Source organism: Lactuca virosa, chromosome 4, assembly GCF_052849685.1.
Source record: "Lactuca virosa cultivar CGN04683 chromosome 4, Lactuca_virosa_CGN04683_v6, whole genome shotgun sequence".
Classification (NCBI taxonomy): domain Eukaryota; kingdom Viridiplantae; phylum Streptophyta; class Magnoliopsida; order Asterales; family Asteraceae; genus Lactuca; species Lactuca virosa.
Window position 1 is genome coordinate 120,299,359 of NC_136429.1, and position 72,089 is coordinate 120,371,447.

Below are 72,089 nucleotides of genomic sequence, written 5' to 3' on the forward strand. Positions count from 1 at the left end.
AAGCCCTGGAGTGCCAGAAGACTCTGAAAAGAAGAGCTTTTCAGATCGGAAGTTCTGCCCCCGCAGACCCCGGTTCCTAGCCAAACCTCTCGGTAAGTGAGTTATGCTTACCCTACTTTAAGTATAGCTTATGTTTAAGTTCAATATCATTACTATGAATTTATATACAATAAATACATTTATAATATAATATACAAAGTGTTACTATAAAATCTTTTAACTACTCGTGGTACGGAGAATCTAGTTTGAAGGGTCGCGTAGGGTTGTTAGATTTTAGAAGTGTTATAATGCCAAAATGGTCCTGTCCTCCGATATTTCATGTCTGGACCCTGTCTGTACATAGTGGTTGAAAAGTATTGTTTAACACTTATAAAACAATATCGCTCATAAATAGTCGCAATAAATATTAGACAAAAATCTACCGGTAATGATACTAGGTTTCGTCGAAGGAAAATAGAATCGTTAGAAGCGACACACTCCCCGAGTTTGGAATCATCACTTTAACAAGTGAGTGCATAGTTACATTCATCTTACACATAGATATGAAGTATTTAATATAAATTACGTGCTATGTGTGCATATTATCTGTGTTCTTGATATCTATGTTGGATGAACGATTTATACAGGTTTTACTTGATTTAAACTGTATATGTATTTTTATACGTATAAATATATTCGGTAAAGATGCATAGATGAAAGATGATGTAAAAGGTGAGAGATGAAAGATGATATAGACGATGAGAGGTGTAAGATGATGAGAAGCCTTGACCATAACGATGATGTCATCTAGCATAGTATAGATGATGACCACAGACTATTCTAGATAGTCCAGTAGAATGCTAGCAGGCTCGCAACATGTAGGTTTTTTTCAACTACGTGTTCACCAGATGTAATCTATATATCCTGGCAGCTACGCCTAATGGATAATGTTGGCAGATGTGCCTAACTTTTGAACTACGTGCTCACCGGATGTATTCTAAAAACCCTGGCAGCGATGGACTTAGTGCCTCATGAAAGAACATTAGCAGTTGTGCCTAACATCGGTAGCTACGGACTTAGTACATGTTATATAAACCTTGGTAGCGATGGACTTCATGCATATTCCTTAGGATAATCCTTAGGAATGAATGAATGAAGGATAGCTGATTCTTAGGGTAGATCCTTAAGAATAAAGAAAATAATGGGGATGGGTAATTGGGTTGATTGTTTGATGATTAAACATAACAATTATATTATTGTGGGTTGAAAACCCTATGTACTCACCAGGTTTCCCAACCTGACCCACTCAGTTTACTTGTATCACCGGTATCGATACAGAGCTACGTTACACTGAGAGATTAAAGGCGATGTAAATCACTAGTGTAAATGAATGTAAGGTCTGTTTATGCTTATGTTTCTGTATTGATGATGACATCCCAAAGTTTTAATATAAACAAAATATATTTCTTCGGAAATTCTTTGATAATATATTTATCATGTTTTCTGGGAACAAATTCCGCAATATTATTCTTTAAAATGAATACTCTGATTTTCAAATAAGGAAAAATAAGATCTTTAAAATGACTGTGAATTTGGGGATGTTACAGTTGGTATCAGAGCATTAGTTTAAGCGAACTAGGAATAAGTATTTATTTCTAGACTTAAACTAAGAATGCTAAGCGATGATCGTGAGGAGTGTGTCTATTATATTTTAGGTAGTACAACTGAATTGACACAAGCACTAGCTTACTGTAGGATTTGATTCCTAAATTGATTTTGTGTGCTAAATGATTTATGTTATAGCCTTATATGCTTTATGATGCTATTAGTTGATCGGATCCATGGTCTATTGCTGACCGGATCTGGAAATCTTATGTGTTCAAGATTTCTAAACGTTTAATTATGGTATTAGAACTGGCATGTAACTTTTAAACATGATAAGGAGATTTACACGTCTATCATAAATAAAGCTTTCCCTATCTAAATTCTCGTCACTGCACACCGAATGTCTGATTTGGTGTATAGATCGACATGGTGAGAACTCGAAGCTGATTCGGAAGCGGTAACCCGCGGCCTGAGCCACAAGTGATTGAGCGTGCACAAGAAGTAGCAGTTGCACCCAAGCCAATCACGATGGCAGGAATACAAGCAATGATGCAGATGATGTTGGATCGTTAGATGGAAGAGACAAGGCGTCTACTTCAAAAAATAAGGACGGACCTACTGTGCCAGTACACCAGACACCTACTCTTGAGGCAGCCATCTGGGTTGTTATGTTTGTTAAATAATTGATCAAAAGCAGAAACGCCAACAAGGTTGAAGTTGGCGAGAAGAGGAAGTTTGAGGGGCCTAGAAGATCTGACAAGTTAAATAGTTTCCCGAAGTCTGACCCCAACAAAAAGAGGTATGGGGATAGCAATGAAGAAAAATGGTGTGACAAGTGCAGAAGGAAGCATATTGGGAGATGCTCTAAAGAAGTAACCTGCTTCAAATGCAGGAAGACTGGTCATTATGCCAGCTGATGCACGACCAAGAGAGAAGTCTGCTTTAACTGTGGTGAATAAGGACACTTCTAGCAAGACTGCCCAAACAGGGATGGAGCTACAAATCCAAATGCACCGCTAAAGCCAAAAGGTAAGAGCATTCCAAATGATCCTTAATGAAGCAGGCGAGGATGCAAGGGATCAGGAGTGAGTATCTATATATCCAATGACGGGATATAAAGTAGCCATATAGATAGTATCGTGTGGTGTAGCCTATTATAAGAGGCCTAGTGTAGGGTGAACTCGAACATCTATCTAATCGTTTCAAGAAATAATATAAACCTTAGTTATGTTATCCGATGTATTAAATGACTATGTGAAATACTTGTATGGTAACTTGGAAAATTGCGAGACAATACTTGGGACGAGTATGAGTAGGTGTGAAAGGTAGTATATGCCTACTACCGGAAGCACATGACGCACGCTTGCATCAGGGAAAGTCACAAGGTTACTAAGGCACTAGTAATTGATCCCGATTTGTTCATGTATGTCGTTACCATTGTTTCGGTAATGACTACAAAGATGATTGTTATTCCGACCCTAGTGGTCATATCAAATCGAGTCCAAATAAGATGAGTGTGTTACATGGTTTAGAGAACCAAGTTCGATATAGCATCCGACTTAAAACCAAAAAGATTGAAGTATAAGATAATCGAAGCAATCAATAGAAGTATTGTGGTCGCCGTTAAGTAATAAGCTTGTAGCTAGAAGTGCTACATGCTAGAAAGTGATTATATCACATTAGAACATGAAGGAAGGTATATTCCATTCTGGAATTTGACTCAAAAAGACCTAAGTCTAAGCGTTGCATCAAACGATGAGAGGTCATCAGAACATGACCCATAGGTCTGTTACGATAGTTGAAGTAAAGAACTTAACTTAATTTAAGTATGTTTAAGAAGGAGCAGGAGTCTCTAATAAGGATCGAGTTTGTAACTCGAAAGTTATGATTGAAGTTCCGACATAGTATGAAGAGCAGGTGTAAGTATTGAGCACCACCAACAGTCAAGAAGTCCAATAGTTACGGTTCTTACGTAGGATGAAAAGATATCGTATGGAGTAATTATACAAGACCTGTTTCGTTGATGATTCCGGGACGTAATCATCCTAAGGGGGAGATAACTGTAACGCCCGCATATTCGGGCTAGTCAATTTAGAGACAATAAGCGTCAAAAAATGACCTTTTTTATGGAAGATTATTAGAATAAATAATCTTAACTAAGTTATAGTATATGTCACAAGGGTTCCGTACATATAAAGAACGTTGAAATCTGAGTTATAACGAAGAAGTTATGACTTGTCGAAGTTTTACGGCAAAACCGGCACGACACTGAAAATCGTAAAAAGTAAGTTTGCGATAAAATACTTTTTAGCCTTGGCAATCTAAAAGAAAGTCATAGTATACGTTAAACCAATAGCGTGTGGATATAAAGAACGTCGAAAACGCAGCTCTTATGCGAAACCTACGTAATTTAGAAGTCAGAAGGGTGCTGCTGCGAAGCGGGTGACGTGGCACGATCTGATCCCTTGCTTTCTCCCCACGCCTTGCCACCAGATGGTGACATGTGGCACACCAACATGACGAGTTGGAGGATCAGATCTCGCCGAGTTGAGCCATTTTTCAGCCTATAAATACCATGCGAGGCTCACTTATTTTCCTCACACCTCCAACCTTCTCTCTCTCTCTCTAACTTCTCTCTAAACCTATCCCAAAGCCCTAGTAACTTCTAGTTGTGAGAGGAAAGCCCCAGAGAACCAGAAGGCTCCGAAAAGAAGAGTTTTTCGGCTTGGAAGTTCTGCCCCCGCAGAGCCCGGTTCCTAGCCAAACTTCCCGGTAAGTGAGTTATGCTTACCCTGCTTTAAGTATAGCTTATGTTTAAGTTCAATATCGTTATTATGAACTTATAAACAATAAATATATTATAAAATATAATATACAAAGTGTTATTATAATATCTTTTAACTACTCGCGGTACGGGGAATCTGGTTTGAAGGGCCGCATAGGATTGTTGGATTTCAGAAGTCCTATAATGCCAAAATGGTCCTGCCCTCCGGTGTTTCATGTCTGGCCCTGTCTGTACATAGTGGTTGAAAAGTATTGTTTAACACTTATAAAACAATATCACTCGTAAATAGTCACAATAAATATTAGAGTAAAATCTAACGGTAATGATATTAGGTTTCGTCGAAGGAAAATGGAACCGTTAGAAGCGAAGCACTGTCCGATTTTGGAATCATCACTTTAACAAGTGAGTGCATAGTTACTTTCATCTTACACATAGATATGAAGTATTTAATATAAATTACGTGCTATGTGTGCATATTATCTGTGTTCTTGATATCTATGCTGAATGAACGATTTATACATGTTTTACTTGATTTAAACTGTATAGTTATTTTTATACCTATAAATATATTGGGTAAAGATGGGTAGATGAAAGATCATGTAAAAGGTAAGAGATGAAAGATAATATAGACGATGAGAGGTGTAAGATGATGAGAAGCCTTGACCATAACGATGATGTCATCTAGCCGAGTATAGATGACTATCACGGGCTATTCTAGACAGTCCAGTGGAACGCTAGCAGGCTCGCAACCTGTAGGTGTTTTTGAACTACGTGTTCACCAGATGTACTCTAAATATCTTGGCAGTTGTGCCTAATGGATAATATTGGCAGCTATGCCTAACGTTTGAACTACGTGTTCACCGGATGTATTCTAAAAACTCTGGCAGCTATGGACTTAGTGCCTCATGAAAGAAAATTGGCAGTTATGCCTAACATCGGTAGCTACAGACTTAGTACCTGTTATATAAACCGTGGCAACGATGGAATTCATGCCTATTCCTTAGGTTAATCCTTAGGAATGAATGAATGAAGGATAGTTGATTCTTAGGGTAGTTCCTTAAGAATAAAGAAGATAATGGGGATGGGTAATTGGGTTGATTGTTTGATGATTAAACATAACATTTATATTATTGTGGGTTGAAAACCCTATGTATTCACCAGGTTTCCCAACCTGGCCCACTCAGTTTACTTGTATCACATGTATTGATACGAAGCTATATTACATTGAGAGATTAAAGGAGATGTAAATCACTAGTGTAAATGAATGTAAGGTATGTTTGTGCTTATGTTTTTGTATTGACAATGACATCCCAAAGTTTTAATATAAACAAAATATATTTCTTCGGAAATGTTTTGATAATATATTTATCATGTTTCTGGGAACAAATTCTGCAATATTATTATTTAAAATGAATACTCTGATTTTCAAATAAGCATAAATAAAATTTTTAAAATGACCGTGAATTTGGGGATGTCACAGTATTTTTTCCAACCTGTAAAAACGTGATCATAGCTGTTGGATTAGTGTCTAAGCCCGTAACTATATTTGGTAAGTACTTGACCCGGTTGTGCATGGTCCTTTTGGGTTGCCTTCACCAAAGCAACATGATAGGATGATTTATCAAGTGAGAGGTTATTATGGTTTATTAATATATTATATGAATAATATACTAAAGGAGAAATCATATAGTTTAATTAATATTAGACAAGAATTAGTTATGAATTAATTTTGTGACTAAAAGACATTAATTAAATAACGGGGACTTAAACTGTCAAATGTGTGATAGTTGAGTATTGGGCTGAGAAAGCTTATGGACTAGGCTTGGACGAAATTAGGGATGTGTCCATCCTAATTTCGGCCATAGAGGCCCTATTCTAGAAGCTTCCTTGGACTGCTTAAGGCTTAAGCTATCCATTAGGGTTTTGACTGAAACCCTAGCAGCACAAGTATAAATAAGACCCTAAGGCATCAGATTTCGGCCACTGGAAACCCTAAGAGTCTTCATAGCCGAAATTGTGCCCATTCCCTCTCTCTCAATTAGCATCCTCTTGCTTGTGGTGTTTGTAAGCCATTAGAGGAGTGACATTTGTGACTCTAAGCTCCAAGACAAGAAGATTCAAGCCATTGTAGAAGAGGTAATCATCTAGATCTTATTTCTTATGTTAATTTCGAAATATGTATGCTAGATCTAGGGTTTATAAGTCTTGGATGAATTGCATGTACAATAGAGAAACCTAGATCCAAGCTTTAGGGTTTGAATGAGCACATAAGATGTTCTTTTGGCTAAAACCCATCAATACCAACAAACAAAACTCATTGAGACATAAAGACAAACACCTGATGTGCAAAACAAATGTGAAGAACTTAACATAAGAGAAAATAGTGTGGCCATCAATTGAAGAAGAGGGATGAATAGAGGATAACTATAAGACGTTAGCTTGAATTATGTGAATCTAACATCTAGAAGAAAATATACGGATTAGAATATCCACTTGCACAATATTGTGAAGGAAAATCTTCAAGCTTTCGTTTTCAAGAAGTCTAGGTCATCACTGAATTTATAAGAGCATCTCTAATACAAGTAATCTTCAAATACATGATCATGATTCAATTATCAGAACAAAATTTAATTTAAAAATCTCACCTGACCTCGTCATTTGTATATTCGACTCATAGATGACTGACAACGGGTCTCTCAACAAAGTTTTTAATACCGAACAGATTCGAAGCACACTAGGGAAATATCTTACATTTTTAAAAATTCAACATAAGGGTCCAAAACGAGACCGGGGGGGGGGGGGGGGGATTGTTATTAAATTAAAGTGTCGGTAGGATAATTATTATATGTCTATTGTATTATTGTGATGTAACATAAAGTGTTAGTCCCTCAATAGTCTAGGGGCTATATTGTAAATATGTTTGTCATATTGCAATCATACGATTGCAATTCAATTATGTAACCGGCTCCTTTGAGCCTATAAATAGGGCATTTGCCCATATGAAAATAAACAAGCGAAAATTTGAGTGTTTAAGATTTGAGTTGATCTCAATCTTCTTCTGTTGAAATAGATTTTCTATTTCTGAATAGCAGAACCCTATCCAAACATATCCATATATTCATATAAACATATCAAACCCAGACAATCAATCCATCGTCAATCCATTCTGACGCATCATTCAGGTATATTCTTTCTTAATTTTATTAATTCCGCCATGTTTTTCGGGGGGGGAGGGGGGGGGGGTCGTCTACCAAAAGTCCACCTTTGTCGACCGATGGAAAGGGACAAAGTAAAACATGTGTCATCGTCATCCAAAAAAATGAGTATCGAAGAAGTATTTTTATGAACAATAGAAAAACATCTATTTTTTTATCGAAAAAAGTTTGAAAACATGGACGAAACTCTTACCCAAAAATAGCATTTAACGATGTTAAAATTTTGAACGCATAGTCCCAATTGGGTATCATGCCGGAAAATCTAGCAACATTTTTAAAAATTCAACGTAAGGCCCGCGAAAAATACGTCGATTAGTTTTTAAGTTTTTTTTTTATCTATATATGTATTAAGTTTTTTTTTATTAGTAACGTATGTTATATTTCTATGTTTTAATTTTTATGTATTTTCAGTTTGTATTTTTAACGTGATTCTTTTTTTTATTGGGAAAATATTTATTTAATTTTAAAAACTATGTTCTTTTTTATCTAATTTAATGTAAAAGAAATATATTGATAGATATGTAATGGTCACCATTTTCAAAAGATTAGTGGTATGATATTAATGGTGTGACGCTCGTATAATTTTATTCGGGAAAATTACTTACGTAGTAATCTTTGTCGCTTTACACATTTATGCAACTTTTTTATTTTTGTACACATTTGACCATTTAACTAGTTATATATGTTCACATATTATCATTCTCACCTATAGCAGATGACAATGATAATATGTGAACACATTAACGAGTTAAATGTATACAAAAAAAAGAAAGTTGACTAAATGTGAACAAAACGAAAAGTTAATTATTCTGATAAATCATTTTCTCCACTTCCAATAGCGAATTTATTTTTCATATTTGTTTATATTATTATTTTTTTCAAACGTTAGTTTTAAAATATCCATAATTTCCTAAATATTAATTAAATATTGATCAATTCAAAATTTTACTTTTTAATTAATAAATATGTTTTTGTTTTGTTAAATATTTTATATAGACTCTTATAATTTTTTTCTTTTGTTTTTAAGCATATACAATATATATATATATATATATATATATATATATATATATATATATATATATATATATATATATATATTACTTAGCAAAAAAAAAAACAAAAAAATATCTATATAATATAAATGTTTTAAAAATATTACAACTTTTTAATACTTTTCAATTAGAAGTTTATAAATTTTTAATTTTTTAATACAACATTTTAAACTAGTATTTAATGAAAGTATTTAAAATGTTATAAAAAAAATATTAAATTGTCATACAAAATCTATGAAACACTTTAAAAATATTGTATAAGAGAGTTTAGAGATAACTATATGAAAGTTATAAATTTTTTTTATGAAAATATAAAAAAAAAAGTTAAAAACTTGTAAGAAAATTTTAAAATATTTATAAAATATTTGGTTTAAAAGCACTTGTATTAAAATTATATGAAAGTATAAAAAAAGTTAAAAAAAAAAAAACTTATAAGAAAAGTTTATAACATTGTATTAGAAAACCTATTAGAAAAAAATTATCATAAAAATATTGTAAGAAATTATAAAAAGTCTAAAAAAATTTATAAAAAGAAAATTGTTCAGATTTAAGACAACTTTTTTTTACCCATTTACCTCTAATCTTTATCGATAACAAAATGGTAGTCTAATTTTCCTTACCGTGTATCTCACCGACCCACCAATACTTTGCTATACGTTATTATTATACGATAAAATTGATTAAATACTTAGGTTGACAATTGTAATGCACGTTAGCATAAGAAAATTTAAAAACTGATTTATTAGCCTAGTAATAAATAACTGGGAAAATCACAAAAAGAATATAATATTTGGATTGGTATCCAATAAAAATAACTATCTATTCCATTATATTACAATATCATCACGAATTTCGTAACATAGAACATTGCCGCTATGAAATAGCAAAAATGTGGTCTATAACTATTTATCGGTAAACCAATTAAAAGAGTTAAATTAGAAAAAAATTAGGATTTAAAAAAAAACTTGATATTAATTTGGAAAAAACTTATAACATCTTTTATAATATTAACTACTAGCTTATAGGATTTGGGAACCACGGTTACAGAAATAATTAAATTTTTATAGCAAAAACTCATAATTATTAATCAATTATTTTTCAATAAATTATTAATTAAACATGATATTGTAGAAAATACAATTAAGTATCGGCAATCATAACTCAAACTTATTCAAGATGAATTTAAAATTCTCTTAATAATCAGGGATGGAATAAATAATTGTCTAACTTATTATCGACTTTAATAGTTTTTAAAAAATAAAAAATGATGAGAAAATATAAATTATAGACAAGTTTTATTTTTATAGAGCATTTGAAAAGAAAATATAAATTATGAGAAAATGACAAGTGTCATTGAAAACTATTTTTTTATTAGTTTAGAAAGATTATAGAAAAAAGAAAAAAGTTGCTATTCAATTAAATATCCCGCCCAAATATGGTTTTCATTTGTGATTTTTCCTAAATTAATTAAAATGGAAAATACTTAGGAGCGTAATTATTTATCTGTTTTATTCAAATTTAGATAATTTTTTATATACGATTGACAATCGAATTTTTTAAAATTGTTCAAATATTACCATTTTGTCCGTCTATCTTAGGTTATAGCTTATTTAGTGTACACGTCGCATCTACATGACAAATTAAAATAAGAAATTATCTTAGAAGATTAATTATTTACTTGTTTTATTCATATATAGACATTTTGTTGTATAAGATTTATCATGGAGTTTGTTGGAATTGTTCAAATATTATCATTTGTAACTAATATTCAGTTTTAGTGATTAAGTAACTTTGTAATATATGTTGTTCTAAAAAAAGTAACTTTGTAATATATCATCAAAGAACATCATGATTTATGAAACTTGGACTTGTGCGTCTCCTCTAAGATCTTTTGCCTCACACCCCCGAATGTCGGAACCCTAACTCTGCCACACTGTGTCAATAAACCACGGCTATCTCGAATAAACAACAGAATCTGACCCCGGATCTGCTCAATCTTCCAGTTCACCCTTTTTAAACCCTCCACCTGTGCCTCCTTGACCATATCCAACAAAGGTGAAATCACTGTCATCCTCAAGTAGACATTTCGTATCAGAGTACTTGTCGCCTTCCGGCTCAAAGCATCGTCCACCACATTTACCTTTCCAGGATGATACAAAATCTCGCAATCGGTACCCAGCTCATATTTGGCGTAACCTCCACCCTCGTATCCGAAATATAGGGCAAAAACCCAAAACAACCCTGCTGAAGGAGTCTCCTAGCCCTTGCAGCCGAACAGAGAGTTGGCCCATGCAAGGCTCTCTCTCTCTCTCCATGAATAACGAGTTCTCCTCCACTTGGGGTTCGAACTCTCACCAGCTGACGCTCGCAATCTATCATGGCCCCATTGGGCCCCAACCAATCCATTCCGATGATCACCTTCAATCCTCGCAAGGGAATCGGAACCAAATCGATAGGAAATCTCTCCCCGTACATATTCAGAACACTTCGCTGAAATACCCTCGCAACACTCATGGTGCGGTCATCCGTAATCTCTACCTCGAGTGGGGAATCCAAACTCCCCAGAGCATCCCGGAACTTCTTGCTGAGCGCAAGAGATACAAATGATCGGGTAGCCCCCGAATCAAATATAATATGAGCCGACAGACCATTGACCGAAAAGGTCCCTATACAAAATCATAACCAAATAAGCATAAGCAATAACATAAATAAGACAGGAATAAATCACATACAGTCATGACGTCTGGCGCTGCTCGGGCCTCCTCTGAAGTCAACTGAAATGTGTGGCTCTTCACCGCAGGAGCTTCCGCCTTGATCGGGTGGCCATCAATAATCCTCATCGTGGCGGGCGCAGGCGCCGCCACCGATCCTCCTCCTCCTCTATCCAACCTCGGACAATCATCCCTTTTATGACCGGTCTGGTTGTAGTGAAAACAAATCAACCCCTTCTTGAGATAATCCCGACTCATGTGACGCGACTGGCCACATGCATAACATACCGAGCCTGACGCTCGACAGGCTCCACTATGCGGCTTCCCGCACTTGGCACACCGGCCACGACCCTGCTGGGAGGATCGGAGGTCTTAGGCTTCTTATCCTGACCTACTGCTACCTAAACCTGCTCCAGCTTCCGCTTGGTCCGTAGATCCAAATCAATTTCCCGCTCACGGCCTTCTCAACCATGTTATTCATGGTCTTACTCCCCGAAAAGCTCACAAACTCCTGAATGTCATCCCTCGCATGGAATGATACCTCGTCTTCTTCATCTCCTCATTTGCGGTGTACTGCGGAACCAATAGTGCCATCTCCCAAAACTTGTCGGTGATCTCCGCCACAGTCTCAGTAGTCTGCTATAAATCCTAGAACTCTATAACTAAATGATGCACCTCGATGGATGGTGCAAACTCCTGATTAAACCTCCTCACAAACTCCTCCCAAGTTATCTCAGCCATCCCTGCTGATCCCACCTCGCGGGTTGTTGGATTTGGTGTCTAAGCCCATAACTATAATTGGGATGTACTTGACCCGATTGTACCATGGTCCTTTTGGGTTGCCTTCATCAGTGCAATTTGATAGGATGGACTTTTGAGAATAAGGTTATTTGTGATTTATTAATATATTATAAGTATAATATATTAATTGAGAAATCATATTATTTAATTAGTATTGATCAAGAATTAATTTGGAATTAATTTTGTGATCAAAAGAGACTAATTAAATATGTGGGGATTGATTATGTAAATCAATGATTCTTATAGTGTGGGCTAATGATCCATAGTTATTTAGGATGGGCTAAATGTAACATCTCGAGAATTTGGTAGGTATTCTCGAACCCTCTTCTATCATTACCTTGTCATTTAGCGTCCTTGGGGTTGGAAGTGAAGAGCCAAGATAAGTTTAAGGACCAAGTTTGCAAACGTGGGCCAAAAGGGAGTACGCTGCGCGTACATAAGAGTACGCTAAGCGTATTAAGGTCCGCCTTAGTACGCTGGGCGTACAAATGTTTGGGTGAAACCCTAATATTTAGGGTTTGGGGCCTATATAAACAACATTATGAGCACCACAACCCCCGTTACCCCAGCCTCCACAGCTTACATTCGTCCTCCCCAAACCCTAGCTTTTCCTTTGTGTGTTTAAGCTTATTTGGTATGTTCTTGAGTGCTTTAAGAGGAAGGTATTGCATCAAAGTGTTGGAGAAGAAGATCAAGCTTGTAGATCTGAAGTTAGCTTGTGCTCAAGAAGCTCCAGAAGGTATAAAGTTCCAAACTTTATGCATATATGCATAGATCTCATCATTTTACTTTATTAGAAGCATTTCTTGTTCCAAAAGCCATAAGGTGGTGCATGTTGTGATTTGGACGAAAAGAGCTGTCCTTCCAGACTCTTGAAGGGACCTTAAGTGATAAAAATAAGGTCCCATTAGTTGTATGTGTCCCATGCAAAGAGAAATAAGGTCTTAATGGATTAAGACCAAGCATTAAGAACTTTATGGACGTCCAAAGTGATAAAGTTCGTGACTTTATGGATCCTAGGCATGTTAGGTCTCTGGATCTGAAGTTTGGGCTTAAGTGCTTAAGTCATTAACCACTTAATAAGGTTTTGGCAAACTATAGAGTACGACCATCGTAAATCCAGTACGCCCAGCGTAGTGGGTCAGCCACCCGATGGTGGTCAACGACTGGACGAGTACGCCCCGCGTACCAGAGGAGTACGCCCCGCGTACGTCCTCTGTTGGGCCTTTGACAAATCGACTTCGGATTTTAGGCTGTTTATGGGCTAAATGGGTTTGGGCCTTTTCTGGACTTTGTAAAGAAGATATTTTGGGCCAGGTAGTGATAATGGATCATGGGGTTAGGCCCAATTAGGAGGTTGGGTCCAATTTAGTAAATTGGGCCAATAGTGGGCTTTTATATATGTGGACCTTCAAGTTAAGGACTTGGTATTGGGCCTAGGACCAATAAAGAGAATGGATTTAATGAGTTATGTGGACACTTAGTCAAGAAGGTTATTTTGGGTATTAACTTGATATGTATTATGTGATAGTTCGGGATTTTCGGTGGGACATCGATCAAAGGTTTTGGTACTTCAGCACTACTTGCGAGATGAGTTACCTCACTATACTAAGGGGTCTAAGGCACCACGGCCAGCCCATTGGATATGATATCCTAGCAGTTGGTAGTATGTTGAGTATGAGCTAGTGTTGCATGTTAGTTGCTATGCCATTTAGGTAGATCTGTAGGACTACCTGTAGTATTTATGTGATTATCTATATGTGCATTGGTTGTGTTATATGTAGACATATTATGTGGGGTGGGTTGAGGTGATACTGCTCCGTGCGGTAACCAACAAAACCGGGAGCATTCCAGATACGATATGAGGGAGACTCGTACTGTGGGCTCGATGGCAATCCAGATGTGAGCTGTGGGCCCGTAAGGCAATCCAGACTCACACTGTGGGCTCAGGGGGTAATCCAGTATGTAAAGCTGTGGACCCAGTATATGTTGTTATTTGTATATGTGTTATGTGTAGTGTATCGGTATTTTGGGGGAACTCACTAAGCTTTTGGGCTTACGGTTTAGTTTATTGTTTCAGGTACATCAGGGGAACGCGGCAAGGCGAAGGCATGATCGTACAGCTCCTCATGTTTTATTTATGTTTCTGGGAAAAACTCTGATATAGACTATTTTGAAAACAAATCTGTAATAACTGTTCATTTTAAATGTTTTGAAAAGTTTAAATTGGCTTGAATTTTATGGGTGTTACAAGTTGGTATCAGAGCCTTGGTTTTAGTGAATTGGAGGAACATTTGTGTGAATCTCGTCTCAAACTAAGGAAAAAGATTTTCAAAAAAAAAAATTTAAATGGTTTTCAAAATAAGAAAGGAGGATGCGAATTGTACGATCAGCCGGAGCCAATAAGTAGACCCCAAAATACCATACAGTTATTCAATATTGTGATATGTTATAACAACATGCTAGTATTAGGCTAGGGATCCTCAGGAATTGCATGATAGAATTGCCTGATTACGAGATGCCTGCTGGCCTAGGGTTTCTTTATATGAGATTGACATCATTACTAGAGTTACTTGTGTATGCATCACGGTTGTACATAATTAAGATCTTATAGCCCAAGAATGTTTGATTTGGCCTTATGCTCTGTTCTTATCGATTAGGGCTTAGGGTAGGATTGGATATTCGAAAGTCTATAGGGTCCAGCGTTATGTATGGCTAGCATACACTAGTGCTACAGGGTTGGTGGAAGTTTCATGGATGGGTGGGTCGTGCGAGGCCGAGAGGCTAGTTATGAGATATATAGCATTCATCTAGGAGTGAGGATTGAGTGCTCGCTATGCTTATGTATATTGTTAGGGTGTTGTGGTGATACTTGAGACAAATATAGGTAGGTGTGGAAGGTAGTATGGCCCCGTACAACTGAAAGCACAGGACCCATACGCGTATCAAGGAAGTCACAACCCCTAGGGTTTAGTCGGGAGTTGGTTCCCAGTTATTTATGTGGATTATCTGATATCTTGTGGTATGTTTCAGAATGGTGATGACGAGACGCTTTGTGACTGGATCCGGTTCAGGATCAGGAGACGGGGACGGAGGCCAGGAGGGGCCAACAACACCTGAGCCTGTGGTGCAGATGGGTACAAAGGAGTTGGATGCCAGGATTCGGGAGATCCTGCATGATGAGGTTGCTGCTATGTTTCGGGCATTGCTGCCGGAGATGTTTGGATCTATTAAGACCACTATGGTTGAGTACTTCGACGAGCGTTACGTAGCACTTGTAGAGACGGCTGCCGCTGCAGCTGCCTCGGCTGTATCAGCGGCAGGAGGAGGTGGAGCCAGTCGGGGCTTCCAGTACCGGGACTTCGATAACACGAAGCCCCCGACATTCGATGGTACCCAGGATTCGATTAGAGCCATGAGGTGGTTATCTGACGTGGAGGGCTGTTTCTTCATGTGTTCATGTCCTACAGACCAGAAGGTCAGGTGTGCCCTGAACATGCTGAGGCTCGGGGCCAAGGACCAGTGGAGGTTGACGACAGGGTCGTACATTGATGAGCAGAGAGCTGCTATTACTTGGGAACAGTTCAGGGATATGTCCCCCCCCCCCCCGATACGTCCCACGGGTTGAGCGGGAACGGTTGGCTCAGGAGTTTTTGAGTTTGAGACAGGAGGGGGAGTCGGTGACGGAGATCACCCGCATGTTCACAGAGAGGGCGATGTTCTGCCTAGAGTTTGCTTCTGAGCAGGCTCGGATGACCCGTTATCTGAGCATGCTCAAGACTGACATCCGTCATTCTGTGTCTACCCAGCGATGTGATACTCTTTTGGAGTTGCAGGAGGCCGCTAGGCGGCGTGAGTTGGAGATTGAGCTGCAGTTGAGGGAGCAACGGCAGGCCCCGACACAGTCGCAGCCGGCGCCTAAGCGGTCTAAGACCGCTGATTTTAGGACCGGGGGTCAGCAGAGCCACACTTGTGGAAAGTGCAGCAAGAGTCATTCTTGGGTTTGTCGAGTTAGTAGTGGGTGCCACAGGTGTGGCAAGGAGAGGCATTATGTGAAGGACTGTCGCCAGGCCGCCCCGGTTCCGAGTTTGAGGTTATGTTATCATTGTGATCAAGTTGGCCACATGAAGGTCAACTGCCCGTTGCTTGCTGCTAGGCCGGCGCAGGTTCCCGCGCCAGCTACATTGAGGATTTCTGATGGGAGGCCAGTTAAGGCAGAGCCTCCGAAGGCTCAGGGGCGTGCCTTCCAGCTTACAACGGAGGAGGCTAGGGCAGCACCAGATGTGGTTGCTGGTATGTTTCTATCCTTTATTTCATTTATTATATTTGTTTTATGCTTATCTGTTGTACCTGTGATTAGGTACGTTTTTAGTGAACTCTTTGCCTTCTTCGGTTTTATTTGACTCGGGGTGAGTCGGTCCTTCGTATCTCATTCGTTTAGTAGGGAGTTCAGTGTGCCAGTGGGCGAGTTAGAGTGTCCGTTGCGAGTCTCTATCGCCAATGAACACGAGGTTTCTGCTTCTTCGGTCTACCAAGGGTGTGAGTTGGAAATCTTCGGGGTGTCCTTTCCAATAGATTTGATTCTGATCCCCATGGGGGAGGTGTGTGTGATTGTAGGAATGGATTGGCTTAGTCGGTTCGGTGCCATGATTGACTGTGAGGGTCAGCGAGTGGTAGTTCGAACCCCAAGTGGGGGAGAACTGATTGTATATGGTGAGTGCACCAGAGTGGGATCAGGGTTTTGTTCAGCTGCCAGGGTTCGGCAGTATATTCAGCACGGGTGTGCGGGTTATCTAGCGTATGTGGTGGCTACGTGGGTCAGGGATCAAATTTCAGTTTCAGAGGTTCCAGTGGTTAGGGAGTTTGCTGACGTGTTCCCGGAGGAGTTGTCGGGGATACCTCCGGAGAGGCAGGTCGAGTTTCGAATCGACCTGGTGCCGGGTGCGGCCCCTATCGCCAAGGCGCCTTACCGGTTGGCGCCACCCAAGATGCAAGAGCTGTCATCACAGATGCAGGAACTGCTGGGCAAGCAGTTCATTCGACCTAGGAGTTCTCCATGGGGAGCACCGATCCTCTTCGTCAGGAAGAAGAACGGTTCACACCGGATGTGCATTGATTATAGGGAGTTGAACAAGTTAACGGTGAAGAACCGTTATCCACTCCCGAGGATAGATGATCTCTTTGATCAGCTACAGGGTGCATCTTGGTTCTCCAAGATAGATTTGAGGTCGGGGTATCATCAGGTCCGGGTCAGGGAGGAAGATGTAGAGAAGACCGCGTTTCAGACTCGTTATGGTCATTACGAGTTCGTGGTGATGCCATTTGGGCTCACCAACGCGCCAGCAGTATTCATGGACCTGATGAATCGGGTCTGCATACCGATGCTTGATCGATCGGTCATCGTATTTATTGATGATATCTTGGTGTATTCCAAGACCCAATAGCAGCACGAGGAGCACCTCAGGGAGTTGTTGGGAGTTCTGAGGTGAGAACGGTTGTATGCCAAGTTCTCAAAGTGTGAGTTCTGGTTACGAGAGGCATAGTTTCTCGGACATCTCGTTAACCAAGAGGGGATTTTGGTCGACCCGACCAAAATCAAGGCAGTCATGCAGTGGGAAGTGTCGATATCTCCTTCAGGCATCAGGAGTTTACTGGGATTAGCTGGGTACTACCGGAGATTTATACGGGATTTCTCCAAGATTGCAGTACCCCTCACTCGACTGACGAGGAAGGAGGTAGATTTCCGGTGGGGCCCTGAGCAGCAGAGGGCGTTTGAGACCCTCCGTCAGTGTTTGTGCGAGGCTCCAGTTTTGACACTCCCGGAGGGAGTTGAGGATTTTGTGGTGTTCTGTGATGCATACATCACAGGTTTAGGGGCGGTTCTCATGTTGAGAGGACGAGTGATAGCCTACGCATCGCAGCAGCTGAAGCCACATGAGACGAGATACCCTACGCATGATTTAGAGCTAGGAGCAGTGGTGTTCGCTCTCAAGATATGGAGACATTATCTATATGGGGTTTGTTGTACCATATACACGAATCACAAGAGCTTGAGACACATCATGGATCAACCGAACCTGAATATGAGGCAGGGAAGGTGGCTGGATGTAGTCAAGGACTACGATTGCGAGATCCTTTACCATGTCGGTAAAGCGAATGTGGTGGCGGACGCCTTGAGCCACAAGTCATCTGGGTCTTCCACCCCAGCGATATGTATGAGGATAGCGGTGGATTCTATGCTTGTAAGTTTGATCAGAGATGCTCAGGTGGAGGGCATGCGACCAGAGAACTGGAAACTGGAAAGGATTAGGGGTGAGAACACCCGGTTCGTGCAGGATAGCCGAGGATCATTGACCTGATGTGGTCGGGTATGGGTTCCGATGTCTGGTGGGGTCAGACAGACAGTGATAGAGGAGGCTCATAAGTCTCACTTCTCTATTCACCCAGGGGCCACCAAGATGTACCGGGATTTTGAGTTTGAGCTACTAGTGGCCGTGCATGAAGCGAGAAATCGCTTGGTACATCGAGAGGTGCTTGACCTGTAGGATGGTCAAGGCCGAGAATCAGAGGCCGCATGGCAAGCTGCAGCCCCTAGAGATTCCCATGTGGAAATGGGAACAGATCACGATGGACTTTATTACCAAGTTGTCGAGGACGGCGAAGGGGTTTGATGCTATATGGGTCATCGTGGATCGATTGACCAAGAGTGCCCAATTCTTGACCATACGGGAGAGTTCATCGGCCGAGAAGTTGGCCGACGTGTACGTACGTGAGATCGTGGCTCACCATGGGGTTCCGGTCTCCATTGTCTCCGACCGGGATATTAGATTTACCTTCCGTTTTAGGCAGAAGTTCCACGAGGAACTGGGCACGCGGTTGCACTTTAGCACAACATTCCATCCGCAGACCGACGGTCAGAGCGAGCAGACCATTCAGACCCTCGAAGATATGTTCAGGGTGTGTGTCATTGACTTCGGTGGGAGCTGGGATTCCCACCTACCCCTCGTAGAGTTTGCCTACAACAACAACTATCATTCCAGCATTCGCACCCGGCCTTTCGAGCTGTTGTATGGGCGGAGATGTCGCACCCCGGTTTGCCGGGGTGAGGTCGGACACAGGGTGATGGGACGGACGGAGGTTGTGTTGCAGACTACCGAGAAGATTCAGCAGATTAGGCAGCGACTGCATACCGCTGAGAATCGGCAGAAGAGTTACGCCGACAGACACCGATCTGAGTTAGAGTTCCAGGTGGGTGATATGGTGCTCCTGAAGGTCTCACCCTGGAAAGGTGTGATCCGCTTCAGGAAGAGGGGGAAATTAGGTACCTGCTACATTGGACCGTTCAGGATTGTTGCTAGGGTTGGCAAGGTGGCATACAGGCTAGAGCTACCGGAGGAGCTTAGTCGGATCCACAAAACTTTCCACGTTTCGCAATTGCCAAAGTGCATTATGGATCAGTAGGCAGTGGTGTCATTGGATGATATTCAGGTCGATGAGCGCCTGAATTACGTGGAGAGGCCTGTGGCTATACTAGAGAGGAAGAAGAAGGTTCTAAGGAACAAGGACATACCTTTGGTGAAGGTACAGTGGGAGCATCGGAGGGGGTCCGAGTGGACATGGGAGCCCGAGTCCGAGATGCGGGAGCATTACCCGGATCTATTTGCCGCAGCAGACATCGAGGGAGAAGTCTAAGTCAAGTGGGGGAGAATTGTAACATCTCGAGAATTTGGTAGGTATTCCCGAACCCTCTTCTATCATTACCTTGTCATTTATGGTTCTTGGGGTTGGAAGTGAAGAGCAAAGATAAGTTTAAGGACCAAGTTTGCAAAATTGGGCTAAAAAGGAGTACCTTGTGCGTACATAAGAGTACGCTAAGCGTATTAAGGTCCGCCTTAGTACGTTGGTCGTACACTTGTGTAGGCTGGGCATACAAATGTCTGGGTGAAACCCTAATATTTAGGGTTTGGGGCCTATATAAACAACATTATGAGCACCAGAACCCCCGTTACCTCAGCCTCCACAGCTTACATTCGTCGTCCCCAAAACCTAGATTTTCCTTTGTGTGTTTAAGCTTATTTGGTGTCTTCTTGAGTGCTTTAAGAGGAAGGTAATGCATCAAAGTGTTGGAGAAGAAGATCAAGCTTGTAGATCTGAAGTTAGCTTGTGCTCAAGAAGCTCCAGAAGGTATAAAGTTCCAACTTTATGCATATATGCATGGATCTCATCCTTTTACTTTATTAGAAGCATTTCTTGTCCCAAAAGCCATAAGGTGGTGCATGTTGTGATTTGGACGAAAAGAGCTGTCCTTCCAGAATCTTGAAGGGACCTTGAGTGATAAAAATAAGGTCCCATTAGCTGTATGTGTCCAATGCAAAGAGAAATAAGGTATTAATGGATTAAGACCAATCATTAAGAATTTTATGGACGTCCAAAGTGATAAAGTTCGTGACTTTATGGATCCTAGGCATGTTAGGTCTCTGGATCTGAAGTTTGGGCTTAAGTGCTTATGCCATTAAGCACTTAATAAGGTTTTGGCAAACTGTAGAGTACAACCATCGTAAATCTAGTACGCCCAGCGTACTGGGTCATCTACCCTGATGGTGGTCAAAGACTGGACGAGTACGCCCCGTGTACCAGAGGAGTACGCCCCGCATACGTCCTCAGTTGGGCATTTGACAAATCGACTTCGGATTTTAGGCTGTTTATGGGCTAAATGGGTTTGGGCCTTTGCTGGACTTTGTAAATAAGATATTTTGGGCCAGGTACTGATAGTGGATCATGGGGTTAGGCCCAATTAGGAGGTTGGGCCCAATTTAGTAAATTGGGCCAATATTGGGCTTTTATATATGTGGACCTTCAAGTTAAGGACTTGGTATTGGGCCTAGGCCCAATAAAGAGAATGGATTTAATGAGTTGTGTGGACACTTAGTCAAGAAGGTTATTTTGGGTATTAACTTGATATGTATTATGTGATAGTTCGGGATTTTCGGTGGGACAGCGATCAGAGGTTTTGGTACTTCAGCAGTACTTGCGAGGTGAGTTACCTCACTATACTAAGGGGTCTAAGGCACCAAGGTCGGCCCATTGGATATGATATCGTAGCAGTTGGTAGTATGTTGAGTATGAGCTAGTGTTGCATGTTAGTTGCTATGCCAGTTAGGTAGATCTGTAGGACTACCTGTAGTATTATGTGATTATCTATATGTGCATTGGTTGTGTTATATGTCGACATATTATGTGGGGTGGGTTGAGGTGATACTGCTCCGTGCGGTAACCAACAAACCCGGGAGCATTCCAGATACGAGCTGAGGGAGACTCGTACTGTGGACTTGGTGGCAATCCAGATGTGAGTTGTGGGCCCGTAAGGCAATCCAGACTCACACTGTGGGCCCAGGGGGTAATCCAGTCTGTAAAGCTGCGGACCCAGTATATGCTGTTATTTGTATATGTGTTATGTGCAGTGTATCGGTATGTTGGGGGAACTCACTAAGCTTTCGGGCTTACAGTTTAGTTTATTGTTTCAGGTACATCATGGGATCGCGGCAAGGCGAAGGCATGATCGTACAGCTGCTCATGTTTTATTTATGTTTCTGGGAAAAACTCTGATATAGACTATTTTGAAAACAAATCTGTAATAACTGTTGGTTTTAAATGTTTTGAAAAGTTTAAATTGGCTTGAATTTTATGGGTGTTACACTAAAACAATGTGATAGTCCATGGATAGTCCATGGAGGTTTAACCCATGGAGCCTAAGTAATATGAAAAGTCATTAGGGTTTACAAGGTGTAACCCTAGCATTGGCCACACTATAAATAAACCCCCTAGAGCCAAAATCGGTGGCCACAACATTCTTGGAGAGTGTGTATTGATTTTGTGCTAAGTAACTTATTCTCTCAAGCCTCCTCTTGCATATTGGTGTTTGTGAACCATTAAAGGCATCACACCTGGGGTGCTAAAGCTTTCAAATGTCAAGAACTATAAGTCCTTCTAAGAGGTAAGTCATATAACTAGTTGTATTCTTCATTTGACAATTTGTATGCTAGTTAGGATATATGCTTTGGAAAATTGAAAACATGCACGTATAATTAGAGAAAACATAGATCCAAAGCATTTAGGGTTGCATGTGCACCATAGGAGTGTTATAGTGCTCAAAACCCAACACGGGTAACCTCCTCCCACCAGTCCCGTGCTCGATCCCTCAACATGCAGGATGCGAACCCCACCTTTGCCGCCTCGGGGAAAAAGGTCGTGCGCTGGGCATTCTCCATGCCTGTCACCCAGCATCGACTAGTGATGGGATCCATGACCCCGAAGAACTCAGTCGCTCCACACACCTTGAACTCCCTGAACGAGGGAGCTCGTGCCCCAATCTGGCCTGTAGCAATCCCGGCTCGAAAAAGATCTGAGCCGCTCCTCCATGATCTCCATGATGCCCTCCTTGACGGTACCAAAGATCACCAGGGTAGCTTCAAGTATGCCACGAGTAACCTCGGCTGCGATAAGATCATGCAGCCTCTCGAAAATGGGCTCTACACCAGAGCCTGAACCTGAACCTGATCCTGAACACGAACCTTGCGTGATCATCACCATCCTTAACTGAAAATATCACAAAGAAAAATGATAAGGAATTCGAAAGGGATTCCTTCTAGTAGTACGGGCCCAATACACCTTACACACCTACATGTACCTTCCCCAAGGCTATCCCTGATATCCCTAATTCACCCAATCATAAATCAAGACCCATAAGCACAACACTAACTCAGATCCTAGACTATTCCAGGATTCCTCAATGCTCAACAACCTAGTAACTCAAATCAATCATCGCAGGTTGCCCTAGTCATGCAAGTTATACACAAAGAGAATCACATAGAATGTCAATTAAAGCTTCTACCCTAAACCACAACTAGACAAGGAACACGAATAAGGCATATTCCTTCATTCTAGGTCTATGAAATCCTAAACATGTACAAATTTGAAAGCATACATTTAGAAAATAATCCATTTAACATCAATTTCCATATATACTATAGCATGGCTAAAACATTGGGAACGCTTACTTGACCTCGGCCAATTAAGCGCATTCCATTCTCCCCTTTTACTTACAAAAATCGACTTCAAGAAAATTTTAACTTTTGATTTCTTTTTGAAAAACAATTTTACCATTTCCTCAGTTTGAGTTCTGACACACCCAAAACTGTGCCCGAATCCCTCAAACCAAAGCTCTGATACCAACTTGTAACAGCCCAAAGTTTCAAGTAAAATTTTTTATTTTAACATTAACAACCCAGGTTTAATAATTAGAAATTCCCATCATAAATTGTTTCCAAAGTCCTATACATCAACATATTATTCAAAAAGATCAGAGTGTACATAATAACAAGTAGGAAAAATGATGGAGAGTGCACGCTGCGCCATCAAGCCGAGCCCTTGCCCTTAGAGCTAGAAGTACCTGAAACAACCAACAAAATTGTAAGCATACGCTTAGTGAGTTTCCCAAAACACCAAAACATAAAATCACATATTGTCATGCCTACATACATACAAGATTGCCATGGAATCCGTCCATGGTCTTCATTTGGAATGACATGGGCTACCCCCATGGTCTTACATCCCCGAGCCATGGGCTCCTCCCATGGCCTTTACATAAGTCCGCATTTAGATCAAGTAGCAAACCATTACATACTCTAGGACTAAACATAACATATCAATTAATGGGTTGGCCTTGGTGCCTTCAAGCCATGAGTGCAGTGAGAAGACTCACCTCGAATACTGAACGATAGCTAACTAGGTCCCAACTCCGAATATCAGCTCTACTCAACCCCTAAATAATAAAATTTATTAGATTCAACTCAAAACGCCCCAAAACCCCTTATCGGCCAAACTTGGTCATGGAATAAAGTCAAAGGTCAAAGTCAACGGTCCGAGTTGACCCAACTCGCCGAGTTTTACTTCAACTCGTCGAGTTCCTCACTTAACTGCACGAATCTGGAAAACTCCTATCAACTTGCCGAGTTCACTAATGAACTCGCTGAGTTGGCCAGAAATCCAACAACTTAATGTATTAAGCTGTTTCCATCGAATATAGGAACTCCAAATCTTAGATTTCCTTCAAAATGATGTCTAACAGGGTAACGTTTCCAACTTTACCCTTAGGAACCCCCACAAAAAGCCCAAACCCGAACCCTAGACTCAAAGGAGTGAGGCTTAACCCCTTAAGCCCTTAAACTCCAAAAGCATAGACCCAAAATTGCAGATCTGGCATCCAAAGGCTAGGAAATCACGTAAAGTTTTCAACTTTACGTCCATGCACGCTAGAAGGAAGCTCTAAGGTTGAACATGGGCTTAGTAAAGGACTTATTGCATGAATGGGACCTTAAACCTAGTAAAGCTTGCAACTTTAAGCCAAAAGAGGTCATCAAAGGGTCAGATCTATGATAATAACCCCTGGAACTCTCAACTTCTTGGACAACCCAACTATAATCCCAAAATCAAGATAAAACTTCAAACAAAGAGATCTAGATGATAACAAAGCAAGTTATCGACTTTATACCTCAAAAAGGCTGCAACAAGTGGAGAGTTTCTGGATCTATTGCCCTCCTTCCAAACTAGACACCTTCGACTTCAAAGCTCCTTCCAAAGAATACCAAAATCCAACTCTCAAAGCTCACCACTAGCTCACACACTCAACCTTGGAAGATGATGCATGAAATTAGGGTTTCTGGACAGATGAGGCTGGTAAAGAGGCCAGCCAAGGGACTTAAGGCCTTTAAATAGGGTGTAACACCCTAAAATTAGGGTTTCCTTCCTAGCCGCCAACTCGCCGAGTTGGGACACTCCGACTCACCGAGTTGGTCCATAAATATCCGCTGCCAAAACCATCTTGACACAACGAGTTGAAGCTTCCAACTCGTCGAGTCCCAAAGGAAAATTATACATAATTGGAGAAATAACTCATACCGTAACCAAATGTTACAAATCTCCCCCACTTGAATCAGACTTCGTCCTCGAAGTCCGCTGCATCAAACAATCTTGGGTAATGCTCTCTCATCTCCTCCTCGGGCTCCCACGTCCATTTTGAGCCCTTCCGGTGCTGCCACTGCACCTCAACTAGCTTCACTTCTTTGTTCCGTAGGGCTTTTGTTTTTCTAGTCCAGAACCGCAATAGGCTTCTCCACATAATTCAGGCTCCCATCAACCTGAATATCATCCAAGGAGATGACTGCGGCCTCATCAGCAACACACTTCCGAAGATGAGACATGTGGAAGGTGTTGTGGATCTGACTAAGCTCATCCGATAGATCCAATCGATAAGCAACCCTGCCAACTCGGGTAAAAATCCTAAACGGACCAATAAATCGGGGCCCCAGCTGGCCCCTCTTTCGAAACCGAATGACACCCTTCCATGGTGACACCTTCAGTAAAACGAAATCTCCCACCTGAAACTCGAGATCCGAACGATGCCGATCAACATAACTTTTATGACGGCTCTGCACGACTTGTAGCCTGTCACGCACCCGTTGAATCAACTCGGTGGTCTTAAGCACCACCTCGGTGCTCCCCATCACTCGATGCCCAACCTCCCCCAAAAAACTGGAGTCCTACACATTTGACCATACAACATCTCAAATAGTGGTCGGTCAATACTAGCATGATAACTATTGTTATATGAGAACTCTGCTAGTAGAAGATAAGTATCCCAACATCCTCCTAAATCCAAAACACATGCCCGAAGCATACCCTCGAGCGTCTGGATCGTCCGCTAGCTCTGACCATCGGTATGGGGGTGGTAAGCAGTGCTGAAATGCAATTGAGTTCCCAAGTCCTCATGGAATTTCCGCCAGAACCTGTAGGTGCAACGAACATCATGGTCTGAAACCACAGATACCGGCAACCCGTGCCTGAACACCACCTCCTGCACATAAATATCTGCTAATTTCTCGGTGGAGATACTCTCGGAAATCAGAATAAAATGTGCACTCTTAGTCAACGTGTCTACGATAACCCAAATAGAATCCACTCCACGCACGGTCCAAGGAAGCTTCATAATAAAATCCATCATGATGTCCTCCCATTTCCAGACAGTAATCTCTAACGGTTGCATCTTTCCGTGAGTTCGTTCATGATCGACCTTGACTTTCCTACAAGTCAAGCACCGTTCCACAGACCCCGCAACCTCCCGCTTCATGCAGGGGCACCAGTAGCTCAATCTCAGGTCTCAGTACATCTTTGTGGCCCCCGGGTGAATAGAAAACTTGGACTTGTACGACCTTTTGCCTCACACCCCCGAATGCCAGAACCCAAACTCTGCCACACTATGTTAATAAACCCCAGCTATCTCGAACAAACAACGGAATCTGAGCACGAATCCGCTCAATCTTCCAGTTCTCCCTCTTTAAACCCTCAACCTGAGCCTCCTTGATCATATCCAACAAAGGTGAAATCACCGTCATCCTCACGTAGACATCTAGGATCGGAGTACTTGCCTCCTTACGGCTCAAAGCATCGGCCACCACATTGGCCTTTCCGGGATGATACAAAATCTCGCAATCGGTACCCTACTCATATCTGGCGTGACCTCCATCCTCGTATCCGAAACATAAGCCAAAAACCCAGAACAACCATGCTGAAGGATTCTCCTGGCCCTTGCAGCCGAACAGAGAGCTGGACCATGCAAGGCTCTCTCTCTCTCTCACTCACTCTCTCTCTCTCTCTCTCTCTCCATGAATAACGAGTTCTCCCCCACTTGGGGTTCGAACTCTCACCAGCTGACGCTCCCAATTTATCATGGCCCCATTTGGCCCCAACCAATCCATTCTGATGATCACCTTCAATCCTCGCAAGGGAATCGGAACCAAATCGATAGGAAATCTCTCCCCGAACATATTCAGAACACTCCCCCGAAACAACCAAACATTTTTATCCAAAATACATCTATATTTTATATATGTATTCTATCCAAAACATAGCGTCATACTTAATATACAAATGAAAATTAACTTAAAAGACTAAAACTTACAACAAAGGGTAACTACATAACGATTCTACACAAAAGTTTAGTAATATATAATAAAGTTCTTTTCTGTCCCCGTTACAAAAGATCTTCACTTCCTTTTTGTTTAATCCTGAAAAACAAAATTTTGCATTTTCAAACACATAATTAAGTTAATGAATTTCCAATACAAAACACTTATATAATTTTAAAATTTTCTAAATTTATATAAATGAATAAATCAACATCATAACATCACTAATTCCTTTCTCCAATGCTTAACCTGTTAATCAATTCCATATTCCCTTTTATTTTTAGTCTCCATTCCGAGACTCTCAAATTTTCACTAGCAAACATAGTTCATCACATTAACTCCATTCCGAGTTATGATGAAATTTTTCTTCATAATTCTATCACCATCATATACCAAAACCTTGCGAATTAAACATCGTGTACATATATGTATCTAAAATATATTTACTCAAAAACTTGTAAGTAAATGCACTATTACTCACCTTGTCTCCTATGGCTTGTTTGGATGATAACCTGAAATTGAGACTCCTTTGCTTGTACCTTCCTCTTGTTTCCCTATTCAACAATCATTCCATAACCATTGTTAACGTAATGAATCACACATTTATGTTCAACCATATTACCCTTTATTATTAAAATTATACTATCCTTGATGATTAATAAGAAATTTTTACATGTACCACTTGAATTTATTCATCAAATCCCATATCCAGTTCATTGTAATTGTATTATATTCATAACATCACAACTAATCACTCAAGGACATAACTCAATAAGTCACATCTTCTTTAATCTATGAACTCAATTCCTTATAATTCCAAATAGCATATAAAGCTCAAAACAATGTTTTTAAGCTATATTCAAATCACGTAATATCAATTAAAGAGAAAACTTACAACTATTAAACAAAAAATACCCATCTAGGGTTTCAATGAAAAACACCATATCAATCCCTAAATACAAAGAAATTGATGTTAGAAATGTATAAACATTACCTTAATCCAACAACTTGAAGTTCAAACCCTTCAATCCTTTTGAAATTGCACTTGGGGAGCTTAAGTGTGTGTAAATCTCACCTTAAGGTTAGTGTTTTGGGGTGTTTTATCCGTAATGTTCTGTTCTTAATCGGAATGAATTTAAGTCCCTGATTCGTGTTCACGTTGTGAGCCTATTTTCTCACGTCGTGAGTGACTTTCCGTGACACTTTCCTTGCATGACAAAATAAGGTTCGTCACTAATAATATCTAACAATCTACTTTCTCATGTATTGAGAATTGAATACTCACGTCGTGAGGAATCAAAGTATGATGTTGTCACTGTTCATTTGCATGACTTTGATCCCTTTCTTGCACACTCACGTCGTGACACATTATGCTCACGTCGTGAGCCTCAAATTTTTGTATAGTTCTTTTATTCATTCCTTAGATCTTGAACCACCTATACCACACTATCCTTAATATCAAAAAACCTGAATTATACATTGTTTATCACTAACAACATACTCCATAACTTAGGTAAAATCAAATTACATACGTAAATACACATTTATACAAACATATATATACACACGTATATTATACTTTCGATATCCTTCCTCCTTTATGAATCTGGTCGTTACACTATACAAAATCATAACCAATAAGCATAAGCAATAACATAAATACGACATTAATAGATCACATACCAGTCACGACGTTTGGCGCTGGTCGAGCCTCCTCTGAAGTTAACTGAAATGCGCGACTCTTCACCGCAGGATCTTCCGCCTTGATCAGGCGGCCATCAGTAATCCTCATCGTGGTGAGCGTAGGCACTGCCACTGCTCCTCCTCCTCCTCTATCGAGCCATGGACAATCGGCCTTTTATGACGGGTCTGGTTGCAGTGAAAACAAATTAAGCCCTTCTTGGGGCAATCCCGGCTCATGTGACCCGACTAGCCACATGCATAACATACCGAGCATGATGCTCGACAGGCTCCACTATGCGGTTTTCCACACTTGGCACACCGACCACGACCCTGTTGGCCCCTACTGGGAGGATCGGAGGTCTTAGGCTTCTTGGCCTGACCTACTGCTACTTGAACCTGCTCCGGCTTCCGCTTGGTCTGGAGCTCCAACTCAATTTCCCACTCACGGGCCTTCTCCACCATGTCATTCAGGATCTTGCACCCCGAAAAGCTCACAAACTCCCGAATGTCATCGCTCAACATGGAATGATACCTTGTCTTCTTCATCTCCTCATCCACAGTGTACTGCGAAACCAATAGTGCCCTCTCCCGAAACTTGGCGGTGATCTCCGCCACAGTCTCGATAGTCTGCTGTGGTCGTCATCCATATTCTGCTGAATGACTAGATCACAATCACATCAAGGCCTCTCATCATTTTATTTCATCACACAACAACTGTCTACCCATGTTCTACCCAACATATTAGTAGATAAAAATATATACATTTATATACAACTTAAAACATGTACAAATCATTCATTCAATAAATTATTCAAATAAGCAAATAATATACAAACACATAACACGTACTTTGTAGAGAATACTTCGTATCTATGTGTTATAAGAAAAGGAATATACACTCACTCTTAACATATACTTAATACATTCAAACAATACTTGTATTAAAATCGTGTTTATGAAAGAGACTATACACTCACTTGATAAGACGATGATCGGACAACACCTCGTCTCTTAAAATAATCTTTTCCGATAATACCGGGATGTTTTTCTTGAAAACCGGGCTTCTTGCGGGCAGAGTTTCGGCTCGGAAACTTCACTTCTCGGGATCTTCGGGGCTTCAGAACTTGCCTTGGGTCTCGGGAATAATACCGGGGCTTCGGGGTATTTCTTGCACGAAAAACAAGGAAAATTGGGGAGGGAAAGAAAGAATTTTGGCAAAAGAAGTCGGCAGCCTCGCATGCCCTTTTATAGCAGCGAGACCTCGGACTACGCTGGGCGTACCGAGGCCCTACGCTGGGCGTACTCCGGATAGGGCTTCCACGTGGCGAAGTCTCGGTGGAGGAACGTGGCCTCTTCTGGACCGAGGAAAGCAGCAGTACGCTGCGCGTACCCATCTCGTACGCGGGGCGTACTTCGGATCAGATCGATGACTCCCCCCTCCTTCGGATAATATCCGAATTAATATTAAAATTAATATATTTTTAATTATTTATAAAACTTCCGAAATTCATATCTTCCTCATACGAACTCCGTTTTCGACGTTCTTTATATCCACGCGTAGGTGAGACTAAGTTCTACAACTTTCATTTAGACTTCGTCGGCTATTTTTCACTTTATTTTTATTATATTATTTTTAGTAGGCGAGGACAGGAAAACTCCGTTATAAAATCATAACTTCTTCATCCGACGTCCGTTTTCGTCTGTCTGTTTACCGTTGGACTACTATCGATGAGATCTTCAATTCTCATTTAGAAAGTTTCGGCTAGAAACCACTCGATCTCAAATTCGAGTATTCGGGCTGCATACTGCTAAGCTGAAACTTAGAAAAACATAACTTCTACATACGAAGTCAGATTTGGGCATTCTTTTTATGCACGCTCTCGGTTTAACGTAATCTACGACTTTCGTTTAAATCACTAAGGCTAAATATCGCTTTATCGTAAATTCACTATTTACGTCACGTAGTGTCACGCCGGTTCTGTCGCGAAACTTCGACAGGTCATAACTTCTTCGTTATAACTCGGATTTGAGCATTCTTTATATATTCGGAAACCTCGCACGACCACTACGTCTTCATGTATCAATATTGGGGTTTTCTAACATTTCATTTTGACGCTTATTCTTAACATTAATTAAATTAAGACACACAATTAAGCACAAAACACACAATACTCAAATAATACACTTCTATTATTTCAAAATGGGTTACAAAGGTTAACCTAGACTATCACATCATCATTAATGTCTTGCCCAGAAACACGGGCGTTACAATTCTCTCCACCTTAGAATGATTCCGTCCCCGGAATCACACATCAACAAACAAATGCGGATAGCGATTCATCATGTCGCTCTCCATTTCCCAGGTGAGATTTGGCCCATTCGCATGTTTCCATCGGACAAGCACTAATTCAACCATCTTGCGTCGCAACTTGTTAGTCTTTCGGTCAACGATTGCCTCTGGTTCTTCAATTAACCTTTTGTTCTCATCAATTCTTAACTCAGAAATTGGAATTATCTCGGGAACTTCTCCCGTGAATTTCCTCAGATAACACACATGAAAAGTGTTGTGAATACCATTCAGCTCTTCTGGTAATTCCAGCTTGTAAGCTTGGTTCCCAATTCTCTGAAGAACTTTAAACGGTCCAATAAACCTTGGACTCAACTTTCCCCTTTTACCAAATCTTATAAGTCCCTTCCACGGTGAGACTTTAAGTAAAACCGAATCTCCAACTCCAAAAGTCATCGGTCTTCTTTTCTTGTCAGCATAACTCTTTTGACGATCCTGAGCTGCTAACATTCTTTCCCAGATTATTTTCAGCTTTTCAGTAGTTTGATGGCTTATCTCTGTTCCCATAAACTGCTTTTCCCCAGCCTCAAGCCAACAAGACGGCGTACGACACTTCTGTCCGTACAAAGCTTGATAAGGTGCCATCTTTATGCTCGAGTGGAAACTATTATTGTAGGAAAATTCTACCAAAGGAAAATGTTCATCCCAGTTGCCTTGGAATTCCAGGGTACATGCTCTCAGCATATCTTCAAGTGTTTGTATCGTTCGCTCGCTCTGACCATCAGTCTGTGGATAGTAAGTTGTACTCAAACACAACTTGGTACCCAATTCCTCTTGTAGACTTCTCCAAAATCGCGAGGTGAAACGGCTATCACGATCTGACCCAATCGTTAACGGAACACCGTGAAGCCTCATAATTTCCTTCATGTAAGCATTTGCAAGCTTATCCATAGACCATTTCTCATTGGCTGCTATGAAATGCACACTCTTACTGAAGCGATCAATGACCACCCAAATCATGCCGTGACCATTCTTTGTTCTACGCAGTTTAGTGACAAAATCCATAGCAATTTCTTCCCATTTACCCATAGGCACAGGTAAAGGTTCTAAACTCCCGTATGGTTTCTGATGTTGTGCCTTGACTCTCGCACATGTCACACACTCCACCACATACTTCACAATGTCGAGCTTCATCGTCGGCCACCAGTAATAGGGTTTTAGGTCCATATACATTTTAGTGCTGCCAGGATGAATTGAGTACATGGTTTTGTGAGCTTCTTCCATCAGAAGATCTCTTATTCCTCCTGACTTAGGTACCCAAATACGATCTTGGAATACCTTCAGTCCATGACCGTTTGTACCAAACACTAACGTTTTGCCCAAACGTTCCTCTTTTCGGTCATTCTTTTCAGAAGCTTCCTCTTGAGCTTTCTTTATATTCTCCACAATTGTCGAGACAACTTCTATTCTCAACGCTCTTGGCATTTTTCTCTCAAGATTGACTTTCCGACTGAGAGCATCAGCGACAATATTGGCTTTACCGGGATGGTAAAGTATCTCACAGTCGTAATCCTTAAGTAATTCTAGCCAGCGTCGCTGCCTCATATTCAATTCTTTCTGAATAAAGAGATATTGGAGACTCTTATGATCAGTGAAAAGTTTGCACTTCGTGCCGTAGAGGTAATGCCTCCATATCTTTAGAGCGAAAACTACCACTGCGAGCTCCAAATCATGAGTGGGGTAGTTCTTTTCATGCTCTTTCAGCTGTCGAGATGCATATGCTATCACCTTTTCTCTTTGGGTCAAAACACAACCCAACCCAACACCAGACGCATCGCTATAGACAGCGAAGTCTTCAATTCCATCGGGTAGAGAAAGAATCGGTGCCTCACATAGCTTCTTCTTTAACAACTCGAATGCTTCTCTATGCTTATCACTCCAAGCATAAGCAGCTCCTTTGTGGGTCAAAGTTGTTAATGGACTAGCGATCGAGGAAAAGCCTTGGATAAACCTTCGGTAATATCCGGCTAATCCCAAAAAGCTTTGAATCTATGTGGGACTTTTCGGTTGTTCCCACTTCATTACAACTTCAATCTTTGCTGGATCAACCATTATCCCTTCTTGGTTGACCATGTGACCCAATAATTGGACTTCTCGAATCCAAAAATCACATTTGGAGAACTTAGCATACAGTTTCTCCTTCTTAAATACTTCCAACACTTCTCGCAAGTGTCTGCCATGCTCCTCTTGGCTTTTCAAGTAAATCAGAATGTCATCTATGAACACTATCACATATTTATCAAGCAACGAATTACAACCCCTGTTCATTAAATCCATGAATGCTGTTGGAGCATTGGTTACTCCAAACGACATAACCAAGAACTCGTAGTGTCCATATCGTGTTCTGAATGCAGTCTTCTCGATATCCTGCTCTCTCACTTTCAGCTGATGATATCCTGACCTTAGGTCGATCTTTGAAAAGTAACTTGAGCCTTGTAGTTGATCGAACATGTCGTCAATCCTTGGCAACAGATATCTATTCTTTATCGTTGCCTTATTCAGCTCTCTGTAGTCAATGCACATTCTCATACTCCCGTCTTTCTTCTTCACGAATAACATCGGAGCTCCCCAGGGTGATGAACTAGGTCATATGAAACCTTTGTCCAATAAGTCCTGAAGTTGTATCATTAGCTCCTTCATCTCCGTTGGTGCTAATCGGTAAGGTGCTTTTGCTATCGGCGTCGTTCCGGGTAACAAGTCTATTCTAAACTCCACTTGTCTATCAGGCGGTAATCCGGGAAGATCTTTGGAAAATACTTCCGGATAATCACACACGACAGGAAGGCTCTGTATCTCATTTTTTTCCTTCTTAGCATCGATCATGAATGCTAGGTATGATGTATATCCTTTGGCCAAACACTTTCTGGCTTTCATTAGAGAAATGATTCCAGAATTTACTCTGCGTTTGTCCCCATACACCATAAATGACTCTTTTCTTGGCGGGTTTACTTTTACAATCTTCTTCTTGCACAGTATTTCAGCATCATTGGCGCTAAGCCAATCCATTCCCAACACGATGTCGAAACCGTTAAGTTCGATAGGCAATAATTCCTCGTGGAACTTATTCCCATTCAAGTCAATTAATATGTTTTTCATAAGATGGCTAACAGGTACAAACTTGCCGCTAGCAACTTCGACTAATAAAGCATTATCTAGTCTATCGACAGGCAAAGCTACTTTTCTACCAAATTCATGCGATATAAAGGAGTAGTTGGCTCCAGAATCAAATAAAATTTGGGCAGGCAAATTGTTTATGAGAAAGGTACCTGAAGCGACATCAGCTTCTTCTTTAGCAGCTTCCAGTGTCATCTGGAAAGCTCTTGCTTTAGGCTTTGGGGGATTATTGGGTTTTGCTGCCTCCTTCTTTCTCGGACAGTCTTTCAAAATGTGCCCCTCTTCGTTACATCCAAAGCACACTCTTTTATTGGACGGACACTCATTGGCATAATGCCCCGTCTTTCCACACTTGTAGCAGGTTACATCCTCGCTACATTTCCCAGAGTGCTTTTTCTTGCACTTCTCACACCATTTTGATTCGCCTCCTTTTCCTCCTCCAAACTTTTTCGAATCAGACTTCGAAAATTTGCTTTTCTTGCTGGAACCTGAAGTTTCTTCAAACTTTCTCTTTTCACCAACTTCAACTTTGCTGGCGGTTCTTCCCTTGATCATGTCCTCAACAGACTTGGCAGCCCAAATAGCTGCCTCCAGAGTAGGTAACTGACGTACTGGCACTGCGTACTCCCATGGGAGTCCTTTTGCGTACCGATCCACTTTTGTCAGCTCGTCGGGGACGATACGCAAGGCAAACTCCATCTTGTCTGTGAAGGCGTTTGTGTAATCGTCAACTGACATGCTGCCTTTCGTCAATGTCAGGAACTTGTTCTCCAACTCCAACAGATTTTGGGCCGAGTAGAACTTGCGCTTGAACTGCACCAAGAATTATGCCCATGTCAATTCCAGTGGTTCATTAGGGTTTAGGGTCTTCCCCAGAGTGTTCCACCATTGAACAGCCCCACCCCTGAACTGCCGTACTGCAAACGTGGTCTGCAGCTTGCCCTTGCAACCACACATCATGAAGGCCAGCTCCATTTCAGAGATCCAATCCATGACTCCGATCGGATCCTCCTTTCCAGTGAAGGTCGATGGTTTGCAAGTCAAAAAGTCTTTGTACTTGCATCCCAGTCCATTATTCCCTCCATCTTGGTTATTTTGTCGAACTATCGGTGGGTTGTCTTGACCAATTATCCCACTAAAGTTCTCTCCTTCAGACTGCCCTCCATTAACTTCGGGCTCTTCCACATGAATTGACAGTTCTTCACGATTCTGTCGAAGCAGACGCCTCGTTTCTTCCATTTGACCATCCAACATAGTTTGAATCATCATTTGTACCCCAGCCATTGTCATTGGCTCAGGTGCTGCAGCTACTACAGGAGCTTGCTCAATCACTGGTGGTTGAGGCTGTTGATTCCTGTTTTCATTAGCGTTTCCAAATCCGCTTCTTGTTCTTGCCATTATTGATCTATACACCGAATAATATGAATTTAGATCCTCAATCACGATAGATAATCAAATCATCCTTATCACTCCGAAACGTTTACATGCTAGTTCTAATACCGTTGTCATACGCTTAGAATCCTAAACACATAAGGTTTTCAGATCCGGTTGGCAACAAACCATAGATCCGAACAAATAATATCATATATGGCAAACATATAACATTTAGCACATAAAAGCATTTTAGGCAACTTTCCTAAAATATACTAGTGCTCGTGTCTTAAATATAACAGACACTCATCTCACAATTTTCACTTAGCATTCTAAGTTTAAGTCTAGAAATCCTACAAATTCCTAGTTCGCTTAAACTAATGCTCTGATACCAACTGTGACATCCCCAAAATCACGGCCAGAAAAGACCGGTTTCATTTATGCTTTTAAAATAATTTCAGAGTAAATCCATTGATTTAAAAGAGTTGCGGAATTTGTCCCCAAAACAATACATGATAAAATAAGGTTTATCAAGCATTTCTTAAAGAAATGTATTTTCATTATATATCAAAACTCGGGATGTCATGTTCCGATACAGACACAAAAGCATAAACAATAAAACATAGACCTTACATAGTTTATAAAACTACTGGTCTATAAACAAAAACATCTTCACAAGTTCTCCAACTTATGCTCTCGCGCCACTACCTATAATACAAATAAACTGAGTGGGTCAGGCTTGGGAGCCTGGTGAGCATATAGGGTTTTCATCCCACAATAAATAATTATATTTAATTTCACCAACCAACAATAACCCGATTACCCATTCCCGTTATCCTCACTTTACGTCCCTATGACAACAACTATTACAAGGGACCTAATCTAGGATTTTCATCGGGACGGACACTACTGCAGAGGGGTTTCCTCAGCAATGAATGTCCTAAGGCAACCATGAGGGGGATAGAATACAGCAAATGAACACCCAAGTTCACCAACACCTACAGGTTATGACCCTGCCAGCATTCCACAGGACTGTCTAGAAAAGTCCGTGGTCGTCATCCATATTCTGCTGAATGACTAGATTACAATCACATCGAGGCCTCTCATCATTTTATTTCATCACACAACAACTGTCTACCCATGTTCTACCCAACATATTAGTAGATAAAAATATATACATTTATATACAGCTTAAAACCTGTACAAATCATTCATTCAATAAATTATTCAAATATGCAAATAATATACAAACACATAACACGTATTTTGTAGAGAATACTTCGTATCTATGTGTTAGAAGAAAAGGAATATACACTCACTCTTAACATATATTTAATACATTCAAACAATACTTGTATTAAAATCGTGTTTATGAAAGAGACTATACACTCACTTGATAAGACGATGATCGGACAGCACCTCGTCTCTTAAAATAATCTTTTCCGATAATACCGGGATGTTTTTCTTGAAAACCGGGCTTCTTGCGGGCAAAGTTTCGGCTCGGAAACTTCACTTCTCGGGATCTTCGGGGCTTCGGAACTTGCCTTGGGTCTCGGGAATAATACCGGGGCTTCGGGGTATTTCTTGCACGAAAAACAAGGAAAATTGGGGAGGGAAAGAAAGAATTTTGGCAAAAGAAGTCGGCAGCCTCGCATGCCCTTTTATAGCAGCGAGACCTCGGACTACGCTGGGCGTACCGAGGCCCTACGCTGGGCGTACTCCGGATAGGGCTTCCACGTGGCGAAGTCTCGGTGGAGGAACGTGGCCTCTTCTGGACCGAGGAAAGCAGCAGTACGCTGCGCGTACCCATCTCGTACGCGGGTCGTACTTCGGATCAGATTGATGACTCCCCCCTCCTTCCGATAATATCCGAATTAATTTTAAAATTAATATATTTTTAATTATTTATAAAACTTCCGAAATTCATACCTTCCTCATACGAACTCCGTTTTCGACGTTCTTTATATCCACGCGTAGGTGAGACTAAGCTCTACAACTTTCATTTAGACTTCGTCTGCTAATTTTGAATTTATTTTTATTATATTATTTTTAGTAGGCCGGGTATAGGAAAACTCCGTTATAAAATCATAACTTCTTCATATGACGTCCATTTTCGTCTGTCTTTTCACCGTTGGACTACTATCGATGAGATCTTCAATTCTCATTTAGAAAGTTTCGGCTAGAAACCACTCGATCTCAAATTCGAGTATTCGGGCTGTATACTGCTAAGCTGAAACTTGGAAAAACATAACTTCTACATACGAAGTCAGATTTGGGCATTCTTTTTATGCACGCTCTCAGTTTAATGTAATCTACGACTTTCGTTTAAATCACTAAGGCTAAATATCGCTTTATCGTAAATTTACTATTTACGTCACGCAGTGTCGCGCCGGTTCTGTCGCGAAACTTCGACAGGTCATAACTTCTTCGTTATAACTCGGATTTCAGCATTCTTTATATATTCGGAAACCTCGTCACGACCACTACGTCTTCATGTATCAATAATGGGTTTTTCTAACATTTCATTTTGACGCTTATTCTTAACCTTAATTAAATTAAGACACACAATTAAGCACAAAACACACAATACTCAAATAATACACTTCTATTATTTCAAAATGGGTTACAAATGTTAATCTAGACTATCACATCATCATTAATGCCTTGCCCAGAAACACGGGCGTTACACTAAAACAACCAACAAAACTGTAAGCATACGCTTAGTGAGTTTCCCAAAACACCAAAACATAAAATCACATAATGCCATGCACACATACATACAAGATTGCCATGGACTCCCTCCATGGTCTTCATTTGGAATGTCATGGGATACCCCCATGGTCTTACATCCCCGAGCCATAGGCTCCTCCCATGGTCTTACCGAGTGCCATGGGCTCCTCTCATGGTCTTTACTTAAGTCCGCATATAGATCAAGTAGCAAACCATTACATACTCTAGGACTAAACATAACATATCAATTAATGGGCCGGCCTTGGTGCCTTCAACCCATGACTGCAGTGAGAACACTCACCTCGAATATTGAACGATAGCTGACTAGGTCCCGGCTCCGAATATCAGCTCTACTCAACCCCTAAATAATAACAATTTCTTAGAATCAACTCAAAACGCCCCAAAACCCTTTATAGGTCAAACTTGGTGAAAGACTAAAGTCAAAGGTCGCCGAGTTTTACTTCAACTCGTCGAGTTCCTCCCTTAACTGCACGAATCGAGAAAACTCCTATCAACTCGCCGAGTTGGCCAGAAATCCAACAACTTAATGCATTAAGCTGTTTCTTTCGAATCTAGGAACACCAAATCTCAAATTTTCCTTTAAAATTATGTCTAGAAGGGTAAAGTTTCAAACTCTACCCTTAGGAAACCCCACAAAGAGCCCAAACCCGAACTCTAGACTCAAAGGAGTGATACTTAACCCATTAAGCCCTTAAACTCCAAAAGCATAGACCCAAAATTGCAGATCTGGCATCTAAAGGCTAGGAAATCACGTAAAGTTTCCAACTTTACGTCCATCCACGCTAGAAGGAAGCTCTAAGGCTGAACATGGGCTTAATAAAGGACTTATTGCATGAATGGGACCTTAAACCTAGTAAAGCTTGCAACTTTAAGCCAAGAGAGGTCATGAAAGGGTCAGATCTATGATAATAACCCCTTGAACTCTCAACTTCTTGGAAAACCCAACTATAATCCCAAAATCAAGATAAAACTTCAAACAAAGAGATCTAGATGAATACAAAGAAAGGTATCTACTTTATACCTCAAAAAGACTGCAACAAGTGGAGAGTTTTTGGATCTATAACCCCCTTCCAAACTAGACACCTCCAATTTCAAAGCTTCTTCCAATGAATACCAAAAATCAACTCTCAAAGCTCACCACTAGCTCACACACTCATCCTTGGAAGATGATACACGAAATTAGGGTTTCTGGACAGAGGAGGCTGGTAAGGAGGCCAACCAAGGGACTTAAGGCCTTTAAATAGGATGCAACACCCTAAAATTAGGGTTTCCTTCCCAGCCGCCAACTCACCGAGTTGGGACACTCCGACTCGCCGAGTTGGTCCATAAATATCTGCGACCAAACCCTCTCGACACGACGAGTTGAAGCTTCCAACTTGTCGAGTCCCAAAGGAAAATTATAAATAATTGGAGAAATAACTCATACCGGAACCAAGCGTTACAATAGTCGGCCACGATTATAACATTTGAACTCTTTTAGCAAGTTTGTTGGTCAATCATGTATAAAAAAGTTGCCAAAGTGTAAACAAAATGGATAAATAATTATCTTTCTAACTCATTTTTCTTTTTTAAAACTATAAATTAAACTGGAAATTTTATAATTTTACGCCGAGTTAATTACACAAATATGCTTTATGGTTTTGTAAATTACTTATTTAATTCTTTGAAAATAAAAATAAAAATAATTAACCTTTATCTCTTTTACGTTTCAACACTTTCATCTTTAGGAAATATAAAGGGAAATATGAAAAAAAAAGTTATTATATTTTGGTTCTATTGACAAATAGTCATCTCTGTTTGTTTTTGTTATTGTTATCAGTGTTGTAAAACTCACCGATCAACATTACAACATTATTATTTTCAAAACATCAGAGTGTCCCCCAAACCAGATCGGAAAAGAGAGATAGAGTGCACGCCGCATCATCACGCCTTGCCTTTACCCTTGGACTCAGAAGTACCTGAAAACAAATCCACAAACGGTAAACTGAAAGCTTAGTGAGTCCCCCAGAGCATACCCCACACAACCCACATAACATATTAGCTATAAAGCTACCTCTACACATATATGTCAATTAGCCATGAAGCTATCCCTACCGTTAGCCACAAAGGCTATCTCTACCATCAGCCATAAAGGCTATCCCTACCATTGGCCATAAGGCCGTCTCTACCATTAGCCATACGGCTATCTCTATCGTTAGCCACAAAGGCTATCTCTACCACATATCATGCACAAATACATATCACACCTCTACATAACAAGTAAACCAACTATCACAAAATGGGCCGGTCTTGGTGCCTTAGACCCATTGGTGTGGTGAGAAGACTCACCTCTCAAAGGCTGAACTGGCAAACTATAATCAGATATATCCCATGCTGCTCCTCCCAAACCGCCTATAATCAAAGAGTAAATAACTCAGCATAATCCCATAAATACCCCCAGGGTCAACCTGGTCAAAGTCACAGTCTATAGTCAAGGTTAACAGTCCATGTTGACCTTGACTCGTCGAGTACAATAATTCACTCGTCGGGTCCCTTGCTTAACTCGCCGACTCGCCGAGTCATCCGAGGGACTCGTCGAGTTCCTTGATGCGTACGGTCGTACACCTCTGACCATAAACCCTTGGCCGAACACCCTTGGCCGTACACTCTTGGTCGTACACTCTTGGCAGTACACTCTTGGCCGTAAACGAGAAAACCCTCTCGCCTCACCGAGTCACTTGCACGACTCGTCGAGTTCCCCAAAGTTCATCGTGATTACGGTCCTTTCCAATGGGACTTAAGGTCCCAAACTTTAGATCCATCATCTCCTATTGCAGATATCACGTAAAGTTGAAAACTTGACGTACATGCATAGCCTCATACGGCCATAACACTGAAAACCAACCTTCAAACAAGGTTCTTATGCATGGAGAGGGAATGAGCTCAATAAAAGATGCAACTTTATGATATTTGGGGCCTAAGAAGGTCCAGATCTGGAACCATATCTGATGCGACATCGACCTTCGGCGAGCCTTCTGGTCTTCTGATGCGGCGGAGATCTGGATATCACAGTGCAAAGTCGTTAGAGCCGTCCCAGGGACTGTGCCCCGGGAGCAGACTCCGACGGTCAAGTTAGATCAGCTAGAAGATCTGAGATGGTTCTCCATAGCTGGAGGGAACCATCTTGGTGCTAGTGGTGGTGTATGGTGGCTGACGGCGGAGGGTGGCGGCTGAGCCACCCGGCCGGAGTATAGGGTGGCGGCTGAGCCATGGGGAAGATCCAGTGGCGGCTGAGCCACCTGGGAGAGAGTCCCCCTTCATGGAGAAGGCACTATTCTATTTATAGTGGACAATTAGGTCAAGGGGAATTGGGTCAGGCCTTGAGCCAGCCCAATTCAGGCCCAATTAGCAAGGAGCTGGGCAAGGCCGCCCAGAGGCGCCGGGCTGGGCTGGCGGGCACGCACCAGGAAAGGATGGCAGGGGAGCGCCAGGCGAGGGAGCGCCTAGCCGGGCCGGCAGGAGAGTCCCCATCAGGGCTGGCAAGGGAGTCCCCAGCAAGGCTGGCAAGGGAGTGCCAGGCAGGGCTGACAGGAACGCGCCAGGCCAGGCTGGCGCGCTAGAGCAGTCTGGGCCATGCTAGTGGACCATATATCATCAAGTCCCCCCAGTCTGATGTTATTGGTACACGATAATGACATCAGACTGGAACTAGTCATATAAACTGTGTGTCGTCAAGTCCCCCTAGTCTGATGCGATTGGGTTGCTGACAATCGGATCGGACTAGATAAAGCACCAAAGCATTTAAATAATAGAGATAATGACCGAACCTCGCCCACGATAGTCGTGGGGTTATGCGATGAGCCAAGCGTTGCCTATGCAGCTTGAGCTGACTTGATACTCCTTCATTGAGAGGAGTGTGAGCTAATCGGTGCAACGCAACGTAACTGTTGTTGCGATCATGCGGATCGAGGCTGCTAAAGAGTGTTGCACGACACTGATGTCGATGGAATGTCGGACCGGGGTAGCTAGGAAGCGTACGTTTTCCCTTCAGTCCCTAAGACTGTTATGCGGCACAGATGTTGTGGTAGTCATGCGCATATAGAATGCCACAAGTAACCATCTACATAGCCTGCATTAATAACCGTCTTGAGGGTCTTTCTTGCTCGGGCTACACCTAGCTGGATTCCCCCCCAGTCTGATGTGGGTGGCGCAGGTAGCCGTGTCAGACTATGTTGTCAAACCAATAAACCGCAAGGTTGTTGACCATAATATAAGTGGAAGAGATTCCAAGAGCTGTGCGATTAGGTTGCTAGCGAGGGTCACATAGCGAGACTATTGTCGATAGCCAGACAATAGAATTTTTGAGGGATAGGCAGTGAGGCTATAGGTTGGGGTTGCATAGCAGGACCGTTTCCGAGAGCCAGGAAACGGAGGTGCTGTGGGGTATGCGGCGAGGCTACAGGTAGGGTTGCACAGCGATACCATTTCCGAGAGCCAGGAAACAGAGATGCGGTGGGGTACGCGGCGAGGCTGCAGGTAGGGTTGCACAGCGAGACCATTTCCGAGAGCCAGGAAACAGAGATGTTGTGGGGTACGCGGCGAGGCTACAGGTAGGGTTGCACAGCGAGACCATTTCCGAGAGCCAGGAAACAGAGATGTTGTGGGGTACGCGGCGAGGCTACAGGTAGGGTTGCACAGCGAGACCATTTCCAAGAGCCAGGAAACAGAGATGTTGTGGGGTATGCGGCGAGGCTACATGTAGGGTTACACAGCGAGACCATTTCCGAGAGCCAGGAAACAGAGATGATGTGGGGTACGCGGCGAGGCTACAGGTAGGGTTTCACAGCGAGACCATTTCCGAGAGTCAGGAAACAGAGATGTTGTGGGGTCGTAGGTAGCATGGCCGCTGTCGGGATGACCTTCTTGCTGGAGAGTATCCTCACTATAGCATGGTGTAATGTAGATAACACTTCATCGATCGTCCGAGCACAAGAGAACCATGATGACTGTGAGATAGGAAGCACCAAGATCATGGTGTGGAATAAGCTTGTGATGCGCGACTTATGGTGCGCGACTTAGGAGAATAGCTTGGGCTTAGCAGCCAATGATCATGGAGATGTTACGCGGGAGAGCAACCCGCGGAATGGATTGGGCTTGGCTTCCAGCGATCGTAGATAAGTCACGCGGAAGAGCGTCGCGTGGAATGGTCGGAGCATGTTGCTATAATGGAGTCAGGCTAAGAAACCAGGCGACTCGAGGCAAAGGTACTGAACCTCGCATGCGGAGCTTGCCGCTATAACTGAGTTAGGCTGAGAAGCCAGGCGACTCAAGGCGAGGGTACTGAACCTCGTATGCGGAGCTTGCCGCTGTAATGGAGTCGGGCTGGGAAGCCAGGCGACTAAAGGCGATGGTACTGAAACTCGCATGCGGAGCTTGCCGCTGTAATGGAGTTGGGCTGGGAAGCCAGGCAACTCGAGGCGAGGGTACTGAACCTCGCGTGCGGAGCTTGCCGCTATAATGGAGTCGGGCTGGGAAGCCAGGCGACTCGAGGCGAGGGTACTGAACCTCGCACGCGGAGCTTGCCGCTGTAATGGAGTCGGGCTGGGAAGCCATGCGACTCAAGGCGATGGTACTGAACCTCGCATGCGGAGCTTGCCGCTGTAATGGAGTCGGGCTGGGAAGCCAGGTGACTCGAGGCAAGGGTACTGAACCTCGCGTGCGGAGCTTGCCGCTGTAATGGAGTCGGGCTGGGAAGTCAGGCGACTAAAGGCGATGGTACTGAACCTCGCATGTGGAGCTCGCCGCTATATTGGAGTCGGGCTGGGAAGCCAGGCGACTCAAGGCGAGGGTACTGAACCTCGCATGATTGGGCGTAGCACCCCACAATCTATGCGTCTAGCTCGTGTGATTAGTCTGGGTTAAAGTGGAATAGTACCTGATGCTTTGCTGCATCGTTGGTCGTACTAATAATTGATGCCTCGGTGTCTTGACTGTTTGTCGAGGGCTATGCGGGGATGCTACTTAAAGCTGGATAGTGTAGCTACCGTCAAGTGGTGTGTAGCGAGACCGCCGTCGAGAGCTGGTCATCAGGGCCGCTGAGAACTGAGCATCGAGCTGCTAGCGATAGATGAGCAGTACGACCACTGAGAGCTGGGCAACGAGACTACCGAGGGTTGAACGACGGGGCTGATCTTTCGACTCGGAATATTAATGTCACCTCGGGAGTGCACTATCATGTATAGCATCAGCTCTTCATCTACTTTAGCTCTGCCCCTTCGGAATATTGTCGTACCAACCATTCCCCCCCCCCCCTTTTTTTTCTTAGAGGAGGCGAAGAAAAGGAAAGATGGATGTATAGCCGCTGAAAGCAGAGATACATAGCTGCTGGAAAGAGCTAGGCGATCCAAGTACTAACAAAAACTAGGTAGCACAGCTGGCGAGAGTTGAGTAGCGCGACTGCTGGGAGTCAGACAAAGTAGCTGCTGATGATTGGGCTTTGTGGCTGCTGAGCTAGGTCCTGTCGCTACTGAAGGTCTTGCCGCGCGACTACTAAGAGTTGGCCAGTAAGACTAGCAGGGGCCGGTCAACATGAATGTGAGAGCTGATTAGCGAGACTTCCCAGGATTGGTCAACACGGCTGCTGATAGCCGCACAGCGCAGTTACTGATGTCTATTTCGAAATGCTTCACTAGTAGTAGTAGCGTACTACTCTTCCCCTCCCTTTTTTTGGAAATGTTGTGAGCGGCCGAGTTGCAACGCATTCTATAGAACCAAGCTTGCTCTGCGCGAGTATTACATTGTTGATTGTCGTCTTGCAAGAGCGAGTCATCTAATTGTTGAGATAGTCCAAATGATTAAATATGGGAGAAAACCAAAGTATAATGGCAGCAGCCCATTTATGGATGAGCCCAAATGTTGAATCGTTAGCCCAAATCCCCTTTTTTTATATTATTATTATATGGTGCGAGATGAACTGGACCGCAACACATCTTCTTTAAATTGGATTTTGCTAGGTCAAATCACAGCAAGAAAGCGTTGAGCGGCTAATTGGTAAAATATGGCTCGTTAAAAATTGCCCGATATCATATGGCCAATTTTAGGAGGAGCCCACAGTAACCACAGTCCATTTGTGTAAAGATAATTAGCCCAAATTTTTTTTATTATATGGTGCGCATATGGGCTGGCCAGCTTTGGGCCCATTGGTTTTCTCGTTTGTTGCGTCTTGGGGATAGAAGGATTCCGTCCGACATCTTATTTTCCCGATCTGTCACGTGGGGAGCTAAAAAGGAACACGTCGGTGACTGGCTATCTTGTGACTCCTAGACATCTCGCCGGCCTTTCCCGATGGTTCGTCGCCTGGAGACTATGGCGGAGAAAGAAAACAGAGCGGCGATTCCGGCAGCGACATTGGTATGTTGGGTCGCCGGTAGTGATGAGGCAATGACAGGTAGTCTGGCAGAGGGAGCATCTCTTAGAGACTGAGGTTCTTCGACTGGCCGACGGGTGCGGTGGTTAATTGGACACAGGGGCGCAGAGGTTGTTCTGGGTCGCCGATGAGACTGTTGCCGCCAGAGATCGCTCGTCGGAGCTATAGGTTGGTGATGGCTTGTTTCTGATCGCTGGGTCAATGGAGAGGATAGGCAAGTCAGGTGGGTATGGATGACAGCGAGAGGATTGGTCCTGGTCCTGGTGGTTTGGTTTTGCTACCGGTGACTGGATATGGTCCGGATGCGCTGGTTATTTGCTTCGGATTTGCTGTCTGCAAGCTTGAGACGAAGGCTGGCAAGTTGCGACGGGATGTGATGTTAAACTTGTGATCTTGAGGAAGGAGATAAACACGTGATATTCGTCTGGTCACGGATGGCCTGATGAGGAGGAATGACTTTGCAGTCAACAAGGAGCTCCTGGATCGTCGTTGAATTTATTCGGTGGTGACCGATCATCTTAGGGTGATGACATCGGACGTGGAAACTGTTGTAGTAACCTGTGGTTCACCTACGGAGATCGTCCGAGTTCCAAGGAAGAGCTGGACCAAGCGGGTCCCACTTAAGTCTGTTTTTTTCTTTTTCTGCCAGCTGTTGGTTTTTTGTGGTGACTGTTGACTTTTAATAGTCTTTTGTATTTGTGGGGCCCTTAGGGTATGTAATTGACAGAAGAGATGTAACATGTGGTACAGCTGGTTACCACCTCTTCTCCTCTTTTGGTCTTCTTTTATCTTGGTCATGAAGCGACAAAGAATAATACAGCTGTGATTTGTTGGACCACATACAACAATTTGTCCAATGTGTAGACATGGTTACCCCCCCCCCCACCTTTTTTTGTCAGCTGATGCGAAAACGTAACTCACGAGTCTTGTAACTTAAATGGTAAAACCATAAAGTAAACTTTTACCAATGTTTTGAAATGTATAAGAATTAAAGCGCAACTTAAACAAACTTATACACATAAATTCATTACTAAAATGAATTTTATATTATATATGAACTGGAATATGATAAAATTTATAAAAGCTTCTTTGCTTCTCAATTTTCTTAGTAAATCATTGAGAATAATGGTAAAACTGATCTGGGATGAAAATGTGTTTTCTGAAAATTTGAGGTAAAAAATTCGTAGAAACTTATTTCTTCCTTCAAGCTTTTAAATCTTGAGTACACTTATATACAGAAAATCATGAACTAAATGAGATTTTCTGGAAACATATAAACTAAAAGTGGGATAGAACCCATAAAGAACTTCTTCTTCTCTCTCTTCTTTTTTCTGAAGAGTTTTGTAAAATGTACAAGCTACATAGCTGTATTGTACAAATAATTGTTAGTGGGTAAGCATGTACATGGAAATACACAGCTAGAGAAGGATCTTCAGATGATATGTGAAGAAGAGATGGGATAAAACTCATAAAACACCTCTTTTCTTTTCATCTTACTGGGAAAAACCCCAAAATATAAACAAAAACGGGTTTGACAAAGTTTTCTTCTTATAAACTTTCTTTTCCCTTCAGCTTGCTCAACAAGCTATCAAGATATGGGAAAACACCAAAAATATAAAAAGTGGTGTAAAATTTCGAGTTTTCTTCTGATTTTATGAACTGAAAAATATGAGTGGTAACTCATAAAACTTCTTTTCTTCTGAAACTCTCTATAAACCCCCAAAATGTAAACAAAAACGGATCTAAGAAAGTTTTTGCATATTTGGGGAGTATTTGAGTGAAGAAAATCATGTAGATCCATAGATCTGAATTAAACATGAAATGGATCTAACAAAGTTCTGTCCTCACTAAACCTTCTTTACTCTTTAGCTTGCTTAAAAGGTCTGAAAATCTTTTGTTTTCCATCTCTAGACTTCTAGAGGAAGCATCAGAGAAACAACTTGAATGAAGTTGTACATGAGAAATCAGAAACCAAAACCGATTTTCTTAAAAATGAACGAGCAAAAGAGATAAAGACTTGTAAAATATTGTTTGTTCTTCAACTTGGTGAATAAAATTCGAAAATATGAACAAAGATGGGGAAAAACTCATAGAAATCTCTTTCCTCCCCAACTTTCTGAATAATCCAACAAAGATGGATCTGATAAAATCTTTTAACTTGAGAATTGCTCAAATAAACTAAAACAAGGCATATTTAGATATCTGAGCAAAAACAAGGTAGATCTAACGATCTGAGCAAGAAACTCAACAGATCTAAAGATCTGAGCAAAAACTAAACAGATCTGAAAGATCTTAGCGAAACCAAGTCGATCTGAACAGATCTTGGTAGAAACCAAATGGATCTAAACCAAATGGTGGGTAGAAATGAACAGATCTAAACAAATCTTAGAGGAAAACACATCAGATCTGAGGAAAAACGAGCTTGAAAGCGACTGAGGCTTTTGCTACTTGCTCGAATCCGGGATGGCGCCAAATGATGCGACATCGACCTCCGGTGAGCCTTCTGGTCTTCTGTTGCGGCGGAGATCTGGATATCACAGTGCAAAGTCGTTAGAGCCGTCCCAGGTACTGTGCCCCGGGAGCGGACTCCGACGGTCAAGTTAGATCAGCTAGAAGATCTGAGATGGTTCTCCATAGCTGGAGGGAACCATCTTGGTGCTAGTGGTGGTGTATGGTGGCTGACGGCGGAGGGTGGTAACTGAGCCACCCGGCCGGAGTATAGGGTGGCGGCTGAGCCATGGGGAAGATCCAGTGGCGGCTGAGCCACCTGGAAGAGAGTCCCCCTTCATGGAGAAGGCATTATTCTATTTATAGTGGACAATTAGGTCAAGGGGAATTGGGTCAGGCCTTGGGCCAGCTCAATTCAGGCCCAACTAGCAAGGAGCTGGGCAAGGCCGCCCAGAGGCGTCGGGCGGGGCTGGCGGGCGCGCACCATGAAAGTATGGCAGGGGAGCGCCAGGCGAGGGAGCGCCAGGCGAGGGGAGCGCCAGGCGAGGGAGCGCCTGGCCGGGCCGGCAGGAGAGTCCCCATCAGGGCTGGCAAGGGAGTCCCCAGCAAGGCTGGCAAGGGAGCGCCAGGCAGGGCTGGCAGGAGCGCGCCAGACCAGGATGGCGCGCTAGAGCAGTCTGGGCCATGCTAGTGGACCATATATCATCAATATCCTTGTGATAGGTCCATATCTAAATTTGCTTCCACTTCCTCAAAGTTGATCACAACTCTCAAATAGAATTTATGCTTAAGATAACAGATTCATACCTCAAATCAATGCTCAAGACGAACTAGATGCTAGATCTAGTGTTTTCCCCTTGATACTTCTTCTTCAAGCTTGGAATCCTCCCCAAATTTCCAAGGATAAGCTTCCAATTGATCTTGCTTCACTCCCAAGAGGGTGTGCGACCGTAAACGTCTTTCTATGATGCTAAGGGAGGCTAATGGGGCGTATAATGACATTTATATAGGGGGCAAAACCAAAATTTAGGGTTTTCTTTAAACAGCTCGGACTCGCCGAGTCGAACGTCGACTCGCCGAGTCGGTCCCGTTCCGCGTTCATGATCTCACGACCCTACTCGACGAGTTGACCTCCCAACTCGCCGAGTCCATGCATAAATCCTTCCCAACTTAAACCAGGTGTTACAAGTCTCCCCCACTTGAACTAGACTTCATCCTCGAAGTCTGCCGACCCAAACAATTCTGGGTAATGCTCTCGCATCTCCTCTTCCGGCTCCCAAGTCCATTCGGAGCCCTTCCGATGTTGCCATTGCACTTTTACCAGCCTTACTTACTTATTCCGAAGAGCCTTCGTCTTCCTATCTAAGATGGCAATGGGCTTCTCGATGTAGTTTAATCTCTCATCCACCTGGATATCCCCTAATGAGACAACCGCAGCCTCGTCCGTGACACACTTCCGAAGTTGCGACACATGGAACGTGTTGTGAATCTGGCTAAGCTCCTCTGGCAGATCCAAGTGATATGCTACTTTGCCCACCTGGGTCGTGATCCTGAACGGGCCTATATACCGAGGTCCCAGCTTGCCCCTCTTTCGAAACCTGATGATCCCTCTCCAGGGCGACACCTTCAGCAACACGAAATCCCCCACCTGAAACTCAAGATCTGATCGTCGTCGGTCGGCATAGCTTTTCTAACGGCTCTGCGCAACCTGCAACCGGTCGCGCACCTGCTGAATCAACCCAGTAGTCTTGAGCACTACTTCATTGCTTCCCATGACCCGGTGTCCAACCTCGTCCCAACAAACCGGGGTCCTACACCTCCGTCTATATAACATCTCAAATGCTGCTCGATCGATACTGGCATGATAACTGTTATTGTACGAAAACTCTGCTTGTAGGAGATACGTATCCTAACTCCCTCCAAAATCCAACACGCAGGCCCGCAGCATATCCTCCAGTGTCTGGATCGTTTACTCACTCTGACCGTCGGTCTGGGGTGGTACGCCATGCTAAAATGCAGCTTAGTGCCCAACTCCTCGTGGAATTTCTTCCATAATCTGGATGTGACCGAACATCACGATCCGAGACTACCGACACAGGAACCCCATGTCTAGCCACTACCTCACGCACGTAAATATCCGCCAACTTCTCTGTGGATATACTTTCTGATATCGGAATAAAATGGGCACTCTTCGACAGTCTATCCACAATCACCCATATGGCATCCACACCCCTCGCTGTCCTTGGCAACTTTGTAATGAAGTCCATCGTGATCTCCTCCCACTTAGACATGAGAATGGGTAGCGGCTGAACCTTACCATGAGGCCGCTGATGCTCAGCCTTGACCTTCCTTCAGGTCAAGCACCGCTCTACAAACCACGTAAATTCCCGCTTCATGCATGGCCACCAATAACTCAGCCTCAAGTCCCTATACATTTTTGTAGCTCTAAGGTGTATAGAGAACCTGGACTTATGCGCTTCCTCCAATATCTTTTATCTCACTCCCCCAGTCGTCGGTACCCACACCCGACCACATTGCGTCAAGAGGCCTCGACTATCCTTAACAAACAAAGGATATTGCCCTCGGATCCTTTCTACCTTCCAATTCTCTTTCTTTACCCCCTCAACTTGAGCCTTTCTGATCATTTCCATCAATGGAGAGATTACTGTCATCCTCAAACACACACCCCCAAACGGGGAACCTGTCGTCTTACGGCTCAAAGCGTCGGCCACTACGTTGGCCTTCCCTGGGTGGTATAGAATCTCGCAATCATAGTCCTTTAGCACGTCCAACCACCTCCTTTGTCGCATGTTGAGGTTCTGTTGGTCCATCAAATACTTCAGACTCTTGTGGTCGGTGTAAATGGTACATCGCACTCCATACAAGTAATGCCTCCAAATCTTGAGGGCAAACACCACTGCCCCCAGTTCCAGATCGTGAGTAGGGTAATTTGCCTCATGAGGCTTCAGTTGTCGCGAGGCATATGCTATCACGTGCCTTCTTTGCATCAGTACCGCACCTAACCCTAAAATTGATGTGTCACAGTACACTACCAGATCACTAATCCCTCTGGTAAAACAAGGATTAGAGCCTCGCATAATTTCCGCCTCAAGGTCTCGAAGGCCAACTATTGATCCGTACCCTACCAAAACGTCACATTCTTCTTGGTTAGTCGTGTCAACGACACAACAATCTTGGAGAAGTCCTGAATAAATCTCCGATAATAACCCGCTAAACCCAAGAAGCTACGAATCTCTGATGCATTCTTCGGTACTTCCCACCGCATCACAGCCTCAACCTTGGTTGGATCTACCGAAATACCCTCCTGATTGATGATATGCCCCAAGAATTGTACCTCCCGCAGCCAGAAATCACACTTGGAAAACTTGGCATACAACTTTTCCGCCCTTAGGGTCTCCAGCACCTCCCTTAAGTGTTGTTCGTGCTGCTCTCTGGTCTTAGAATAGACCAAGATATCATTAATGAAAACGATCACCGACCGATCCAGCATCGGTCTACACACCTTATTCATAAGGTCCATGAACGCTGTTGGGGCATTGATGAGCCCAAACGGCATCACTACAAACTCATAATGCCCATACCGAGTCTTGAAAGCCGTCTTCGGTATATCCTCATCCCGAATCCTCATCTGATGGTATCCCGACCGAAGATCAATCTTGGAAAACCAAGACGCACCCTGCAGCTGATCGAACAAATCATCGATCCTTGGCAACGGATATCGGTTCTTCACCGTTAGTTTGTTTAGCTCTCTATAATCGATACACATCCTGTGGGAGCCATCCTTCTTCTTCACGAAAAGGATTGGTGCTCCCCACGGGGAACTACTCGGACGAATGAACCCTCGGTCTAACAGCTCCTGAAGCTGTGTAGATAACTCTTGCATCTCAGGTGGTGCCAACCGATATGGTGCCTTTGCTATCGGAGGGGCACCCGACACCAATTCTATGCGAAATTCCACCTGCCTCTCCGGAGGCATCCCTGGTAACTCCTCGGGGAAAACGTCCCGAAAGTCCTGAACAACAGGCACACTGCCTACATCCTTCGTGATCTCTACCTTTGTATCCGAGATATATGCCAGAAATCCCGTACAACCCTGCTGCAGGAACCTCCTAGCCCTTGCAGCCGAACAGAGGGTCGGTACCTGCGATGCCTTATCACCATGTATCACCAGTTCTCCCCCACTTGGGGCTCGAACCCTCACCAACTGATGCTCACAGTCAATCATGGCCCCGTTGACCCCCAACCAATCCATTCCGATAATTACTTTCAGTCCTCGCAACGGTATCGGAACTAGGTCGACTCGAAATCTCCCACCAAGTACATTCAAGACACAGTCCCGATACACCCTCGTAGCACTAACGGTGCGGTCATCCGCAATCTCCACCTCGAGCGGGGAATCCAAAGTTCTCGGCGCTTCCCGGAACTTCTTGCTAAGCGCAAGAGATACTAACGATCGGGTTGCACCCGAATCAAACAAGACATGAGCAGACATACCATTGACCAAAAAGGTCCCTATACAAGCATATGATACACATAAGCAAAACAGATACATAGAGTAGGGAAGAATAATCACGTACCAACCATAACGTCTAGCGCTGCGTGTGCCTCTTCAGTAGTCAGCTGAAATGCACGGCTCTTCACTGCTGGAGCTTCCGCCTTAGCAGGGCGTCCATCGGTAATCCTCATTGTGGTGGGCGCAGGCGCCGCCACCGCTCCTCCTTCTCCTTGCAACTTCAGACAGTTGACCCGCTTATGGCCGGTCTGGTTATAGTGAAAACAGATTAAGCCCTTCACGGGGCAGTCCCTGCTCATATGGCCCTGCTGGCCACATGCATAACATCCCGAGCCTGCGATACAGCAAGCTCCACTGTGTACCCGGCTACAATTGGCACATTGGCCCCGACCCTGCTGACTCTTGCTGGAAGTGTCTGACGTCTTAGGCTTCTTAGCCTGTCCTACTGCTGCCTGAGCCTACTCAGGCTTCCTCTTCGTACGGGATTCCAGCTCCATTTCCCGTTCCCGGGCCTTCTCCACCATTTCATTCACGGTCTTACACCCCGTAAAGCTCACAAACTCCCGAATATCGTCCCTCAGCATGGAATGATATCGGGTTCGCCTCATTTCCTCATCAGTAGTGTATTGCGGAATCAACAAAGCTCGTTCCCGAAACTTGGCGGTGAGTTCCGCCACAGTCTCGGTGGTCTGCTGCAAATCAAGAAACTCTCGCACTAATCGTTGCACCTCAATGGGTGGAGCAAACTACAGATCGAATCGCCGAACAAACTTGGCCCACGTCATCTCATCCACCCCGGCTGTTCCCACCTGTCTAGTAACCTCGCCCCACCAATCCCGGGCTCTGTCTCTCAGCATGCAAGAAGCAAACCCAACCTTTGCCACATCCGGGCAAGAACTCGTGCGCTGGGCGTTTTCGATATCCGCCACCCAGTGTCGATTGACAATGGGGTCCCTGTCCCCGAAAAACTCTGGCACCCCACACACCTTGAACTCCCGAAACGAGGGAGTTCGGGCCCCCAACAGGCCCGCAGCAATCTCAGTCCGGAATGATCTGAGTCTCTCTTCCATGATCTCCATTATGCCCTCCTTAACCGTCCAAAAAATGACTGGGGTAGCGTCAAGGATGCCCCTGGTAACCTCGGCTGCAATAAGCTCGCGCAGCCTCTCATCCATGCCATCTGTGGTGTCACCCGATACATTCCCGGATCCAGATCCCGATCCTGATCCTCCCGCCCCGAAACGTGTCACTACCATGCTGAACTGGAATGTCATAAGTCATAACTATCAGGATTTCCATAAAAGGGATCTCTCCACACCGGTCCTCCTTGAAGTTGTCAGATCTAATATTGGTTCGGGTACCGGTCCTGTGCTTTCAGTAGTACGGGCCCAATACTACCTTCCACACCTACCCGTACCTTTCCCCAAGGCTCGACCTGATAACTCCAATTTGTCCCAAATAGACCGCATTCTACCAACCACCGCATAACTTAAATCCTAGACTATTCTAAGATTTTCTCTACCCACATCAAACAGACCAAACACAACAGGTTGCCTTTTATGCATGCAAATTATACATAGAAGAGGATCAAATAGACTTTCAAATAAAAGATTCTACCCTAGGACCACAACCAGACAAGGAACAGGAAATAAGGCCAAATCAATCATTCTAAGGCTATAAGATCCTAACCGTATATAATTTTAAAAGCATACACATAGCAATTTCATACGATCATCCAAGTTCAAATATCAAAATAGCATAACTAGCATATTGGTGATATACTTACTTGGCTCGGCTGATCACGCGCGTTGCACTCTCATCTTTTCCTTCTTTCAAAAGCTTTTTATGTTATTTTTGAAAACAATTTTACCCTTTCCTTAGTTTGAGTCCTGACACACCTGAGAGTATGCCCGAATCCCTCAAACCAAGGCTCTGATACCAACTTGTAACGACCCAAATTTTACAAAGGAATTTTTCGTTTTTAATTAGTCAACCATTTTCTTAAAGCATAAAGATTCCAATAATCGTTTTCAAACCATCAACATTACAACATTTTTATTTTCAAAACATCAGAGTGTCCCCCAAACCAGATCGGAAAAGAGAGATAGAGTGCACGCCGCATCATCACGCCTTGCCATTACCCTTGGACTCAGAAGTACCTGAAAACAAATCCACAAACGGTAACCTGAAAGCTTAGTGAGTCCCCCAGAGCATACCCCACACAACCCACATAACATATTAGCTATAAAGCTACCTCTACACATATCACATGTCAATTAGCCATTAAGCTATCCCTACCGTTAGCCACAAAGGCTATCTCTACCATCAGCCATAAAGGCTATCCCTACCATTGGCTATAAGGCCGTCTCTACCATTAGCCATACGGCTATCTCTATCGTTAGCCACAAAGGCTATCTCTACCACATATCATGCACAAATACATATCACACCTCTACATAACAAGTAAACCAACTATCACAAAATGGGCCGGCCTTGGTGCCTTAGACCCATTGGTATGGTGAGAAGACTCACCTCTCAAAGGCTGAACTGGCAAACTATAATCAGATATATCCCATGCTGCTCCTCCCAAACTGCTTATAATCAATGAGTAAATAACTCAGCATAATCCCATAAATACCCCCAGGGTCAACCTGGTCAAAGTCATAGTCTATAGTCAAGGTTAACAGTCCATGTTGACCTTGACTCGTCGAGTACAATAATTCACTCGTCGGGTCCCTTGCTTAACTCGCCGACTCGCCGAGTCACCCGAGGGACTCGTCGAGTTCCTTGATGTGTACGGCCGTACACCTCTGACCGTAAACCCTTGGCCGAACACCCTTGGTCGTACACTCTTGGTCGTACACTCTTGGCCGTACACTCTTGGCAGTACACTCTTGGCCGTAAACGAGAAAACCCTCTTGACTCGCCGAGTCACTTGCATGACTCGTCGAGTTCCCCAAAGTTCATCGTGATTACGGTCCTTTCCAGTGGGACTTAAGGTCCCAAACTTTAGATCCATCATCTCCTATTGCAGATATCACGTAAAGTTGCAAACTTTACGTGCATGCATAGCCTCACACGACCATAACACCCAAAACCAACCTTCAAACAAGGTTCTTATGCATGGAGAGGGAATGAGCTCAATAAAAGATGCAACTTTATGATATTTGGAGCCTAAGAAGGTCCAGATCTGGAACCATATCCTTGTGATAGGTCCATATCTAAATTTGCTTCCACTTCCTCAAAGTTGATCACAACTCTCAAATAGAATTTATGCTTAAGATAACAGATTCATACCTCAAATCAATGCTCAAGACGAACTAGATGCTAGATCTAGTGTTTTCCCCTTGATACTTCTTCTTCAAGCTTGGAATCCTCCCCAAAATTCCAAGGATAAGCTCCGAATTGATCTTGCTTCACTCCCAAGAGGGTGTGCGGCCGTAAACGTCTTTCTATGATGCTAAGAGAGGCTACTGGGGCGTATAATGACGTTTATATAGGGGGCAAACCCAAAATTTAGGGTTTTCTTTAAACAGCTCGGACTCGCCGAGTCGGACGTCGACTCGCCGAGTCGGTCCCGTTCCGCGTTCATGATCTCACGACCCTACTCGACGAGTTGACCTCCCAACTCGCCGAGTCCATGCATAAATCCTTCCCAACTTAAACTAGGTGTTACAATTAATATGTATAATATACTTAATGATTTATTATTTAACATACACACATGTGATTATACTACATATATATCTTAAATTTTAAGTAATTATTCACGAAGTGAGACCATTGTGTGTTTTTCAGTTTTTGTGTATTTACATGTATCTAATTTTTTTATATATATTTCAATCAACTTATGGTTTTAACTTATGATTTTGACATATATAATTTCCCTAAAAATAATTCTACATGAATTACCGAATCTGAGTACTCCCCCGAATATTCGCTACTGGGTAGTCGGCCGAACATGTACCTAGTAGCGAGTTCTACAACCATGATTGTTATTATAATTTTGTTTATAATTTAATCATTGGAACTGTCTATTACTTGTAATTTGACTCAATTTTCAGGTTACCACAAACAATAATAGGTTACGGTGGTTAAACTGTAAATAAAATATTAATGTTAACTTTTTTGTCAATAGGCCAAAAATATAAATACTTTTTTTTTCAGTGCATAATAATTTATAACCTCAAGTCTTATATATTTTAAGATTAAAAGTGTATTTGAGATTTCATTTTGAACCTCAAAAAAATAGTTAGGCAAAATGATTTATTGACTTATGGTGATCAGAAAATGAGTTTTTTTTAAAAGAATTTGGATTAGCTTTTGTGGTTAGTTGAAAATATTGCATTAATTCAATGATAGATCGATAGATCCATAGAGAATATGCATTAATTCATACCAAATACTTTGTTGAAAACAATGCATTAATTCATCCATAGATCGATAGAGTAGATGCAAAAAAATTTCGTCTGCATGACATAGAAGTTATATTCTTGCGATAACTCAACAATAAGTATTTTTAATTTATATAAAATATAGATTACAATACTATGTTGATAGCAATATGCTATGATTTAAAAAATCCAAACAACAAACGTCATACGATGTTCATTCTCTCTTGGATTTTCATAATGGTTATCAATATCAACAATGGTTTCATAATTGTCTAAAATCTTATTTATGCAACTGGAAAAAAAAATTATCTATAGATCATGTTTATTTTAATCGTGTTTTTTATACACACCAACCCACATGAAGATTTTTCAACCAAGTACTTGGTATGTGGATGTATTTCGTATCGAAATTTGATTTAGTTCCATCATCAAAAACTAACAATACATTTCATAACAATGTATTTTTATATTTTAATCTGCTTTCACATTTTATTAAATAGAAATATAATTAAAAAAATTTATATATTTAATATCATATATTAAAAATCAAACAAATTGTAAAGGTTGTTTCAGCAAAAGTAGATTATAATTTAATTTTAAAATAGATAAGACTTGAGCTTAAAAATTATTATGTATTAAAAAAAATATTACTTATATTTTGGCCTATTGACAAAAAAGTCATTTTTGATATTTTATTTACAATTTAATCATCGAAATCTATTATTGTTTGTGTTACCTACAAATTAAGTCAAATTACAATTAATAGTCGGTTCCGGTAGTTAAATTGTAAAAAAAATAATAATAAATAAAAATAAAAATGTCTGATAAATAAAAGAACTTTTTTACATATTTCCCAAATATAAAAGGCAAAGCAAAATAACAAAATCAATAAAAACCAAACATTGAGCACCACGTTAACTTGTTTCCGAAATCTACATTTACGGAAGATTCACTTATCATGAACTCCGTTATAAACGTGGCTGTGGGATGCATAGTTGCATATAGAGCAATCGCAAGAACAATATAGAAAACTTTTTCTAAAAAGTAAGTTCAAAAAAAAAAAAAAAAGGAATACTTAAAAGGCTAATATTACCCTTTTCGTTATCAATGTCGCTCATATTGTGAAAAAACCAACAAATCCCATTTTGGTTTTCCAGATCAATGTTTTGAATGGAAAATACGAGTAAAGAAAAGTTCTTAAAGATTCAGGTACAAACTTCAAAAACAACAAATCAAAACCAACACAACCGGAAGCTAACATCAGAATTAAAGCATCACACATTTTATGCACGTTATCTGAAATGCTTTGAATTTTAAATTGGGATTTTTTTTAAATGATGTGTAGGTTGTCTTGTACTGCAATTTTTAAACATTAACACCCAAATGTAAAGAAGTATCGCTTGTATTGTTAGCACTTAGCACCATTGCTAATCATGCAAGTTGAAGCAACCAAATCATGTGGTTGTACTGCAATTTTTGTTTTATTTATGATATTGGCCGGGACTACAATTCATGTCACCGTACATGAACTACGATCCCCACACCAATCCCGACAAGTTACGGTTTACAATATTGTGAAAACAATTTAAAATTCTTTCATAGCAAAGAAACAAAGTATTTATTGTTGACTATTAGCAAAGAAGATGTATGTAAAAAGTCTTCCCTAGCAATGGTGAGCAAAAACCGAACAGCAAACCGAAAAAACCAAAAAAACCGCATAAACCGAAACCGAAATAAAACCGACGGTACGGTTTTAGTTTTGCAAAAGCCGAAAATGTTCGGTGCGGTGCGATTTCTAGTCTTGCAAAAACCGCAAAAAACCGAACCGCGCCGCATATATATATATATATATATATATATATATATATATATATATATATATATATATATATATATATATATATATATAGTAAGTGTTGATATTTGTAAGAGCGAAAAACTCATAACAATTAAAATTTCTATAAATATAAATATTTATCTTATCAGATGATGATTGTATATTTTTAAGCATACATTTAGTGATATTTATAAGAAAAAATAATGTTTATGACATTTTTTAACATTTAAATATGAAGTAGTATCGATCATAGTATCATTTTTATGAATACATTAATTGATATTATCTCATGTAAATGTGAAACAAATATTAAATTTAATTCGTATTATATTCAAGCATTACAAGCATGTTGGATGAATGAATATGTCATTTGATTTCAAACCAAGAGGTGGTGGTATCATAAAAACTTAACCGCAAAAAACCAAAAGGCAAAACAAAAAAATAATAATAAAACTGACAAAAAACCGCAAAAAAAACCGAACCGCAAAAAAACCGCAAATACCGAACCGCATAAAAACCGAACGGTGCGGTTTCTAAACTTCAAAAAACCGAAGTTGCGGTTTTCGGTTCGGTTTTAGGCAAAAACCGTACCGAACCGCACCATGTTCACCCCTACCTAGCATGGAATGAGGTTGCCGATCAGCAAAACTAAGGAGAATAAAATATGACAATAACTTTATAACATCTAAAATTATTCAAAATGGTCTCTAATACAACCTGGATCGATGAGAATTTGCTTAACTTCCTTAAGTTTAACTATAATAATATGTTTTTATTTGATTTAATATCCACTTTGATTAATTAAATTATTGCGTACATAGACTTGTTTATTAAGTAATTTGTACCTATTGAGTATTACTCAGAAGCCACTAGGTTATTACAAGCATAAGTTATCCAACATTTCTAAGCTACCAGTTTGGTTTGCAGAAAGAGTCTCTCTCTCTCTCATATATATATATATGTATATATATATATATATATATATATATATATATATATATATATATATATATATATATATATATATATATATATATATATATGGAAAAGTTCAATAGAGAACCATAATTATTGGTTCTTCAAGGAACCAAATCTTTTTTTCAATTTCTAGAGCTTATTATTTATCGAAAAAAAAAAATCTAAAAATATATAAATTTATATATTAACATTGTGAATGTGAAAAATATTTTTCGGATTCACCGTGTGAATCCGGATTCACATTGTGAATTTTCAAAGATTCACATTGTGAATTTGACGTAAAAAAAAATTGAATTTGATATCATTTGAAAAAGGATAAAAAGTTATTAATTTCTGTATTTTTAGTTTTTTTTTTTGATATAAAATAAGTTTTAAAAGTTGAAAAAAAGATTAGTTCCTTGGTTAATTATGGTTCTCTATTGAACCTCACCCTCTATATATATATATATATATATATATATATATATATATATATATATATATATATATATATATATATATATATATATATATATATATAGAGAGAGAGAGAGAGAGAGAGAGAGAGAGAGAGAGAGAGTGTGTGTGTGTGTGTGTTAGGATCATGTATAATCATCAAATATTGTATGAATGTGAGACTCATTTTGGACCACTCATTTGATAAAAGTATAACTGAAATTTTAACGTTACGTAATTATGGTAATTTAGATAATTATGGTAAAGAATTAAATTAATTAATAATCGTATAAAATAGGCATATTAGTTTACCGTCTTGGAATAACTCTCGCTCTCCAGCAGTGTACTTGGAAGTGTCGCCTCATCCCAACTCCTCCTTCTGTTTGTCTTCCTCCTCCAACGTCTTCCAATGTCGGTGAGTTTTTTCCTCTTTTTCGTTTTCATTCATGAACATTTGCTTTGCTTAACGATCCCAAAATCATCTTTTTGTGTTCTTTCTTAAATGGTTTTGAAATTTTTTTTCATACATGAACGATTATGATTTAATTTAATTTGTTTGTAGCCTTGAAATCAATTCATCAAAGCTTGTCCATCAATTCTTATGAAATGAATCGATGGATTTGTGCTAACTTTTTCTTTTTCATCATGTTAATGCTTTTGATTTAGATTTTTTTTTGAAAATATGTTTTGGCTTTTAATATATAGTTTCTCAAATACTTATAAGTTAGTTTAATTATGAAAAAGTGGATGAAAAAAATTGACAGCAGGAAAAAAAGGGAAAAAACTTGATAATAGCTAAAAGACAAATATTGACATAATTTTTTTAAGAATATAGAGTGTAGACACTTGAATGTATTTTGTATTGAAAAATATTGTATATATACATTTACTAATAAAATGTATATTTGAAAATTGCAGGCATATTGTAAAATAGGTTAGGGATGTCAAGGAACAGAATATTGGTTTTGAAAAACCATCGGAGCTGAAATGGAAAATTTGTAGATAATGCAATTGATTGAGGAAGAACATATTTTTGCTATTCTTTAAGAATGTTCCTAATTCAACTCTAACATATTAGTATTTGATATTTTTTTTTTAAGAATGTGATGATATAATTGAAATTGTATCGAAGATTTTTATCCTATATTCTAAAAGAATAATGACACATGTGTAGCAGCTACGCATTGATTTATTTTCTTGTGGAAAGTTTGGTTTAGTTGTTAAAAAACTTATTCAAATCATTCTTAAAGAATTAAGTATGATTCTTAGAGAATGAATTTCGATTATTCAGGAATGTCTTATGAGAATATCAATATTAATTATTCTTATTATCGATAATTAAGTTTTAACTAAAACAATCGATTCTTAACTATTCTCATGATGCAGAACAATCTTTATTTATAAAAAAAATGTTTTTTAACCAGAAATATTGCATATTCGGCAATAATAGATTATATTATATTCTCATATTCTTCAAAACTTTAATACGTAAGCATTTTCCAATATGCAAAATTTAATATACTATATATTTATAGAATGTACAATCAGTAATTAACTTTTTTATAAAAAAATCTACAGGTTTTATTAATCGTATTAAAAGATACTATAATTAATTTAAAATGTAAAATATATAATTTTATTATTTTAAATCTAATTTAAATTGCATCACTTATTATCCTCACTTTCCATAAATTACTGTAAACCAAATTGACTAATTTCCCTTACAATTAATTAAGTGTAGTTATATACTAAATGATATCTCATGTTAATACCATATACCCTAAGATCACAACCTTTCATTTTTTTTAATCTAGTCGCTAGAATTTGGTCACACATTCACACAATAATTATGATTCACATTTAATCCTAACCATATATATATATATATATATATATATATATATATATATATATATATATATATATATATATATATATATATATAGTTAAGTTCAAATGAGAACACTAAATAAAGTGAGAACGTGAGAACACCATTTGTATGCTATTATTCTTCTTTGAATTTAATATGTATAGTATTGTAGTAATTACAATATGAATATATTCAATTTTATATTGTTATTCTACTATAAATTTATATATATATATATATATATATATATATATATATATATATATATATATATAGTAATTTAGTAAATTTTAATGTGAATGTTAAATATGTGATTGTTCATATATTGGTTGATGAATAATGTCATAAAGTTGTACATACAAAATTTTAATGTGAATATTAATGTGTGATTGTTCATATATTTGTTGATGAATAATGTAATAACGTTGTATATACAAAATTCATAGCAAAATAGTAACATAAAGTAGTGTTCTCACGTTCCCACTTTATTTAGTGTACTCATTTGAACTTAACTCTCTCTCTCTCTCTCTATATATATATATATATATATATATATATATATATATATATATATATATATATATAATAGATAACTATTATTAATCAAGTAACCAATGATCCAATCAAAAATGTCAGAATTTTAAGCTAACAACAGCAAATGGAAGGGTTGTAGACTTTACATCTCTCTCTCTCTCATATTGTAATTACTAGGGGTGAGCAAAAACCGCACCGCAACTAAAATTAACCGCAAAAACCGCAACCGATTAACCGCAACCGCAATAAAAACCGATGGTGAAGTTTTTTGTTTTTCAAAAACCGCAAATTTGCGGTGCGGTGCGGTTATTAGTTTTCAAAAACCGCAAAAAAACCGCACCGCACCGCATATATTATATACAATTTTTTCATTAATTATTAGTATATTAAATATTATAAATAAGACAAGTTTCATGGATGAAAGAATGATAAAATTCTAAAAGACAAAAGTGTTGGTTTTTTCTTATGTTTAACTTTGAAAAATGGTGAAGTTTGACAATTTTAAGATATATATTGTTAATTAGTAGTGATTTAACGTTTTTAAGATATTAGTTGTTTGTAATTTAAATTAATTGTCTTATACCTAATGGTTTTTTATTATTACAAGTAATGTGTTTAAACTCTTAAAACTGTTTGAACTCTAAAGTTCGGTTAAAAACCATACAAAATAACTGCACCAAATCTATGCGGTTAACAACTGAAACACAAAAAAAAAAAACAAAACCGCACCGCAAAAATAACCGCCTAACCGCACCGCAAAAATAACTGCACCAAGCGGTTTTGAAAATGGATTAACCGCATTTGCGGTTAGTGGTGAGGTTTTGGCCAATAACCGCACCGCGCTCACCCCTACTTTACAATGGATGTACATGCACCAGATTATAACAAAACTGACTTCCTTACTTTTAGTTTAATCTTTTTTAGGCCATGTTTTTAATCGAAAAAAAACAAATATACCGTTGTTCATGATTTTTCGTTATCTTTCCATAGAGATTTATATTTATATATAAAAAATGATTTTTTTTTCAAAATAACCAACTTCATTTTCTTTGTTTTTTGAAAGTTAAGGTCTATTTTTTATCGAAAAAATAAATATACCAAAATTCATATTTTTGGTACTTTTTAAACATAAATTCATATTGCTATTAAAAAAAATGAATTTTCTGTTAAGTTTCACAATTAGATTCACACTGTAACTCTATTCAGATTCACAAATTGTGAATTTGTTCGGATTCACAGTTAGAATTCTGAAACTAAATTATATACAGTTCAAATTTACAATATGAACAAATCCATTTGTTAATTTTACAAAACTAATTTACAAGTAATCAAAACGTTAAAATATTATAAAACAACATGAAAATATATTTCGATTCATATTTAAATTTCACTTAATTTTTGAATGATCAAAAAGATGAAATAGTAAGTCAGATTCACATTGTAAATGTTAGTTTAGATTACAGTGTGAATCCAAATTTATAGAGTTATTTATTTATTTATTTATTTATTTTTAATCATAATGTTTATTAATAGAGGACAAAAAATTGAAAATTTTGATATAATTAGTTTTTTTTTGGATAAAAATAAACTTAAATATTGAAAAAAAACAACAAAACAAAAATGAGTTTTTTTCGCAAAAGAAAAGCTTGTTTTTTATATATCAACATTGATATTTATGGAAATATGACGAAAATTCGTGAACAACGGTATATTCGGTTGGTTTTTTTCGATAAAAAAACGTGGCCTAAAAAAAATCTAAATGAAAAAAAGAAGTGAGTTTTTTGATGAAGATGTGAGTTTTATGGTATAATTCGCTATATGTGCGTCCAATGTATAAGTGTACGTACATTTCATTGGTCGTTGATCATTATGATTTCCGACGCTCACGATTGGTTCCTGGGTTCCTTGGTTCCTTGTTAATAATGGTTCTTTATTGAACCTCACCATATATATATATATATATATATATATATATATATATATATATATATATATATATATATATATATATATATATATATATATATATATATATATATATATATATATATATATATAAACTAAAATTGCAAAACCGGTCCTTGTTGTTTGTCATTTTCTTTGGTATTAGTTCAAAAACTTTCCAACGTATAGATTTAGTCATTTTGTCATACTTTCACTGTTGATTTGGTCCTTGGACTTGACATCTGTTTGTTTTGGTTGTTAGCCCACTCTACGTGGCCCTCGTGTGAGGGGTATATTTGTCTTTTCACTTGCTCTTCCGTTTTAATGTACTGTAACATAAAAATCAGAAAACCATATAGCACGAAAACTTCCCAGGGGTCACTCATCCCTGAATTGCTCTCGCCCGGGCATGCTTAACTATAGACTTCTTATGGGATCTGTTGCCATCACGACTTTAAAACACATTGGGATAGGGAAGGCATCCACACCCCTCATGAGGAAATGTTTTGTTCTCCTTCCCGGCCGATGTGAGATCAGGTGCAGGTAGCCACCCACCTTAACCCCCTATTATAGGGTTCAACGTCCTCGTCGAACACATCGACTTGTGCCCTAACTTTGATACCATTTGTAACATCCCGTTCTACTATGTATCACAATATTCTCCGCTTTGGGCTCCCAACAAAAAAACTTCCCTGGGGGCCACATATCCCTGAATTTCTCTCGCATGGGCATAATATTATGATACATGCTAGATGGGGATGTTACAAATGGTATTAGAGTTAGGGAACGACCTGATGTGTTCGACATGGACGAAGAACCTAATAATGGGGGGGGTGAAGGTGGGTGTCTACCTACACCTGATCCCATATCGGTTGGGAATGAGAACTAAACAGTCCTTATAAGGGGTGTGGATACCTTCTTTATCACAATGCGTTTTACAGCTGTGATGACAGTAGATCCCATAAGAACTTTGTAGTTAAGCGTGTCTTGGCAAGAGTAATTTAGGGATGGGTGACCTCTGGGAAGTTTTCATGTCAGGAGCCCAAAGAGGACAATATTGTGATACGTGGTTAAACGTTCTTGTGCAAAAGTAATTTAGGGATGGGTGACCCCCTGGGAAGTTTTCGTGTCGGGAGCCCAAAGTGGACAATATTGTGATATGTGCCAGAGGGGGATGCTACATATGTACAAGTTAACATTACTAAACAACACAAATTGAATTCTACACATTTATTATTATCATCAAAATGAAGTAGGGGTCTTTTAATGTCATAGTAACAATGCCAAATGCCTCCATTTTCTTGGGATTACTATATAGGAAATGTAAATTTATAAGGGTTTATACCTAGTTTCATGATTACTACATGATAAATTAAATGTTAAGACATTGATTACAAATCAGGGGTCTTTTTATTTATTAAATCAATAAATGGACAGTAGCCTAGATTACCCATATAAGTAGCCACATCTAGAAAACGCAATCATATTTCCAAGTTAAAATAAAACCTAGTTTTCTAAGATAAACTCTGTGATTTTTTCTTTTGAAAAGGTTTAGGTATTTATGTATTTTGGTGTAAAAGCTTCAACCTTTTTGTGAATAAATGGAATGTATCCGTTCTTTATTTTCTCGACCATGCGAACATTAAAGAAAGTAAGATCAAATTTTAGTATAATACCTATTGTTAGATGAGGATGTCATCTCAATCGGTGCTTAGGGCTTCTGATGCGAGTGTCGGAGATGAGAGACAAAGTGATCGTTAGAGTGGAATGGAGATGAAAAGAAGTAGAGATGAGTGGTGGATGCTTATGGTTCATATGGATAACATTATCAGCTAATATATGAAAAGAGAAAGTGAAAAGATAAATGTACCCTACACATGAGGGGCATATGGTATGGGCTAAGTGTTGGATTAGAGTGTCTAAACCAATAACTAAATTGGTATATTCTTGAAATAAAAGCAAAGTCCTTTTTGGGTTGCTCTCAAAACTAGCAAAAGATAAGAATTGCATCTGGAGAGAAAAGATAATTTATTAATATATTATATGATTAATATATTAATTAGAAATAGTTATAATTAATTTAGAATTAGTCAGAAATTAATTAGAATTAATTTTTGGGTTAGTTAGAATTAATTGGAAGTACAGAGAGTAAGTTGTAATTGTTCAATAATTGAACAAGAGATGGATTCTAGAACCCTCCTAGCATGGTCGGTTTTGGCTATGTATTTAGGATTTCTAGAATTCTCCTTATTTATAATTAAAGAGTTAGATAATTGCCATATTTGAGATATTATTATCATATTCAAATTAGGGTTATCCAAGGCTTCCTTATCAACTATAAATAGGACCCTAGGGTTTCATATTTTCGTACACTCTTCCCAAGACTCCAAGAGACGAATTTCTACCCCTCCTCTCCTCTCCTCTTGTGTTCTGATTGCTAGTGTTTGGGTACAAACCATTAGAGGCATCATCTCTTTGGTTCTAGGATTTCCAAGTTCAACAACTACAAGGATTGGTTTGATTTGTTTGCAATAACAATTCAAAAGGTATGTAACCCTATACTTTGTAATTTTCGAAATTGACTAGGGTTATACTAGGTTTAGTTGTTCATTGTATGTTGCTATCAAGGTGTATGACATAGATCTTTTATAGAATGCTTGTACCCTATTAATTGTTAATTGTTTTCCGCATTGTACGGTTTTGTTTTCTAAAAACCAATCAGTGGTATCGAAAATTAGGCTTGTTAAACATTGATTGCACATGAGATGAATCGAACTAAAACCTGCTTTCGCAAAAAGACTGTTCTCATGATGTGACATTACTTCTGTCACGACGTGATAATCGATTTTACAGAATTTTGGTTATTATCTTCCTAGTTTGATATATGGTATTATTTTTGGTAATTATCTGGTATTAATTCTTCTTGATTCCGAATTTTGAATTCCTTGTGTGATAATTAATTAATCCCTAAATATTAGGAGATATCCTTGTTTAATAATTTTTAATTAGATAAATTAAATTGAATTATCCCTTATGAATTTAATAATTAATTTAACTGTAATGTAACTAAAAAATAATTATAAATTCATTATATGTTTTAATTGATTAATTAGTTAAATGATAATTTAGATAATTAATATTTAAACCTCGTATTTTGAAAAAATTTAAAATACACCTTATACTATATATGATTAAAAGTTTAATATATTATATGTATTAGACAATTCAGTCAATTAATAGTAGGTCTCATTCATAAAGTCATGCTATAAGGAGGTATAAGAAAACGACATAGAAAATGACAGTTGAATGGGTGTCTATTCTCACCCACCGCTCCCATGTATGGTAGAGGATCATTAGCCAAACAGGTTAATAGGATATAACCTCTTAAGAGTGTGGTGCTATTAAAGTACTAGAACCTTTTATACAAATCACAACTCTAGTTACTTTAGGATAAAATTTGAAGTGTATGCTAATCCATGAAAATGCACATTACTCTTTATATCTCATTAGTGGAGCGTGTGTGGTTAACCGGCACACTAATTTGGGACTATAAAGTTGGGAGATAGACAATTTGAAATTATCATTGTTAATGGAGTGTGTGTGATTTACTGGCACATTAATTTGAGATGATAAATGATATTGATGTTGTTAAGAGGGTTTGCATGGTTATTCACATCTTATTTGTGATCCTTGACATCCTAGTCACAAATTGAAGAGCATAATATGATATTAAACATGTCATTGGTAAGATTCAGTGAATCTTAAATGATCTAGGAATTTAATGTTAGATTGAAATTGGTAAAATTTGTATTCCCTGCCTTAATAAAATCACAATTAGATTACGACATCCCTCTTATTTATTGTGAATTGTATTTTGGGTCCTATCCTTGAATATTTATATTGGGTTAAAATATTAAGAATTGTTGTCACTAACCAAAAACAATGTCTCTTTATATAGATGTCTGGAAACGGTGAACTCGTAACTACTCAAAATGGTCCCTCCAACTGAAACTTCTCTCTACTCTCGATTCTATCAGAAAAGAAGCTCATTGGTCCTAACAACATGGAATAGATGAGAAACTTAAAGATTACTCTTCGATACGAGGGCAATGAATATGTCCTCGAAAAGCCTCTTGTTGAAATCAATCATTCCACCACTACTCCTGAGGAAATTGCTTCCTACAACAAACATTCTGATGATGCCACGAAGGTTGCTTGCATCATGGTAGCCATTATGGCACCTGATCTGGACATGTTCTATGAGGACTACTGGCCATATGAGATGAGTCTTGACCTTGCTGGAAATTTCCATAAGAAGGCGAGACAAGAGTGTTATGAAGTGGTCAAGTCTCTTATGGTATGCAAGCTTAAGGAAGGAGAATATGTATGTGCTCACATACAAAAGATGCAAAGGTATGTGGAGCAACTACAAAGGCTCAATGTGTCATTTGACTAGTAATTGGGCATTGACATGGTCCTTAACTCCTTGCCTCCTAGTTATGATCCGTTTGTTTTGACTTATCATTTGAACAACACAGAGACGATAATTAACCAGCTCCATAATTTGTTTCAAACTACTGAGTCGGGGATGAAGAAAAATCATGCTCCTACTGCAGCGAATGCTCCTATCCTATCCATTGGATCTGACAAACTGAAAAAGAGGAAGGCTCCTTCCTAATCCAACATGAAAGGGAAGGCCCATGCTGGAGGGTCTAGTAGTAGGTCCAAGACAGAGCCCAAATTTGATGTCCCTGCGATCAGTGATTCAAAATAGGTCACTTGCTTCCATTGTGGCGAAAAGGGTCATTGGAGAAGAAGCTGCCCTAAATACTATCATGACTTGAAGGATGGAAAAATCAAGGAGTTCTCATCAGGTATTTACACTATCCAAGTCAACAGCACACAAATATCTCATTCTTGGGTCCTTGATACAGGATATGGTTCCCATATTTGTTCTGATTTGCAGGGTCTAAGCGAAAGTGAGGGGGTTGAGTGTGGGAAGCTCAATCTGATCATCGGGAATATGCAAGCATCACCTGTTACCAAGATTGGGACATATGGGCTTGTGCTTAGTGGTGATGTTAGGATTGATTTGTTGAATTGTTGCTACTTGTCAGAAATTACAAGAAACATTATTTCTTTTCATGCATTGTTCAGACAAGCTTTTAAATATTCTTTTGATAATGACATTGGTTCAATTTCTACTTTCAAAAAATGGTGTTTTTATATTTAAAGCTTTACCTTGTAATAAAGTGTATGAACTGTGACTTGTGCTGATAGCTTAGGCAACAATTTGTTTAATATTAATTCGTCCAATGGTATGGACAAGGAATGTTTGTGGCATTGTCGTCTTGGCACATAAACAATAAATGCATCTCCCAAGTCCAAAAGTATGGAATGTTGGAGTCATTTGATCTTAGAACAGATGGTGAATGCGAATCTTTTCTCTTGGGTAAGATAACAAAATCATCTTTCACCGGAAAATGTGAAAGAGGTGATATATTATTAGACCTCATCCATATAGAAGTGTGTGGCCCATTCAAATCTACCACAAGAGAAGCTAATCGATATTACGTGACGTTTACAAATGATTATAGAAGATTTGGTTATATCTACTTGATCAAACATAAATCGGAAACTTTTTAAAAGCTTAAAAAGTTTAAGCACAAAGTCGAGAATCAATTAGATAGGAAGATAAAGATGCTCAGGTCTGACAGAGTTGGTGAGTATCTTAGTATCGATTTCTACGACTATCTCAAGGAATATGGAATTTTTTCACAATTGACTTCTCCTAGAACACCACAACTTAATGGTGTGGCTGAGAGGCATAATCGAACCTTACCAGATGTTGTTCGTGATGGGTTTTGAGCACTACAACATTCCTATGGTGTACATGCAAACCCTAAATCTTTGGATCTAGTTTGTCTAATGAACATGCAATAATCATCCAAAGCTATAAACCCTAGATCTAGCATGTGATAATCAAATAACATATGAATTAAGGTTTAGATCTTACCTTGATTGTTATGTAGCAATAACAATCTCAATTCCTTCTTGTAATTGGCTTCTAAAAGCTTAGAGTCACAAATGTCACTCCTCTAATGGCTCACAAACACCAAGAGCAAGAGGATGAAGAAGGAGAAGAGGAGAGGCACTCAAAAACGTCTAGAAACCCTAAGAAGATAGCCACGTTTTTGGTGCCCTAAGGGTGCTTAAATAGTGAGGCTATTAGGGTTATCTAACAAGGAAACCCTAATTTGACTGCTTAGGCCCTAAGCAACCCATGGACTCCTCCTTTAGAGGCCTTGGACAATTTCTAATGGGTTTCCCCATAGAATTCGTCCACCCCTCTAATAAGAAGTCCATTAGCCCAATATTCAACTATCACACAATTGATAGTTTTAGTCCCCTAAGTTTAATTAATCTCTTTTAGCCACAAAATTAATTCTTAATTAATTATTGACCAATATTAATTAAACAATATGATTTCTCCTTTAATATATTATTCATATAATATATTAATAAATCATAATTAATCCTTTCTCTCCATAATTCATCCTATCAAGTTGCTTTGGTGAAGGCAACCCAAAAGGACCATGCACCATCGGGTCAAGCACATACCAAAATAGTTATGGGCTTAGACACTAATCCAACAGTCTCCCACTTGGATAAGTCTAATAACTATTCTGCATATGACTTCAGATCCTGATCAGCAATCGTAGCTTTCAAAAGCCGCTGTCAACTCTGATCTTATCAAAAACGCGTCCTTTAGACAAGGGATCATATATTCCTCCATTTTAGATATCATATAGACGTGAGACATGGATTGAAATCATTCTCTCAATCTATGTGTCGTTTCCCGATTTCTGATTTATGACAACTGACTAATTAAACAAATCAAATCAGTCCTGGCCCGGCCGAACACTTTCCTTTGTCATCACTAAATCATCGAGGGGCCCACAGATATCGCTTTTATCCCACTTTAGGTAAAAGGAACGGATAAACTTCGATTCAATGCTCGCTTGTACTCACTCACCGAATCACACACACCAATACGTTTTATAACACCAAGTTACTAGTGCGTTTACATATTATCAATGTATAACCGACTCGCAACATACAACTTACATATCTCGGTTTTAAGAATATAAGATATTATCGTCTCACCAATCACTCGTGATAAAATCCATGAAGCGATCCAAGTGAGCGTGGGTTTAATCCAATGCTCAAGTCATATTCGTAAGCACTCATGAACGTTGTAGCAAACTTT